Consider the following 72,089-nt stretch of genomic DNA (forward strand, 5'->3'; position numbering starts at 1 on the left):
TCGACAGAAAACACCTTTTTTTAAGCCCCATAACTTATAGTATCAGTACTAAGTTAAGATTAGTAAAAGGTTTTAACCGATTATAACAGGACAAAATAATTGTTATAAATTATATTATATATATATATATATATATATATATATATATATATATAATAATAATATTATTATTATCCTACAATGGTATCTTGGAAAAGTTATTTGATCGTTGTACTTGACAAAATTCGGCTAGAAGAAGAAGCCAAATATCATTGAGAACTTCACCACATGATTAAAGACAAACTCAGAGAGTACTCTTAACCTTTGAATATTAGTCAAATTCTATCAGTTTAGGCACCATGTACACACTTTCACGGAGGCGAAACTAGGATTTTTTTGACCGGGGACAAAAAAAAAATTTTTAAACCGTAGCAATTTTTTTGGATACAATTTGAAGATTTTTGGGCAAAAGTTGGAGATTTTGGGGCAAAATTTGAAGATTTTGGAGTAAAAGTTGGAGAATTTGGGGCAAAATTTAAAGGTTTTGGGGCAAAATATGTAGGTTTGGGGGCAAAAAAAAAAATCCACCGGGGGCAAAGTCGAAAAACCCAAAATTTTTACACTGAAAAAAAAAATCCACCGGGGGCGCCCGCCACCCCCCCCCCCCCCCCCCCCCCCTTGCCCCATACCATTTTCGCCTCTACACTTTCATCATTATGTACTAAAACCTATCTATGTAGTTTTCAATCGAATCCGTTGATGCCCAAACCAAAGAAACAAATGTATTCAAAGTCAACTCTATGTTGGGTGCAAACCCAACCCAAATTCGGGACAAAAAGTTAAGTAACGTGTGCTACATATAAGCTAATGGGCTATTCCGTCTATCACCAATTAACTTAGACTGAAACTTTAGAGGGCATACATGTCGGATATGTTGTTGGGCTAAATATGACTTACTAACCAAAATCTTGGCACCTTAAATGAAAATGCTTACTAAAAATGAAACTTTCGAATTAGACTTTTAGCCTTTCTTTCTAGGATAGTCTTGAATGTTTGACTTTGATTTAATGCTTTTGACACTTTGCACATTATTGAATTGAAATACTGATAATTGTTCATGGAACTTGTGATTTAGTTCCTTTAGAGACGAGATTTTCGCTTCTTTTTAGCTGGAAGAGCATGTAAGTTACTAAAACAAGCATGCAACATTCCAGGACCAGCCCCAAAATAACTTACGCCTCATACATTCGAGTTGGTTGATGACACAACGAGAAGCATGGAAGAGGGAGAAGAATTACAACGGTAGACTTGAGAGGACCAACTTGATAGGTGTTAATCGCTCACCTAAAAACATCATTCTCTCCTTTTAGCTGGAAGAGCATGCAAGTTACTATAGATATAGAAGCTGACTTGAAACACATTTCAATCCACCGCCTCCATTTAAGTCTAAAACCCATGAGTTCCATTACTCTTAACAGGTGGTTCCAATTTAGCCTACCGAAAGCCTTATTGAAATCAACATTAAGGATGACACTCTTTCGTTTTTGTCTCTTCAAATTTGCTACCGCTACATTTAGAATGAGAACACAAAAGCATAACAATGTTGCTCTTCTTACTTAAAAAGATTAGTTGTCAAAACTGAAAATTAAAGAAAAGTTTATTTTTACTTTATAAGATTTGTCTTAAGAGCAGTTGTCGTTAGTTGTTACTTAAAATTTTATACATGACGATCGTCTTAATGTTTCAATGCCCTAATATGATTATGTATTATATTGGGATTAGATGATGAGTTAATCCTTTGATTGTTAGATTATTTTATGTACGCTCGTTGTAGGTTTTCACTATTGTGTTGGACTTATGGTACTTTAGTTGTAAAATTTAGGGTTATGGTTTTTTTTTTTTTTTTTTCCTGATCGTGGATGATTTTACTGAAAAATTTTAAATCGTTGTAGTTTTCAAGGATGGTCGTGCTGGAGCTTTAGATGTGAACCGTGGTGGAGCTTTAGATATAGGTTGTGTTGGATTTTTTAGAGTCGTATTGATATTCTTATTGAAGTTTAAGGTTCGTGGTTGGTTTATCTTGGTTATTTTTGTTAGAACTATAAATTGGAGTCGTTATGCTTAATAGTTTGTTAGCTATTAATAATATAATTAATAATAAGTGATTCATTCGATACAGGGGTGCGCTTGAAGTGTGGGATGTGTTTACGCATATATTGTAGTAAATGTAGCCCTACCTGCAACTATTAAAATTAAAGCACAACATAACTATTTGATCAAATACAACAATTAATTTACGTTTTTTGCCCAAAAAAATAAAAATTAAAAAAAATAAAAATAAAAATTAAAACAAACTTAAAGCCTCTAAAGATATTAAGAAAATACCTCAAACAATAATTAGTGGAAGATGTAGAAATTAGAATCATAATTGTGAAAAGAAGCATCTAGTCGTTTGCCCTGTGCCCTCGTTTCAATCCGTAAGGGAAAATTTTAGTTGAAGTTTGGTAGTTAGATTCTTTTTAATGGGCTTGTTTTGATATGTGTAGTTAAAAGGTTTATGTTTAATTTTTGACAAAATTGGTCCACGAAATGTGTTTTTCACTTTTTGCTCGTTTCATCCCTGTATTTTATTTTCTACATTTTCTTTCTTAAAAGCATTTTAAAGTCTCAATTTCATGCCCCACTCTAACGAAGGTTAACTGAGTCCGTTAAAACTATTCACAGGAACTATCCACATAATCTTTACTAATTAAATTACAAAAATCAAATCTTTTTTACTCTCATTATGTCTGACAGTTCAAAACCTTCAAATAATTCACTTATATCATTAAAAAATATAAAAAAGGGTCGGCCAATGTGGAAGCCATGAAGTGAATTGTTGGAACTTGGATCCGGTTCGATCCGGTTCCAATCCGTCCACTAACTTCCTTAGTACTAAATATCATTATGTTGATAATTCGTAGGATTAAGTATCCATTTATATTATTAGTTAATTAGTATTAACTAATCATTAATATGGTGATTAATGGTGACCTATGGTATTCTTGAAGGTTTCTTTTGTGAGACTCTATAAATAGAGCCGTATCATTTTTTTTGAAAAATAAGATTGAGTAACACATACACAAATGTTAGTTGAGAGAAAAGAGTATTCGTGTTCGTTTAGTACGAAGCAAACTCGTTGAAGGAATCTTAGGTTGTGAACCTCGAAAGCTCTCCGTTTGTGATTGCTTTCGCCGACCGGTGATCTAAACATCGATCTTTCCGCTTCCGCTACTAGTATTCGGTATGTATCGAATCTAAATATTTACTTCATTGGTATCAGAGCTATTTGTTTAGAATCCCGGTTTAATTTTTATCAATTCTGTTTAATAACTATATATGATTTGAGAATCATTATATTTATATTTCGTCATGAAAATTGCCTGAATTGTACTACGACCATAATTTGATTTCATGTTAATCAATTCTCAACAATATTATTTGCATGTTATCCCCTTAACCCGTATGTTAATACAACGAGTATTCGATTAACTTTTTATTAATATATTTTCTATTTTACTTGAGTTGCAAATATTGTGTTATGTGCATAAGTGCAATTATGGCATTTTTAAATATCTCATATTTAAAGATTGAGATATATGTATGCATGGTTTTATAAATTTATTTCCATTAGGAAATGTTCTTCGTGAACAAATTTCATTGATAAATATTTTCGTTAAAACTAAAAGGTTTATTTTAGATCGATCTAATATTTAAATTGTTGAAATAAATTTGTGTCAATGTTCAGTACATGTGACTACATAACTAGTCGCATAATTGTCAAATTGTATTATGTACGTTTTTCATTCTATGAATCACAAAGTGGAATTAATTAGTGACTTTATGTTAGTCATATATAGTGACTTTATTGATACACATGTTTTTTGCAACAATATAGTGACTTTATGTTAAAATCATGAGTGTGGTGGTTGAATGGTTATAACCCTGGCTTTCCATAGTGGAGGTTATGGGTTCGATTCCAGGCACCCACAGTTATCCACTCATAGCCACGGAGGTTCGCCTGCAATGACTCTGGGCTGCTCGCGTAGTGAGTAGTCGCCCTGGGATTAGTTAAGTTGACCGCTTGGATACCCAGGTTAAAAAAAAAAATAGAAATTAATGTCGTTTGTCGAATTAATTTCATACATCTTGTCAGATTATAGTGTACCAAAATTATTAAGTTTTGTGTATTTGTTTTAACCAATAAATGGTGAAGATGATAAATGTTTTAGTGGTTTATCTAATTTTTTTCTATTGGGATAGAATATAAAAATTCTAATTGATCAACTTCTTACTATGATTTCAACATATTTGATTGCAATATAGCATATGAGCTATGCATTAGTAAGAAACAAGAATATTTTTTGGTTTAACATGAAATATGTTATTTGTGTTATGTATGACTTATAGTGAAATTATGTTTCAACTATGACTGTTGATTCAATGGTAAATGAGTTTTTGTAACTCTAGTAAGCAATATCTATCATTTTTATGAATTAAATGAGTTTTGTAACTCATAATAAGTACACCTTAATGAGTTTATATAACTCTTCTTTGGAATATCATATTAAAACGAAATGATTACACTATTAATGTATTAGTTACATTAAAATTAATTCATAATTTACTATAAAAGTCAATTAAATACACCATCAATGTAGTTGCGTGACTACTTACAAGTTATTTTGTAATAACTAATGTGTATTTGCAGTGAACGAACTTGTAATAGTTCACACAAATTAAAGAACTTGTAATGGTTCACACATATATTTTTTTTATCAATAAATTATCTTTGTGATAATTGTTATAAACTTTTATTTTCTTTAAAATACGTAATTAATATTTAAGAAAGCGTTGTATTGAGGACAAAACCTAGTTAATAGTTTTTGTAGTGGTTATATATTCAATTTAATGTTATTATTTTTATCTATCTTTGTAATAGAATTTATTGGAGAAAAAGAAAGAAAAGTTTATATGTGAATCGAATTTATATTTCTTTGTGAAATATTAAGCATATGAATTAATTTCAAGTGTAATAATTGAAATTTCAATTCCTTTGCATTAGAAACTAATTCCTTAGTGAAATTAGATTCTTTATGAAATTGATATATGTGCTATAATTAGATTACTTTGCATGATTGATTATGTTAATTGTAGATTCATGGTAGGCTTAGTGGACGATAATTGGGAAAATTCCTTATCACTGAAGTGAGGTAGAAAACTGACGAATGACTCTAAATCGAATTTGAAATCAATTTCTGCATCCCGATACTTGACAAAAATGTCGTGCCCACATTCTTTTAATAGTTTGTGAAGAGAACGAACTTGAGAACGCAACTCTTTTAATAGATTGATTTAAAATGTTGAGAACGGGAAGTCTGAGGAATAGAGGTGCCTAATGAATTCTCTATAGACGTCTAACCTTCTACTAGGATTTAACAGATTTCCAGTAAACGGAGCTTTTGTTTTATCCATGTGTCGTTTCTCTTTGGGATTAAATTCGAACAAGTCTGGATAATTGAAAATAGTTGGGTATTCTTCCCGTATTTCATCTTCCATAATCAGGAGTTCGTTAAGACTGAGTCTCCCTTTTGGATCGTGAAGAGGGTTGAATTCTGGTTCATTTGAGTAAAACTTATCCAAAAGCAATGAAATCTCTAAGTCAGATGAAATTATCCGGCTTCTTGGACTACAAGAATCAAGAACTAATTCTTGATGAGATTCATCAGATTTCAGATTTGTTTTGGTTTTATAAAGGAAAACTTCTCCGGTTTTCGAAGTCGTGGGAGAGCAACTGTCTTTCGCACTTTCTTCGTAGTCGGTTAAGTTTGAACTGAATCTACATAAATTAATACCACAATTAATATTTTTTTTATAGTTTTAAAAAGGTTTACTATAATAGCTGCTTTAAATCCTATACCGGCAAACTCCCTGTTTGTTGAGCATGTGTGTTTCTTATCAATTTATCTTTGAAACAAGTGGCCAGGCTGACAACGGAGAGGCAAGATCCTTTTGGTTCCAATATAATTGGAGACTGTTCGGAAAATCCAACAACCAAGTCCGTGTATAATTGTCTTTCTTAGACACCACTCAAGAATCTCAGATATTTTGACAGAATCAATGATTACCTTAACAGACAGAAAATAAGTCCCCGGCAGCGGCGTCAAAAACTTAATTCTACTTATGATATGGCCAAAATGGACGATTTTATTTGTGCGGTGTCGTTAGGTCGCAACACGTCAGAATTAGCTACCAAAAGAGAGTAATTGTTTTATCATTTATATTTAGCAGGGGTTTCCTAGCTATAACTCACCTACTTGTCTTCCTTTTAACGAGTAAGTGGTAAATATAACTCAGGTTTATATTTTTGTATGTTTACTCAGTAACGTGGGATAAAAAGTGCCTATATAGTTAACCCTAGTGACAAGAGGTGATAGATTAAGATTTATTAATAATATGCTAGTTTAACAGTAGAGATAAAGATAGATAGGTATGGAGAATAGAATTCTGATGGGGAACTATCACAAGAGTTTAACTTCCTAGAATAAACACCAAACCTCAATCAACTGGGCTATGAACCTAACTGATTTGTCATTAAGAGTTTAGGCTTTGAAGATTCTGGCTAAGACGGATATCCCTACTCTCAACGTTAACCTTAGAGGGTTTAAATGACCTTATGGATAGAATCCAAGGTACATGAACAAAGTGGTATATCCCTAAAGGAAAGTCTCAGCTTTTCTTAATCCTAGTTGGTCTAACTAAGTAATATCCCACCATTTAATACTATGTTATGCCTTAACATTAACAGATGTGCAATCTTAGATATTCTAAGGTACTGCTAATTGGATTATAAGCCTCTCCTTTGCGATCACTTACTCAACCCCGGATCATCTTACAACATCTCAAGAACATTGCTTCTGACGCGAATCATGCTTCTGAGCAAGCCAGTGTTCACTGAACTCTATAATGCCTACTCTAATCATAACCTAGATGAGGAGCTCTTCTTTGACGAATAAATGGTTATTCGTACGTAGGTACTATGTCCCTATTGTGACGTTAAGCACACATAACTACTTACCTTGTATCCTAGGGTTGATCAGGTCCTAATACTAGGTTATAGCCACGTGAATAAGCGGAAAGGGTGATCCGTAAATTAAACTTCTAAACTGTCAAGGTTTCAGCATAACAATAGGATAAGTTTCAGATAAAGTATTCAACATATAATAAACATTTGTAACAGATAGATAGGCATGCAAGATGAAATCAACTTAAGATAACAAGATAACTTTATTAAATTAAGGAAAGCGTTCACCGTTTACAGACGAGATCTGTATCATTACAAGTGCTGACATATTCTAGACCGCTCCTATTACAATCTTCGGCGTTCGCCTCCGGGTACTTAATTTCCTGCTCGGAGGTGAGAAGGCCTTGAAAGCTCTAGTGAGAGAAAGTGTATTGTAGTAAGAGAGATTGTGGAGAGGTGTGTTGAAATTGGATGACAAAAAGCCTTTAATAGACTTGGAATTTCCCTGCAAACGGCTGGCAGGCCGTTTGCCAGACCAGCCCGTTTGTAGGGGCCGTTTAACATGGCAGTGTGGCAGGCTGTTTGTGATCCAGGCAAGCTGTTTGGCAGGCCGTTTGGCTTGCCTGGTCAGCTGATTTTACTGGATCGTAACTTGATTTCTTGTCTTTCACCGTTTTCGCTCTAGAATCTTCGTTTTAGCTCCGTTTCTCTTGATTTTTTTGCATCGTCTTCGTAATTACTTTATCTACAAATTTAACCGAAAAGGCGATTATTTTTCCGACAAAGTTTCGAACTTTATGCTTTTGGGACTCAATATCGGGGGTAAAAACATGACTTTTTAGCCGATATCAGTGACCGACTTGCTGATAATTCCAACAAACAACGTTTCTTCCTTGAAATGGATCTCTCTTAAATCTTGCATGTTTCTACTTCTACCCCTAGATCTGCCATATGCATTCAAAAGAGAACCCGAATTTCCATAATCTTTTCTTCTAATTCCCTCATTGAGAATTAAATCACAGATCCCTTCAAACGTCAACTTAGTAGTTCCGGATGAACCACTAACGGTTGTAACCGTGCCAGACCAACTCTCAGGTAATGATGACAAAAGAAACAAGGCCTCTAGCTCATCTTCAAATTTAATATCAACTGATTTAAGACGAGTCAGAATCAGATTGAATTCATTAACATGATCTGCTGCAGAAGATCCTTCTTTCATCTTTGTATTAACAAGTTGCATGATCAAGAAGACTTTAGTTAAAGCCGAGGGTTTCTCGTACATATTTGACAAAGAAGTAAACACTCCTTTATGTAGTGACCCGAACTTTTCCATGTTTATATATATTAATTGAGATTGATATTTACATGATTAAATGTTTCCAACATGTTAAGCAATCAAACTTGTTAAGACTTGATTAATTGAAATATGTTTCATATAGACAATTGACCACCCAAGTTGACCGGTGATTCACGAACGTTAAAACTTGTAAAAACTATATGATGACATATATATGGATATATATATAGTTAACATGATACTATGATAAGTAAACATATCATTAAGTATATTAACAATGAACTACATATGTAAAAACAAGACTACTAACTTAATGATTTTTAAACGAGACATATATGTAACGATTATAGTTGTAAAGACATTTAATGTATATATATCATATTAAGAGATATTCATACATGATAATATCATGATAATATAATAATTTAAAATCTCATTTGATATTATAAACATTGGGTTAACAATATTTAACAAGATCGTTAACCTAAAGGTTTCAAAACAACACTTACATGTAACGACTAACGATGACTTAACGACTCAGTTAAAATGTATATACATGTAGTGTTTTAATATGTATTTATACACTTTTGAAAAACTTCAATACACTTATCAAAATACTTCTACTTAACAAAAATGCTTACAATTACATCCTCGTTCAGTTTCAACAACAATTCTACTCGTATGCACCCGTATTCGTACTCGTACAATACACAGCTTTTAGATGTATGTACTATTGGTATATACACTCCAATGATCAGCTATTAGCAGCCCATGTGAGTCACCTAACACATGTGGGAACCATCATTTGGCAACTAGCATGAAATATCTCATAAAATTACAAAAATATGAGTAATCATTCATGACTTATTTACATGAAAACAAAATTACATATCCTTTATATCTAATCCATACACCAACGACCAAAAACACCTAAAAACACTTTCATTCTTCAATTTTCTTCATCTAATTTATCTCTCTCAAGTTCTATCTTCAAGTTCTAAGTGTTCTTCATATATTCTACAAGTTCTAGTTACATAAAATCAAGAATACTTTCAAGTTTGCTAGCTCACTTCCAATCTTGTAAGGTGATCATCCAACCTCAAGAAATCTTTGTTTCTTACAGTAGGTTATCATTCTAATACAAGGTAATAATCATATTCAAACTTTGGTTCAATTTCTATAACTATAACAATCTTATTTCAAGTGGTGATCTTACTTGAACTTGTTTTCGTGTCATGATTCTGCTTCAAGAACTTCGAGCCATCCAAGGATCCGTTGAAGCTAGATCCATTTTTCTATTTTCCAGTAGGTTTATCCAAGGAACTTAAGGTAGTAATGATGTTCATAACATCATTTGATTCATACATATAAAGCTATCTTATTCGAAGGTTTAAACTTGTAATCACTAGAACATAGTTTAAGTTAATTCTAAACTTGTTCGCAAACAAAAGTTAATCCTTCTAACTTGACTTTTAAAATAAACTAAACACATGTTCTATATCTATATGATATGCTAACTTAATGATTTAAAACCTGGAAACACGAAAAACACCGTAAAACCGGATTTACGCCGTCGTAGTAACACCGCGGGCTGTTTTGGGTTAGTTAATTAAAAACTATGATAAACTTTGATTTAAAAGTTATTATTCTGAGAAAATGATTTTTATTATGAACATGAAACTATATCCAAAAATTATGGTTAAACTCAAAGTGGAAGTATGTTTTCTAAAATGGTCATCTAGACGTCGTTCTTTCAACTGAAATGACTACCTTTACAAAAACGACTTGTAACTTATTTTTCTGACTATAAACCTATACTTTTTCTGTTTAGATTCATAAAATAGAGTTCAATATGAAACCATAGCAATTTGATTCACTCAAAACGGATTTAAAATGAAGAAGTTATGGGTAAAACAAGATTGGATAATTTTTCTCATTTTAGCTACGTGAAAATTGGTAACAAATCTATTCCAACCATAACTTAATTAACTTGTATTGTATATTATGTAATCTTGAGATACCATAGACACGTATACAATGTTTCGACCTATCATGTCGACACATCTATATATATTTTGGAACAACCATAGACACTCTATATGTGAATGTCGGAGTTAGCTATACAGGGTTGAGGTTGATTCCAAAATATATATAGTTTGAGTTGTGATCAATACTGAGATACGTATACACTGGGTCGTGGATTGATTCAAGATAATATTTATCGATTTATTTCTGTACATCTAACTGTGGACAACTAGTTGTGGGTTACTAACGAGGACAGCTGACTTAATAAACTTAAAACATCAAAATATATTAAAAGTGTTGTAAATATATTTTGAACATACTTTGATATATATGTATATATTGTTATAGGTTCGTGAATCAACCAGTGGCCAAGTCTTACTTCCCGACGAAGTAAAAATCTGTGAAAGTGAGTTATAGTCCCACTTTTAAAATCTAATATTTTTGGGATGAGAATACATGCAGGTTTTATAAATGATTTACAAAATAGACACAAGTACGTGAAACTACATTCTATGGTTGAATTATCGAAATCGAATATGCCCCTTTTTATTAAGTCTGGTAATCTAAGAATTAGGGAACAGACACCCTAATTGACGCGAATCCTAAAGATAGATCTATTGGGCCTAACAAACCCCATCCAAAGTACCGGATGCTTTAGTACTTCGAAATTTATATCATATCTGAAGGGTGTCCCGGAATGATGGGGATATTCTTATATATGCATCTTGTTAATGTCGGTTACCAGGTATTCACCATATGAATGATTTTTATCTCTATGTATGGGATGTGTATTGAAATATGAAATCTTGTGGTCTATTATTATGATTTGATATATATAGGTTAAACCTATAACTCACCAACATTTTTGTTGACGTTTTAAGCATGTTTATTCTCAGGTGATTATTAAGAGCTTCCGCTGTCGCATACTTAAATAAGGACGAGATTTGGAGTCCATGCTTGTATGATATTGTGTAAAAACTGCATTCAAGAAACTTATTTTGTTGTAACATATTTGTATTGTAAACCATTATGTAATGGTCGTGTATAAACAGGATATTTTAGATTATCATTATTTGATAATCTACGTAAAGCTTTTTAAAATCTTTATCTATGAAATAAAGGTTATGGTTTGTTTTAAAAATGAATGCAGTCTTTGAAAAACGTCTCATATAGAGGTCAAAACCTCGCAACGAAATCAATTAATATGGAACGTTTTTAATCAATAAGAACGGGACATTTCAGTTGGTATCCGAGCGTTGGTCTTAGAGAACCAGAATTTTGCATTAGTGTGTCTTATCGAGTTTGTTAGGATGCATTAGTGAGTCTGGACTTCGACCGTGTTTACTTGAAAAATGATTGCTTAACAAATTTTGTTGGAAACTATATATTTTTAACATGTGAATATTATGTGATATATTAATCTCTTAACGCGTTTGATATTATGTGATAGATGTCTACCTCTAGAACAAGTCCCATTGACTCACCTAATAATAATGAAGAGTCAAATGTAAATTGAAATGATTCGTGGACTGATTCACAAGTTCCCGAAGAGGAACCGGAAGAAGAGTCGGAACCGGAAGAAGAATCGGAACCGGAAGAAGAATCGGAACCGGATGAAGAAATAGAATCGGTGGGGGAAATAATAAAACGGTTAAGTAAAAGAAAATCCTCAACCAACCGGCCAAGGTTAATTATGGCCAATGGTGTTTCCGCCAAGGAAACAAAATATTGGGAGGATTACCAATTCTCCGATGAATCGGATTCCGACGAGAATTCCGATGATGTTATAGAAATTACCCCAACTGAATTTAAAAAGGCAAAAGAAAATAATAAGGGAAAGGGCATAAAAATAGAGAAATATAATTCCAACCCCGATGAACTTTATATGTATCGTCAACCCCCGAAGTCCTTAAGTTGTAACAATGACCCGGGAACCTCTAAACCACCAGGTTTTTCTAAACCAATGTGGAAAATTACGGCTCGTATTAGGGGAACATCATATATCCCTAGAAACTTGGCAAAACAAACCAAAACCGAAGAAGAAGAAACAAGCGAGTCGGAATAAAATAGTTGTATTCGTATGGTGTAATATATGTAATATAGTGTACTTATGCTTTATGATATATGTAAAAATTGCTTGTAGTAATAAGTATTTTTTTTTTTTATGAATCTAACTCTTGTCTATTTTACAGTATAAAAACACAAAATGGATAGACAACCCAATATTTTAAGAGACCTACCCGGAGACATGATTGATGAAATCTTGTCTAGAGTCGGTCAGAATTCTTTGGCACAACTATTTAAGGCGAGATCAGTTTGTAAGACATTCGAAGAACGTTCCAAGAATGCCTTGGTTTATAAAAGGCTTTCGTTCGAAAGATGGGGGATATCACATTGGGAAATCCATAAGTTACGATGTGTTTACTTTGACGCATATATTGCGGGGAACCCAAATGCTATTTTATGCAATGGGTTAAGAAATTATTTTGACTCAATATATCCGAATATTGGACTTCGTGATTTAGAAAAAGCGGCTAACATGCAACATAAAGAAGCATGTTATGCTTACGGATTAGTAAAGTTCGCTTCTCACCAAAGTGAGAACAAGAACATCGGCCTACAACTATTAAACAAAACGTTCCCACAAGTGACGGAGTCGGTAATTGGGGTAAGAAATGAGGTTTTTAGATTGTTACGGGACTGTTGATGTAACGACCCGAAAATTTCCGACCAAATTTAAACCTTGAACTTTATATGATTCCGACACGATAAGCAAAAACCTGTAATGTTGAGTCTAGAAAGTTTGAAATCTATATTCGGATAATCAGTTACCCTTTGACCATGTCTGACGATTCACGAACAATTGGGTGTAAATAAATATATAAATATAATTATGTATAATGCATAATACAAATTATGAAATTTGATATAACTGATTTGTTATTATTATTGATATCATTAAAATCAGTAGTAAGGTCACAATTTTATTTATTCATAATGAAAATTTATTAGTATGATTATTTTATAGTAAGTATTATCACTATTAATGAAAATTGTTATTATTGTTATAGTTATTTTTTTTTTTTAAATAATAATAAAATAAATAATAATAATACATATCTTTATTTATTTATCAGTAATAACATTATTATTATCACTTTGATATTATTATTATTATTATTCTTAATATAATTATTATTAGTAATATATATATATATATATATATATATATATATATATATATATATATATATATATATATATTTAATATTAGTTTAAAAAAAAAAAGAGAACCAATAATTACGCCAAAACAGTAAACTACTTTTTCTGCTTTGTTTTCTTCCCCTGGCCGAATATAATGTCGATCCCATATTTTGATTATAAATAATTGGAGTAGTTCACGGATTAGGAAAAAAAAAATCAAACGAGATATTATCTATAAACAACAATTATCAATTACAGTTTATTTTTTTTAAAAAAAAAATTAATTAAATGGAGTACGTTCTATATCTGTTTCAGCGGATACCCTGTATCCTTTTCATGACAATCAAAACTCGAAACTTATGTAATTGTTAAAAAACTGTTAATGCAATTTTGATAGGAATGTTATAAATGATCTTTCTTCAAAATATCAAGTTTCAATTCGTTGTAACGAGTCCGAATTTTGTGAGTTAAGGTTTGTATATAAAAGGTCAACGAATTTGTTTATGGGAAAATTTGGGTTCGTCTTGATGTTTTAATCTAAGTTAAAGTTTCAGATACTTTCTAATGACGAATTGAAATCTTTTTCATGAAGTAATCATGGTTTATTACGGTCTCTATGTTCGAGATTGATGTCGAATTCAAAATGGGTTTAAACACGTTCTTCATCTTCTGCTAATATGATTTTAATTTTCTGTTTAGACAATTCAACCACGATTGATGCTCTGTTTTAATTTAAGATATAAGTCTAACTAGGGAAAACTACCTGGTATAAGTTAGTCTGGTTCCTGGGTCGATCGAATTGGGTGAGGGAGAAGAAGGAAACAGAAAAGAGTTCTAATTTAATTAAATCCTATATAAAAACATAAAAACGTAATCAGAAGGATGGTTAGGCGTTTGGAGTGGGAACGAGGGGACACGGGTTCGAGTCCCATCTGCATCAATTCTTTTTACTCATGAATTTAAGGGGTATATTTTATTACCTTATTTCTATTATTATTATTATTAGGATTACTATTATTAATAATTGCTAGTATTAAGTATCGTTATTATTACAAGTAACTTTTTAATTAAGATTGTCAAAATTTTCTTTTTATTTAAAGTTATTATATTTATTAAAATCTCATTTAGGTTATTATTATTATTATTATTATTATTATTATTATTATTATTATTATTATTATTATTATCATTAATATCATTTATATTATTACCAGTAGTACTAAAAGTATTAATACTTTTAAACTTATCATTTTTTTTATTAAAACTAGTATTATTTTTGAATTTAACATTTTTATAAAATTATCATTCTTATTATCAAATGATTATTATTAAAAATATCATGATTTTATCATAATCAGTATTATTTTATCATTATCATTATTGGTATTATTAATATACCAAATAAATATTTTCTAAACAAAAATGTATTTATAACGACTTAATTAAATTAATATCAATATTACAAATTAAATAATATTTTACATCATAAACTACTATATTCAAATTTGATATGATAAGTATTAGTTATATGAAATATATAGATTAAGTATAAGGTTATCTATACAACATATACTATAACAGGAGTATTATTAATGATAATATAAAATTGCTCGATCACTATTTTGTGTTAATATACATATAATTGATATAGGTTCGTGAATCCGAGGCCAACCTTATACTTGTTAAAAGATGTTATATGTATTTTTACTACAAAATACATTAGGTGAGTATATAGTCCCCTTTTAAACTTTAAATATTTTTGGGCTGAGAATACATGCGCTATTTTTATAAATGATTTACGTTATGTGTGACAACCCGGAAATTTCCAACCAAATTTAAACTTTAATCTTTATATGTTTCCGACACCATAAGCAATATTTGTTAAGTTAAATTTCAAGAATTTTAAACTATGTTCATACATTCATTCAACCTCGACCAAGTTCCAACGATTCACGAACCATTAAACGAATATGATTATATATGTATATGTGTATATATATTATAACTTGAAACGTAAACAAAATATTAGATTAAATACTTTATATGATTGTATCTATTTCAAAATGTTTATCAATGGAATTAGAAGATAAGATCAAATGATTAAATTATCAGATATATTGAATTATGATTACAAGTCTCTGTTGAAAGGCCCACGTTGATTTGAGAAATCTTTCCATTTTAACAATATTCAGAAAATGGTAAAGTGATTTATAAATAAGAATAAATTGTCGATCATTGAGAACTAGACAAAGGATAGTGGAAGATTGAATCTCATAAAGACTCGATTGATCTATTTAGTTTCAAACGTACAAAAACGTTTTCAGTTTAAAAAGAACTTTATTATTAAAACGTATATAACTTTTATAAATATCTAGAACCACTTTTGACAACTCATTACTTAACTAGTATGATAAAGATAATGATATTTATATTTTATTTTATTAAATATATATAACGATTTAAATTAATATTATATATTTATACGCGTATTATACGTACATAGTTTTATACTTTTACTATACTTAAACTTTACCTTTACTTTATTTTTACTTTACTTTAACTTTAATAATTCACTTTAATAATTCATACTTTAATAATTCACTTTAATAATTCATACTTTAATAATTCACTTTAATAATTCATACTTTAATAATTCATACTTTAATAATTCACTTTAATAATTCATACTTTAATAATTCACTTTAATAATTCAAAAATCTATTATAAATAGAATTCAATAGGTTTCATTATTTCATAGAAACTTGAAAATATTTTTCTCTAAACTCTCTCAATCGATTTACATATATATATTTACTCCGTATTATTTTAAGATATTATTAGTATACATAAAATATTACGACGGAGTGGTGTCCGAGTGATTTCGAAATTGTTTTTCGAGTGGGATAGGATTAAGGAAATTATGGGTTACAGCTATGGAGGTGATTGAGTATGGTTCATGGGTATGCTCGTGAGGTCAATATAGTGTTTATCATTTCCGTTGCGTCTACGTACCTTTCCTGCAATATTGAATCTCAATATTGATACGTGAGTACTCATAATTTAACTTTTACATACTAATAGTGTATCCCTGACTAGTGCTCGAGTATTTAGGATTATGCATGCTTGTACTTTTGATATTGCCATTAGACAGGTTAGGTTGAATGTTGAATTAGTTACACTTGCGGTTGAGATAAGGTATAAGATATGCATGTCCTTGGAAAGCTAGCGAAAAATTAAGAACTTTTCCTTTAGATATCGAATGGTTTCGATGAACGGATTAGAAGTTATAATCAATTGAATTTTCGATATTTTTATTAAAAATGATTATTATTATCGTCGTTTTTATCGTCGTTCTAGTTTTATCTTATTATTATCATTATTATTATCTTTATCAATAAAAGGGATTTATCATTAAAAATTGTTATTTTTTTTTATTATTACTATCGTTATTATCGTTAAAGTTATAATTAGTATTATTATTATTATTATCCAATTATTATTATTATTATTATTATTATTATTATTATTACTGGTATTATTATTATTATTATCATTATTAATATATATATCATTATTTAAAAATGGTTATTGTTATTGTTATTATTATTATTACTATATCATCATTAAGATAATTATTAGTATTATCGTTAATAATGTTATAGTAACTATCATCATTAATATTAGTGTAATTAAAACAAATATTTGTAACACCTAATTATTTTGATTACTATTATTATCATTACTATGAACACGATATAAAAGACGATTAAAAGCTATTAAACGAAACGATTAGGAAATAATGGGTAAGAGTATCATGATGAAATTAAAATATTATAAGATATTGATTTAGATAAAATTATCGTTCTTATTATTTTTATCATTACTATTATTATTAAAAGTATCGTTAGTATTAAAACTATCATTTTAACAAAAAATATCATTTTAATAGAAATGTCATTGTTACTATAAAATATCATTATTATTATTATTATTTTAAATAAAATTATTATTTTAAAGATAATATTAAAAATTATCGTAAATATTAAAGTTATCATAATTAGAATTATCGTTTTATCATAACGTCATCTTAGTAATTATAAATATTGATATTTTTATAATAATAATTATTATTACAAAATAATACAACTTTTACTTACTATCATTATAGATATTATTTTATAAAATAAATATGTGATACAAACATATTTTACTACGTGTAATAACTTACTTTAATAATACCTATCATATTATCTTTATGATATTAAATGAACCCTATAAATTTTATTACTTAATATGTATAAAAGTATATTTTATTATATAAATTTAATATAAAATTTTATTTATTAATAAATAAATTATATTATTTACTCTAATAAATCTTTTAAAAATATTTAAAAATATAAAACAACGATATTTAAACTATATATTAATCATGTACAGATTTTTGGAAATTATTTTGAGTCAAATTTACTTTGGTTGACTTTTGCATATTAGTCTCGAGCATTAGGATTGTGGTACACTATGACTTGACCTAATTTGTTAGACAAATATTGACCAACACATAAATATATATAATTAATTTAGGTTCGTGAATCCGAGGCCAACCTTGCACTTGTTCAATGACGTTATATGTATTTTTACTACGAAATACAGTATGGTGAGTTTCATTAATCCCTTTTTAAATGCTTTTGTAATATATATTTTTGGGACTGAGAATACATGCGCTGTTTTTATAACTGTTTTACGAAATAGACACAAGTAATTGAAACTACATTCTATGGTTGAATTATCAAAATCGAATATGCCCCTTTTTATTAAAGTCTGGTAATCTAAGAATTAGGGAACAGACACCCTAATTGACGCGAATCCTAAAGATAGATCTATTGGGCCTAACAAACCCCATCCAAAGTACCGGATGCTTTAGTACTTCGAAATTTATATCATGTCCGAAGGAGGATCCCGGAATGATAGGGGATATTCTTATATGTATCTAGTTAATGTCGGTTACCAGGTGTTCACCATATGAATGATTATTTTTGTCTCTATGCATGGGACGTATATTTATGAGAACTGGAAATGAAATTCTTGTGGTCTATTAAAATGATGGAAATAAATGATTATGATAAACTAATGAACTCACCAACCTTTTGGTTGACACTTTAAAGCATGTTTATTCTCAGGTGTTAAAGAAATCTTCCGCTGTGCATTTGCTCATTTTAAAGATATTACTTGGAGTCTTTCATAGCATATTTCGAAGAACGTTGCATTCGAGTCATTGAGTTCATCAAAGATTATTATTAAATCAATTTATAGTTGGATAGTGGATATTATGAAATGGTATGCATGCCTGTCAATTTTCGATGTAAAGAAAGATTGTCTTTTAAAAACGAATGCAATGTTTGTAAAATGTATCATATAGAGGTCAAATACCTCGCAATGTAATCAACTATTGTGAATCGTTTATAATGTATATGAACGGGTCCTTTCAGTTGGTATCAGAGCGGTGGTCTTAGCGAACCAGGTCTGCATTAGTGTGTCTAACTGATAAGTCGATAGGATGCATTAGTGAGTCTGGACTTCGACCGTATCTGCATGTCAAAAGTTTTGCTTATCATTTTGTGTCGAAAATTAACTACTTATCATCCTCAGAAAATTACCTGCTTATCATTTTTAGTCTAAGACACGTCTTGCTGTATTGATTGCATGAATAGTGTATAGACAAAAATTCATATCTTAGCATATCTGCTAAATCATATCTTATCGTATCTGTAACTTTAACCTTTGCCTGACATATCCCGCAAAGTCCTCCGTAATCTACGGAATCTTTTGATCTATATATATATATATATATATATATATATATATATATATATATATATATATATATATATTCTATGTAATTAGAATACCATCCGTTAGCCAAAATCATTTCATATCGGAAAAAAAAATCCTTTATCCAATCGTACGAAATGGAATTCGTCATCAGTTCAAGTCACTCAGATTCCGAAATGGAATCCCATTCAAGCTCCGAAAGCAGTGTGACCGGAATAGATCAACCAATCAGTCATCACCTATTCTGGATGAATTGGGGATGGGTTCGTAGCCTCCTCAATCATTGGAGACAAGAAGAAGGTGATCCCTTCCATCCACCACATTGCCCTCTTGATGAAGAACCTGAAGCACTTACCGGCGAACCTGTCCGAAACACCATTTTCTCGCTCATTTCCAGAGTATCTCGTCACGATTATATATTACATCAAATTTTAGATTTTATTTATCCGCTCGTCCAAACCGACAATCACCCTGGTGTAATAGAAGAAGTCAACGAGCTTCGCGCTCGGGTAGTGGCTTTGGAGAATATGGTGCAGAGATTACAAACACCAGCAGCAGCATCAGCAGCATAACCAGTACCACCATCATCAACACCAACAGTACCATTACCACCTCCAACTACAATCGCGTCGTAAACCTCAACTTCACAATCTGTCCCACGAGCATCAACGTCATACGCACCATAGATACCAAGGAGTACCAACAACAATAACTGACGAAGTATTAATTCATAACTTCGTTGGAGAAACATTCCGCGGCGATTATGTAATCTCTAAAGTCTTAGAGATTATCTAATCTAGCCCTAACCATAAATCAGTTAAGCGAACCAAAATGATGGAAGGAAGAGTAGAAACCCTGACAAAAATGGTGTGTGATTAACAAGCTAAACTTGCTTTACCAACAACATCAATAGTACCATCAGCGTTACCAGCATCGTCAGTACAGTCAACATCCGAATCAACAACACCGATAACATCACAAACTCCGTCAGTTCAAGAATCACTGTGGACATCATTACGAATCAATAACGTTTATATTGTATCAACGAGTTATGAAGAATTAACTCATTTCCTCTGAAGAAATTATATATTATATATATATATATATATATATATATATATATATATATATATATATATATATATATATATATATATATATATATATATATATATATATTGAAATAAATCTTTCAGTGCTAAGCTATTGTGTGTGAATCTTAACTACTCGGTTAATTCATATTACAAATATGCAATAATGTACGTCCTTCGGCCGCAACTTAACCAGCGTTAACTACAATCTCTGTCGCAATTCAACAAATTCCAATTCATAATAAATCAAGTATATATTTGATTTTACACTTTCATCATCAATGTACCCGAAACTTTTCAGATAACATCATTCGTACTTTTCGAAATTCACAAGAATTCCACGAACCGAACACCATACATCAACAAATAACGAAGTATTGATTCATAATTTTAATGTCATTAAAGAAATACTGCGTAAAAGTTATGTACTTTTTAAAGCCTTTAGGGATTATTCAATTCTAGTTTCAACCGTAAATTAAATGAGTTTAATTTAACAATAACTCATTAAATCTATGTTACATCTGAAGAAAATATACATATATATATTTTCATAAAGACTGTAATAAAATTCTTTTGTACAAAATATTAATTGTGAAATTTTTTTTTAACGGGTAGGTAATACCCGAGAGATATATAAATTCACAATTAATATGTTACATTCTTCGAATCTGATTCAGCAAATCATCCATTATACTCCCTACTTTCACAACAATATACATTCTTTTATAGAAATCAAAACAACCATACTCATTCAAAATTTAATTACATATTCTGATTTTGAAATCTCAAAATTTAACTTGAGATATGACCAAAATCATCACTCTTAGATCCTTACATCTTTCACAAGCTATATTTTGACTTCAAAACTGTGTTAGAACATCAAATGTATGTTAACGATTACAATCTGTGTTCAAACCCTTCGAAAATTTCTGAAGACACTTCGAATAATGAGCAATCGAGATGATGATCCAACCACATGTTACCCACAGTTATGTACCCGAAAAACTCTTGAAACCAAAGTAAAAGTTTAAAAAACGTATCCGCGTCAGATTCTTTGGCATTTATTAGCAAAAATAACTTTGCGACTCCTATTCAAAGTAGCCAGTTTTGTCACAGCTCCAGCAAGTCAACTTCGACTTTTCAGTCAGACTAACCTTATTATAACCTTGAGATATACACCATCGTTACCAGGGAACCTTTTACATTCTACCATATTATCAGTAGATGTACCAACAACTTCATTACCCTTTGACTTTAGCCTCTCCAAAAAGTCATTATAATTATTCATTGAAACCCCATCATTTACTCATTCGCATCTTGTAATGAGAATTGCCATACGAATCATTGGGAATTAGCAATCAGTATTTTGAAATCTTGCAGCATGTCTGCGCCAACAGTTATATGTGTATATATAACGTCTATCTTCTGGACTTAATTTGAATGTGAAGTTTCTGAAAAACACTCCGAACTACGAATTGGTTCTCCGAAAATGGAAAAAATGCTGATGAAGCAGCAAAAACTATAAACGACTTTAAATGGTAAAAGCTGGATGATAATGATGAAGTGTGCTGGCAAAGCGCAGAAAAAGAGAAGTTTTGGAACTGGAAAACGGATTGAGCAAAGTAGGAAGGAGGCTGTGGACAAATTACAAAGACTGAACCTGACTTTAAAGGATCCAAATGATTCAGTACCTGCTGAAGTCATTAACGAATACCTTGATCCTGACTCTAAACCCCCGCGGACAATATTCTTCATCATCCTCTGATATTAGAAATTCTAAAATATCATCATATCTTTCATTATAAATATCCTCCATATTTCTGAAGATATTTTCTTAATTTTTCTTATTTGAAATCATTTACCTCTTCGCACTATCTGTATTACATCATAAAAGAAACTATTTTAGTTTCTAAATTCTGAAACATTCAAGTTTAAAATAGGAATATTTTGAAGTAGTGTTGGGAACTGAAGCATGAATTAGTATAATATAATGACACTTGATCAACGTGATTATATTACAGTAAGTCATGCTGAGTTTCTAAATGGAACGTGATGATTCACAGATCATAATATCATCATGTGCCATGTTATACGACTCTTGTATTCTATTTAACCTCTAAAATATCAAGAAAATATTTCTTGATGATTCGGCCTTTTCCAAGGTATTCTAGTAATTTGACAAGTCCAAGATCTGTGAATTCTGGACCATTACAAGCGGTGCTTAATCGCAAAAATAAGAAACAAAAGGACAAAACTCCGAAATAGAAATTGGGGTATAAATTGCAGCAAATAAAAGAGAGCATTAACTGTGAATGATAATGATTATAGAAGACAGAAGCAGAGACTTTGAAATATAAGGGAACATATAAAGCCCAACGATAAACCAGAAATTATAAACAATATATATCGATGCATATAGCAATATAAAGACACGAGAGAACTAGAAACACTATAAACCCAAGAGTATAGTAGAAGTAAATAGATTCTTCCGGCGGTAGATGAAAAAGAAGAATGACCGATATAAAAGTTAGAAGTATATCGAGAATCAGAACTGGATGGAGCATATTGATGAATACTTTAAAATATGAGTTGAGGGGAAAAGAATAGAAGGTGATGAAACATGACTAGGAACTTAGAAATTAACAGATTTAACTCACACAATGGCGGAATAAGTGAATCAAACCCTCTACTGAATAGGTTAAGTTTTTTTTTGATTAATTTAGTCAAACCACAACTAAATCAAGTGTGATTAGATCAACACCTAGAGCTATTATTCACCACCTGGGTGATTTGGACTGAGAGAAAATCGGAGGAGCTCACTAGATCTGAGTGTGTGTAACAAATGAGAGGCTTAACCTAAAATGAAGAACATAAGACTTTATATACCCCTGATGTTGACTCACCCATACGATTCATTCATCACACGTACGAGTTGGCTTCATCAGCCGTACGGGTGATCACTCACTCGTGTCTTCTCATTTAGGTTGTAACTGTGACTTAGCTCAGCATCAACCGTGCGTATGAGCCTGTCAGCCATACTAGTGAGGCTTCACTCGTACGTCTGACTAAGTCTAACATAGTCAAACATCTAAATCTCGTTCCTGCAGTTCCTGTAACCACATAAAAACACGGAGAGGATAATAACGAGCAATCATGGTGGCCTATAAACTGTTGTACCTGCAATGGACGTGGGTAGATGTCTAGGGACTTGCATAAAATGCATCAACAGAAGGTGTGAGTTGTAAGGAAACGAAGGAGGTGAATTTATAAGAAAATCTCCGACAAAACAATTAAAATGGACGATCGCATTTAAAGCGGATCCTAATTCCCTTGATAACCGGAGAGTCAAATCTTATTAAGAAGATTTTCTTTAAATCCCTTGAAATCTGGGAATCAATCATATCTACGTCAAATGATAAGATGAATCTACACTTACTCATTTCACTCTTCTATGTTAGCTTCATTCGTACTCTTCATATAAATGGATTGTTTATCCAAATTATTCGCTGATGATAAAACTCTAATTTTCAGCCCGTATGCATCATGAAAACATACTTATTATCATTCACGACCTTTCCACTCAAATTTCGGGACGAAATTTCTTTAACAAGTAGGTACTGTGACAACCCGGAAATTTCCAACCAAATTTAAACTTTAATCTTTATATGTTTCCGACACCATAAGCAATATTTGTTAAGTTAAATTTCAAGAATTTTAAACTATGTTCATACATTCATTCAACCTCGACCAAGTTCCAACGATTCACGAACCATTAAACGAATATGATTATATATGTATATGTGTATATATATTATAACTTGAAACGTAAACAAAATATTAGATTAAATACTTTATATGATTGTATCTATTTCAAAATGTTTATCAATGGAATTAGAAGATAAGATCAAATGATTAAATTATCAGATATATTGAATTATGATTACAAGTCTCTGTTGAAAGGCCCACGTTGATTTGAGAAATCTTTCCATTTTAACAATATTCAGAAAATGGTAAAGTGATTTATAAATAAGAATAAATTGTCGATCATTGAGAACTAGACAAAGGATAGTGGAAGATTGAATCTCATAAAGACTCGATTGATCTATTTAGTTTCAAACGTACAAAAACGTTTTCAGTTTAAAAAGAACTTTATTATTAAAACGTATATAACTTTTATAAATATCTAGAACCACTTTTGACAACTCATTACTTAACTAGTATGATAAAGATAATGATATTTATATTTTATTTTATTAAATATATATAACGATTTAAATTAATATTATATATTTATACGCGTATTATACGTACATAGTTTTATACTTTTACTATACTTAAACTTTACCTTTACTTTATTTTTACTTTACTTTAACTTTAATAATTCACTTTAATAATTCATACTTTAATAATTCACTTTAATAATTCATACTTTAATAATTCACTTTAATAATTCATACTTTAATAATTCATACTTTAATAATTCACTTTAATAATTCATACTTTAATAATTCACTTTAATAATTCAAAAATCTATTATAAATAGAATTCAATAGGTTTCATTATTTCATAGAAACTTGAAAATATTTTTCTCTAAACTCTCTCAATCGATTTACATATATATATTTACTCCGTATTATTTCAAGATATTATTAGTATACATAAAATATTACGACGGAGTGGTGTCCGAGTGATTTCGAAATTGTTTTTCGAGTGGGATAGGATTAAGGAAATTATGGGTTATAGCTATGGAGGTGATTGAGTATGGTTCATGGGTATGCTCGTGAGGTCAATATAGTGTTTATCATTTCCGTTGCGTCTACGTACCTTTCCTGCAATATTGAATCTCAATATTGATACGTGAGTACTCATAATTTAACTTTTACATACTAATAGTGTATCCCTGACTAGTGCTCGAGTATTTAGGATTATGCATGCTTGTACTTTTGATATTGCCATTAGACAGGTTAGGTTGAATGTTGAATTAGTTACACTTGCGGTTGAGATAAGGTATAAGATATGCATGTCCTTGGAAAGCTAGCGAAAAATTAAGAACTTTTCCTTTAGATATCGAATGGTTTCGATGAACGGATTAGAAGTTATAATCAATTGAATTTTCGATATTTTTATTAAAAATGATTATTATTATCGTCGTTTTTATCGTCGTTCTAGTTTTATCTTATTATTATCATTATTATTATCTTTATCAATAAAAGGGATTTATCATTAAAAATTGTTATTTTTTTTATTATTACTATCGTTATTATCGTTAAAGTTATAATTAGTATTATTATTATTATTATCCAATTATTATTATTATTATTATTATTATTATTGGTATTATTATTATTATTATTATCATTATTAATATATATATCATTATTTAAAAATGGTTATTGTTATTGTTATTATTATTATTACTATATCATCATTAAGATAATTATTAGTATTATCGTTAATAATGTTATAGTAACTATCATCATTAATATTAGTGTAATTAAAACAAATATTTGTAACACCTAATTATTTTGATTACTATTATTATCATTACTATGAACACGATATAAAAGATGATTAAAAGCTATTAAACGAAACGATTAGGAAATAATGGGTAAGAGTATCATGATGAAATTAAAATATTATAAGATATTGATTTAGATAAAATTATCGTTCTTATTATTTTTATCATTACTATTATTATTAAAAGTATCGTTAGTATTAAAACTATCATTTTAACAAAAAATATCATTTTAATAGAAATGTCATTGTTACTATAAAATATCATTATTATTATTATTATTTTAAATAGAATTATTATTTTAAAGATAATATTAAAAATTATCGTAAATATTAAAGTTATCATAATTAGAATTATTGTTTTATCATAACGTCATCTTAGTAATTATAAATATTGATATTTTTATAATAATAATTATTATTACAAAATAATACAACTTTTACTTACTATCATTATAGATATTATTTTATAAAATAAATATGTGATACAAACATATTTTACTACGTGTAATAACTTACTTTAATAATACCTATCATATTATCTTTATGATATTAAATGAACCCTATAAATTTTATTACTTAATATGTATAAAAGTATATTTTATTATATAAATTTAATATAAAATTTTATTTATTAATAAATAAATTATATTATTTACTCTAATAAATCTTTTAAAAATATTTAAAAATATAAAACAACGATATTTAAACTATATATTAATCATGTACAGATTTTTGGAAATTATTTTGAGTCAAATTTACTTTGGTTGACTTTTGCATATTAGTCTCGAGCATTAGGATTGTGGTACACTATGACTTGACCTAATTTGTTAGACAAATATTGACCAACACATAAATATATATAATTAATTTAGGTTCGTGAATCCGAGGCCAACCTTGCACTTGTTCAATGACGTTATATGTATTTTTACTACGAAATACAGTATGGTGAGTTTCATTAATCCCTTTTTAAATGCTTTTGTAATATATATTTTTGGGACTGAGAATACATGCGCTGTTTTTATAACTGTTTTACGAAATAGACACAAGTAATTGAAACTACATTCTATGGTTGAATTATCAAAATCGAATATGCCCCTTTTTATTAAAGTCTGGTAATCTAAGAATTAGGGAACAGACACCCTAATTGACGCGAATCCTAAAGATAGATCTATTGGGCCTAACAAACCCCATCCAAAGTACCGGATGCTTTAGTACTTCGAAATTTATATCATGTCCGAAGGAGGATCCCGGAATGATAGGGGATATTCTTATATGTATCTAGTTAATGTCGGTTACCAGGTGTTCACCATATGAATGATTATTTTTGTCTCTATGCATGGGACGTATATTTATGAGAACTGGAAATGAAATTCTTGTGGTCTATTAAAATGATGGAAATAAATGATTATGATAAACTAATGAACTCACCAACCTTTTGGTTGACACTTTAAAGCATGTTTATTCTCAGGTGTTAAAGAAATCTTCCGCTGTGCATTTGCTCATTTTAAAGATATTACTTGGAGTCTTTCATAGCATATTTCGAAGAACGTTGCATTCGAGTCATTGAGTTCATCAAAGATTATTATTAAATCAATTTATAGTTGGATAGTGGATATTATGAAATGGTATGCATGCCTGTCAATTTTCGATGTAAAGAAAGATTGTCTTTTAAAAACGAATGCAATGTTTGTAAAATGTATCATATAGAGGTCAAATACCTCGCAATGTAATCAACTATTGTGAATCGTTTATAATGTATATGAACGGGTCCTTTCATTATGGACACAAGTGACTAAAATTACATTCTACATGGGTTTGAATCAAAAATCCCCTAGCTTGGTAACTTTAACTATTGGTTTATGAACTGGTAGGCGCGAATCCTAAAGATAGATCTATCGGGTTTTACACCCCCACCCAGATGTTGTTCTAGTCACTACTAAACTAGAAGAACGGGTGTTTAGTACTTCGAGGTTAACGGAACGCACTTGATTCGGTGCACATATTATTATAACTCAGGGGTACACACTCTTGTTAAGGCTAGTTACCGGGTGCCCACTACTTAGAATGCTTTTCATACACTTGCGAGTGTATTATATTTTTTATATATGAAATCTTGTGGTCCATAGTTATAACGCTGCTAGCATCAAACCTATATATCTCACCAACTTTATGTTGACATTTTAAAGCATGTTATTCTCAGGTACGAATTAAGTCTTCCGCTGTGCATTTGCTCATGTTAAGGACATTATTTGGAGTCGATCATCGCAATGGGATCAAATGTCGAAGATTTCGTCCTGACGGATAAGGACGGGTTTTTACATTTGGTATCAGAGCGTTGGTCTTAGAGAACCAGGTCTTGCATTAGTGTGTCTAACTGTTAGTTGTTTAGATGCATTAGTGAGTCCGGACTTTGACCGTGTTGCATGTCAAAAGTTTTGCTTATCATTTCTAGTCGGAAATCATCTGCTTATCATCCTTAGGGAAATGTATGCTTATCATTCACAGGTCTAGACACGTCTTACTGCATTTAGTGCATCGATAGTGTATAGACAAAATTCATATCTCAGCGTATCTGATAATTCATATTTTAGCGCATCTGTAGACTTGCCTGATATATGCCGTAGGTTCCTTTGTAGTCTACGAAATTTTTGGTGTTATGGATATTTTATATAGCTAGAATATCATCTGATATCCGAAAATCATTTCACATCAACGATCCCTTCCATCCACCAAACTGCTCGTTTGGCGATGAACCTGAAAGCACTTACCGGTGAACTTGTTCGAGAAACCATTTACCCTCTTATTTCTAGAATATCCCGTCACGATTACATACTATCCCATATTTCGAATCTTATTCATCCGTTCGCCCCAACCGTCAATCATCCTGTAGTACTAGAAGGAGTTAACAAACTACGCGCTCGTGTGACGACTTTGGAAAACCTGGAGCGAAGGATACGACCACCAGCAGCAGCACCAGTAGCATAATCAGTACCACCATCATCGACGTCGACAGTACCCTTATCATCCCTAAACCATAACCGCGCCGTAACTCTCAACATCACAATCTGTACCACGAATATCAACATCACACGCCTCAAAATTACCATCTGTATTTAGAGTATGATATTCGTTCTGCATATCGTTCTACATCGATTAATTTCGTTCTACGTATTGCTCTACCTCATTTACTTTCGTTCGACATGGCAATTATGTAATCTCTAATGTTTTAGAGATCACGTAATCAAATGCCAACAATAAATCAAATGAGTATAATATTCTATTGACTCATTAAATTCATAATTACATCCGAAGAAAATATATATGCAAATATATTTTCATAAAGATTGTAATTAAAACTTCTATCGTACAAACTGTTAATGATGAGAATATTTTAACGGGTGGGTAGTACCCGAGGAATATTTAGAATTCACATTAATAAGTTACACTATACATTCTTCGAATCTGATTCAACGATCATATACTATCCTACTTACAACTATCGATATACGTATCCGTTCATCACAGAATAACCATTTTCATTCAAATTTCATATTCGGATTTTGACCTATCAGAATCCAACAAATGGCATAAAGAAGAAAACAATGGATAAAATAAAATTTGTTAGAAACAGACGAATTAACTAAATTGAAATATTGTTAGGAATCCACGCTAACTGTTCCGGCTAACTGTTCCCAGCTAACTGATTAACATTTAATTTATCGCAATTTTACATTCTCGCAATTTTATTCATCGTCATTTAATTTCTGTTATTTACTTTTACGCACTATAAATAACGGGACACGTATGCAAGGTTTCGACTTATCATATCGACCCATCTATATATATATTTTGGAACAACCGTAGACACTCTATATGTGAAGGTGGGAGTTGGCTATACAGGGTTGGAGTTGATTCCAAAATATATATATACTTTGAGTTGTGATCGACACCGAGACCGGTACACGGGTCACGATACGTATTATTTAATTCAAATATTATATATTAAATTATATATGAATCATTGAACCATCGGGTTATTAGACTGCTAACTTTGGACAATTAAAATGAATTAAAATATTGATTATAACATATGAAACTAAATAATTCTTCAAGCTTGCCACTTGATTTCATCTTAAACCTCATTTGTACCTCGACAGTTACAATTCGCGATTCTTGAAAACACCTCGATCGAGAAATTGAACCAGTCGCACCTCGTCTATGGAAGAAAGATTTATGCATACAGATATGCATCTGAAAAATTTTCGAAACTGAAGTTATGGTTAAAACGTATCCGCATTAAATTCCTTATCATTTGTTAGCAAAAACAACCATACAAATCCTTTTCAAAGTAACCAATTTCGTTATAGCTCCACTTCGACTTCTCAGAAAGACTAGCCTTATTATAATTCGATCTATATACAACATCCTTTCCCCGTCATTACCAGGGAACCTTTCATACTCCGCCATTTTATCATCAGCATTTAATCATCTAAAAACACAATTCGCCCAAAAACATCTCGGATTGATAATCGACGATTCAGATATGACTGCATTAAATGCAGAGGAAACAGTAAAATTTTAGATGGCCTAAATGGCCACAAGTTTGAGGATAAAGAAGGGAATGTTAGGAACGCTTGATAGAAAATTTGGTACTGAAAAATGGATTGAGTTAACCGTGAAGGAAACAAAGAACAAATACAAGGACTGAACCTGCCTTCAAAGAATCCAAATGATTCAGTGCCTGCTGAAACCGTTAGTAAGAACCCTACTCCTTATTCTAAACATTTCCAGCTGATATTCTTCATCATCATCTTATCTTAGATAATATAAGATATCTTCAAATCTTCTATTATACAAATTCTCCATATTTCTGGAGATATTTTCACAACTATCCTTATCTGAAATCATCTATCATTCCGTAATAGCTGCGTTACAACATAAAAGAAACTTTGTTAGTTTCTTTTATGTTGTAACCATCGAGTTTAAAATAGGAATGTTTTAAAGTAGTGTTAGGAACTGATGCTTGAATTAGTATAATATAATGAAACTTGATCAACTTCATTATATTACAGTAGTTCATGTTAAGTTTCTAATGGAATGTGATGATTCACAGTACCATCATCATGTGCCATGTTACACGGCTCTAACATTTTATCTAATCTCTAAACATATCAAGAAAATATTTTTCTTGATGATTCGGTCTTTTCCAGGATATTCTGGTAATTTAACAAATCAAAATCATGCCATTACCATCTCTTTCAAAAAAAAAAAAAAAAAAAAAACATTAGCTATGTTCATTCCAAATTTCATACCTACGAATTGCTCGTTTGACTCGAGGACGGGAAGAAGAAACGAAGGAATAAAGCCCCGCAATAGAAATTGGGGTAAAAATCACAGCAAATAGGAGGTGGATTTATAGTGAAATATTCGACAAGAGAAATCGAAACAGATTGCCGCATTAAATCAAAGAAGATCCTGATCGCCGAAGAATCAAATCCTATTACGAAGATTTTCTTTCCGTAAATTTCAAAAATCAATTCCAAACACGTCATTGGTTAAAACAAGTATATTTTTACTCATCTCACTCTTTTGTGATAGCTTCACTCGTACGCTTCACATGATCGAATCGTTTTATCTATATCTCTCAATAACGATAAAACTCCATTATTACCTCATATTCGTCATGAAAACATTCTTGTTGTTATCCATAACAACCTCTACCAAATTTCGAGGACAAAATTTCTTTAACGGGTGGGTACTGTAACGACCCAGAAATTTTCGACCAAATTTAAACCTTGAACTTTATATGTTTCCGACACGATAAGCAAAAACCTGTAATGTTGAGTCTAGAAAGTTTGAAATCTATATTCGGATAATCAGTTACCCTTTGACCATGTCTGACGATTCACGAACAATTGGGTGTAAATAAATATATAAATATATGTATAGATAAAGGTATATATAATAATTTGAAATGATGAAATTGTATATAAGATAATAATGTTATTATCCATATATATATATACATATGATTTCTATACAAAATTATTATTATAGGTATATTGTAATAAATATTAAATATTTGATATATAATATTAAATAATACATAATTGTTAATGTGTGATATTATATTATATTAAATTTGATTACATGTTACAATATAGTTGTTATGTCATTATTACATTTATACTACTTTCATTACTATTATTAGAATAAGTATTTAATATTAATGATAGTGTTATTATAATTATGTATAATGCATAATACAAATTATGAAATTTGATATAACTGATTTGTTATTATTATTGATATCATTAAAATCAGTAGTAAGGTCACAATTTTATTTATTCATAATGAAAATTTATTAGTATGATTATTTTATAGTAAGTATTATCACTATTAATGAAAATTGTTATTATTGTTATAGTTATTTTTTTTTTTTTTAAAAATAATAATAAAATAAATAATAATAATACAGATCTTTATTTTTTTATCAGTAATAACATTATTATTATCACTTTGATATTATTATTATTATTCTTAATATAATTATTATTAGTAATATATATATATATATATATATATATATATATATATATATTTAATATTAGTTTAAAAAAAAAGAGAACCAATAATTACGCCAAAACAGTAAACTACTTTTTCTGCTTTGTTTTCTTCCCCTGGCCGAATATAATGTCGATCCCATATTTTGATTATAAATAATTGGAGTAGTTCACGGATTAGGAAAAAAAAAATCAAACGAGATATTATCTATAAACAACAATTATCAATTACAGTTTATTTTTTTTAAAAAAAAAATTAATTAAATGGAGTACGTTCTATATCTGTTTCAGCGGATACCCTGTATCCTTTTCATGACAATCAAAACTCGAAACTTATGTAATTGTTAAAAAACTGTTAATGCAATTTTGATAGGAATGTTATAAATGATCTTTCTTCAAAATATCAAGTTTCAATTCGTTGTAACGAGTCCGAATTTTGTGAGTTAAGGTTTGTATATAAAAGGTCAACGAATTTGTTTATGGGAAAATTTGGGTTCGTCTTGATGTTTTAATCTAAGTTAAAGTTTCAGATACTTTCTAATGACGAATTGAAATCTTTTTCATGAAGTAATCATGGTTTATTACGGTCTCTATGTTCGAGATTGATGTCGAGTTCAAAATGGGTTTAAACACGTTCTTCATCTTCTACTAATATGATTTTAATTTTCTGTTTAGACAATTCAACCACGATTGATGCTCTGTTTTAATTTAAGATATAAGTCTAACTAGGGAAAACTACCTGGTATAAGTTAGTCTGGTTCCTGGGTCGATCGAATTGGGTGAGGGAGAAGAAGGAAACAGAAACGAGTTCTAATTTAATTAAATCCTATATAAAAACATAAAAACGTAATCAGAAGGATGGTTAGGCGTTTGGAGTGGGAACGAGGGGACACGGGTTCGAGTCCCATCTGCATCAATTCTTTTTACTCATGAATTTAAGGGGTATATTTTATTACCTTATTTCTATTATTATTATTATTAGGATTACTATTATTAATAATTGCTAGTATTAAGTATCGTTATTATTACAAGTAACTTTTTAATTAAGATTGTCAAAATTTTCTTTTTATTTAAAGTTATTATATTTATTAAAATCTCATTTAGGTTATTATTATTATTATTATTATTATTATTATTATTATTATTATTATTATTATTATTATTATTATTATTATTATTATTATCATTAATATCATTTATATTATTACCAGTAGTACTAAAAGTATTAATACTTTTAAACTTATCATTTTTTTTTATTAAAACTAGTATTATTTTTGAATTTAACATTTTTATAAAATTATCATTCTTATTATCAAATGATTATTATTAAAAATATCATGATTTTATCATAATCAGTATTATTTTATCATTATCATTATTGGTATTATTAATATACCAAATAAATATTTTCTAAACAAAAATGTATTTATAACATAAGACTTAATTAAATTAATATCAATATTACAAATTAAATAATATTTTACATCATAAACTACTATATTCAAATTTGATATGATAAGTATTAGTTATATGAAATATATAGATTAAGTATAAGGTTATCTATACAACATATACTATAACAGGAGTATTATTAATGATAATATAAAATTGCTCGATCACTATTTTGTGTTAATATACATATAATTGATATAGGTTCGTGAATCCGAGGCCAACCTTATACTTGTTAAAAGATGTTATATGTATTTTTACTACAAAATACATTAGGTGAGTATATAGTCCCCTTTTAAACTTTAAATATTTTTGGGCTGAGAATACATGCGCTATTTTTATAAATGATTTACGTTATGGACACAAGTGACTAAAATTACGTTCTACATGGGTTTGAATCAAAAATCCCCTAGCTTGGTAACTTTAACTATTGGTTTATGAACTGGTAGGCGCGAATCCTAAAGATAGATCTATCGGGTTTTACACCCCCACCCAGATGTTGTTCTAGTCACTACTAAACTAGAAGAACGGGTGTTTAGTACTTCGAGGTTAACGGAACGCACTTGATTCGGTGCACATATTATTATAACTCAGGGGTACACACTCTTGTTAAGGCTAGTTACCGGGTGCCCACTACTTAGAATGCTTTTCATACACTTGCGAGTGTATTATATTTTTTATATATGAAATCTTGTGGTCCATAGTTATAACGCTGCTAGCATCAAACCTATATATCTCACCAACTTTATGTTGACATTTTAAAGCATGTTATTCTCAGGTACGAATTAAGTCTTCCGCGGTGCATTTGCTCATGTTAAGGACATTATTTGGAGTCGATCATCGCAATGGGATCAAATGTCGAAGATTTCGTCCTGACGGATAAGGACGGGTTTTTACAGTTGGTCATTACGTAACCCTCGTCCCTTTGACGACGTTACAACACGCTGTCTTATCAACGGCCATAACGGTTATGTTCCACAAGACCAAGGATGGGAAGTAGTCCTAGTAAAACCAGAATGCATGACTTGTTTTTGGACGTATGAATTACGTGTCTTTATTGCCTTTGCTGAACGACTTGTGTACTAGCTAGAATTATCTTCACAACTATCTTGTATCAAAGTTATTGTGTGCTATATTTCATGCTTTATGTAAAATAAGCGGTATTGTAAGTTTGTAAAATATTGTATAAAAGTTTGAACGCGAAATATTATTACAATCAGTTTTTCATATAGAATTGTAGTAGTTGAATTGTATATTAGCTACTAAGTATGAACTTAACGGGTAGGTACTACCCGAATTTAAACTTATAAAATGCTAATATGAAGAAAAAGCTTTTATAAATGAGTTCATATTATGCTACGAAATACTATTAACTACTCTTAATATTCTGTATGATTAACTTGTTCCATTTGACTATTTTGAAGGAAATGGCACCGACTACTCGACACACCGTGAATATGAATGAAGAGGAATTCCGTACTTTTCTAGCTTCAAACATAGCCGCAGTACAGGCTGCGCTACATACCAACATTAACATTGGATCAGGCAGTACAGGAAATCGTGTAGGATGCACCTACAAAGAATTCACTGCCTGCAAACCTTTGGAATTTGATGGAACCGAAGGACCGATCGGATTGAAACGGTGGACCGAGAAGGTCGAATCGGTGTTTGCCATAAGTAAGTGTACTGAAGAGGACAAAGTGAAGTACGCTATGCATACCTTCACAGGTTCTGCGTTAACATGGTGGAATACCTATCTAGAGCAAGTGGGACAAGATGATGCGTACGCACTACCGTGGTCAGCATTCAAGCACTTGATGAACGAGAAGTACCGTCCCAGAACCGAGGTCAATAAGCTCAAGATAGAACTTAGAGGGTTACGAACCCAAGGATTTGATATTACCACGTACGAAAGACGATTCACAGAATTGTGCCTATTGTGTCCGGGAGCATTCGAAGATGAGGAAGAGAAGATCGACGCGTTTGTGAAAGGATTACCGGAAAGAATCCAAGAAGATATAAGTTCACACGAGCCCGCCTCCATACAACAGGCATGTAGAATGGCTCACAAACTAGTGAACCAGATTGAAGAAAGAATTAAAGAACATACTGCTGAAGAGGCCAATGTGAAGCAAGTCAAAAGAAAGTGGGAGGAAAACGGTGATAAGAATCACCAATACAACAATAACAGCAATTACAACAATAATCGCAACAATTATCCCAACAATCGCAACATCAATCGCAACTAAAACAAACGGCCCAACAACAACAACAACAACAACAACAACAACAACAACAACAACAACAACAACAATAGCAACTACAACAATCATCCCAACAACAATAATAATCGCAACAACAACAACAATCAGAAGCAGCTATGCCAAAGGTGTGAAAAGTATCACTCGGGGTTCTGCACCAAATTTTGCAACAAGTGTAAAAGAAATGGTCATAGCGCGGCGAAGTGTGAGGTCTACGGACCAGGGGTTAATAGAACGAAAGGAACAAATGGTGTCGGAACGAGTAATGGAGGAGCAAGTAGTGTCGGAGCAAGTTATGCCAATGTAGTTTGTTATAAATGTGGAAAACCGGGCCACATTATTAGAAATTGCCCGAACCAGGAGAACACGAATGGACAAGGCCGCGGAAGAGTTTTCAATATTAATGCGGCAGAGGCACAGGAAGACCCGGAGCTTGTTACGGGTACGTTTCTTATTTACAATAAAACTGCTTACGTTTTATTTGATTCGGGTGCGGATAGAAGCTATATGAGTAGAGATTTTTGTGCTAAATTAAGTTGTCCATTGACGCCTTTGGATAGTAAATTTTTACTCGAATTAGCAAATGGTAAATTAATTTCAGCAGATAATATATGTCGGAATCGAGAAATTAAACTGGTTAGCGAAACATTTAAGATTGATTTGATACCAGTAGAGTTAGGGAGTTTTGATGTGATAATCGGTATGGATTGGTTGAAAGGAGTGAAAGCAGAGATCGTTTGTTACAAAAATGCAATTCGCATTATACGAGAAAAAGGAAAACCCTTAATGGTGTACGGAGAAAAGGGCAACACGAAGCTACATATTATTAGTAATTTGAAGGCACAAAAACTAATAAGAAAAGGTTGCTATGCTGTTCTAGTACACGTCGAGAAAGTACAAACTGAAGAAAAGAGCATCAATGATGTTCCCATTGTAAAATAATTTCCCGATGTATTTCCGAAAGAATTACCGGGATTACCCCCACAGCGATCCATTGAATTTCAAATAGATCTTGTACCAGGAGCTGCACCAATAGCTCGTGCTCCTTACAGACTCGCACCCAACGAGATGAAAGAACTGCAAAGCCAATTACAAGAACTTTTAGAGCGTGGTTTCATTCGACCAAGCACATCACCGTGGGGAGCTCCTGTTTTGTTTGTCAAGAAGAAAGATGGTACATTCAGGTTGTGTATCGACTACCGAGAGTTGAACAAACTTACCATCAAGAACCGCTACCCACTACCGAGAATCGACGACTTATTTGATCAACTACAAGGCTCGTCTGTTTATTCAAAGATTGACTTACGTTTCGGGTATCATCAAATGCGGGTGAAAGAAGATGATATTCCAAAGACTGCTTTCAGAACACGTTACGGTCATTACGAGTTTATGGTCATGCCGTTTGGTTTAACTAATGCACCAGCTGTGTTCATTGACCTTATGAACCGAGTGTGTGGACCATACCTTGACAAGTTTGTCATTGTTTTCATTGATGACATACTTATTTACTCAAAGAATGACCAAGAACACGGTGAACATTTGAGAAAGGTGTTAGAAGTATTGAGGAAGGAAGAATTGTACGCTAAGTTTTCAAAGTGTGCATTTTGGTTGGAAGAAGTTCAATTCCTCGGTCACATAGTGAACAAAGAAGGTATTAAGGTGGATCCGGCAAAGATAGAAACTGTTGAAAAGTGGGAAACCCCGAAAACTCCGAAACACATACGCCAGTTTTTAGGACTAGCTGGTTACTACAGAAGGTTCATCCAAGACTTTTCCAGAATAGCAAAACCCTTGACTGCATTAACGCATAAAGGGAAGAAATTTGAATGGAATGATGAACAAGAGAAAGCGTTTCAGTTATTGAAGAAAAAGCTAACTACGGCACCTATATTGTCATTGCCTGAAGGGAATGATGATTTTGTGATTTATTGTGACGCATCAAAGCAAAGTCTCGGTTGTGTATTAATGCAACGAACGAAGGTGATTGCTTATGCGTCTAGACAATTGAAGATTCACGAATAAAATTATACGACGTATGATTTGGAATTAGGCGCGGTTGTTTTTGCATTAAAGACTTGGAGGCACTACTTATATGGGGTCAAAAGTATTATATATACCGACCACAAAAGTCTTCAACACATATTTAATCAGAAACAACTGAATATGAGGCAGCGTAGGTGGATTGAATTATTGAATGATTACGACTTTGAGATTCGTTACCACCCGGGGAAGGCAAATGTGGTAGCCGATTGTGACACCGCTGATTTTTTTTTTTTTAAATACATGGCGGAAGCATAATATTAATTAATTACGATATCAACATTTGTACAAACCGATGTCACGTGTCATTAAAACAATTTACATATTAATAGGAAGAGACGTAAATACATTCTGTTTTCAAAGGTACACGGTTCATATTCTAAAAGACCACATCAGAGTTAACCCTGTCAAACATAACATCATCATGCCCGTCTTCTCCCAAAAGCACTATCTACAAAAGCTAACAACCTGCAGGGAGGAGATGGAGGGGAATTAGCACGAAGCTAAGTGAGTACGACTAACTACAGGCCATAGCATACATAAGTGTTATACTAATCATGTCACATAGTCTAACACACAAACATCACCCAGTAGTGCAGTCTACAGAGACTCCGGCGGTTCGGCCAAACCATTAACCTCCAGTTGATCGGGCTGGGGTTTACCGGAAGTTCCTCCTACATACCGTGCTGCATAAATCATCCACACGCGACGTACGCGTCATTCAAACATATACTACTACACTGACAGTCGGTCGACTGTCTACACAATCGGTCGACTGACCTTCTCAGTCGGTCGACTCACTTGGTATTACATCAATCGGCCGAATGTAAATCTCAGTCGGTCGGTTGTCTTCGTTAATCGGTCGGTTCAACCCTCAGTCGGTCGACTGTCGACCGACAGTCGGCCGACTGTGTTCATCTTCATCAGAAACTGAACAAAGGCTACGGACTTCAAGCTAAATTCACCAAAACTCGATCTAGAGCTCGTTTTCGACATCAAAACTTACCACAACTCAATTACTACATGTTATAGACTATAAACCCACAACAATTTGACCATAACAACACTTAAATCACTTGTTTTGACCCAAATTCAAGCTTTTGAACAAATACACTTAAAACACCATTTTCTTGAAGATTAAAGCATGAAAAGCTATGAATCTTACCTTGTTAGAATCAGTAAACCACAAGGAACACGAAAATGTAAACGATTCGAGCTCTAGATCAAAGATTAGAATTAGGGTTTGATTGTAGGTGAAAGGGAGGGTACGGGAGTGTTTGGGATTTTTCTAGAAATGGGAAGAAGAACACAGCCCACTAGTCACTTAATTGGGTTTAATTCCCACACTGTGTGACACACGGGTATTTATCAGTTATCTGATATCTTTCGTACATCATTTGGCAACCCAACCGAAGTCCAAATTAAATAAACAAACCTGTTCTGTGACCCTTGTCACAAACTGGTCCTAACCTCATCATTAAATAATACCAAACATTAAATAAAAATAAAAGCATATAATAACACTACACTAACTTAAGGGCATTCTAGTAATCTTACATCTAGGCCCACTTGAGGATGTTACACCGATGCCTTGAGCAGGAAGGACAGAGAACCCATTCGAGTAAAATCTATGAATATAATGATTCATAATAACCTTACTACTCAAATAAAGGAGGCGCAACAAGGAGTTTTAAAAAAGGGAAATTTAAAGGATGAAATACCCAAAGGATCGGAGAAACATCTTAATATTCGGGAAGACGAAACCCGGTATAGGGCTTAAAGGATTTGGGTACCAAAATTTGGAGATATGAGAGAAATGGTACTTAGAGAAGCTCATAAAACCAGATACTCAATACATCCTGGAACGGGGAAGATGTACAAGGATCTCAAGAAACATTTTTGGTGGCCGGGTATGAAAGCTGATATTGCTAAATATGTAGGAGAATGTTTGACGTGTTCTAAGGTCAAAGCTGAGCATCAGAAACCATCAGGTCTACTTCAACAATCCGAAATCCCGGAATGGAAATGGGAAAACATTACCATGGATTTCATCACTAAATTGCCAAGGACGGCAAGTGGTTTTGATACTATTTGGGTAATAGTTGATCGTCTCACCAAATCAGCACACTTCCTGCTAATAAGAGAAGATGACAAGATGGAGAAGTTAGCACGACTGTTGATAAGGCTAAAAATGAACACATATTTTACAGCATTATTCCCCAAGAAAGACAAAATTTTAGTTGATATTGTTCGATTTACAAGCACTATTCGTTTAAATATTAAAAAGTGAAGATAAAAGGCAGATTCGACAAATTGAAGACGGAAAGGTCCAAAAAGCTAAAAAGTATAAGATTCAATCAAAAAGGTTCAAATTATTGATGAGGAACGTCTCAAAATAACAAGAGTACAAGTTACAAGACGCAAAGTACACGATATAAAATAGTACGCGAGGACGTCCGAAAATCCGGAACCGGGACCTGAGCCAAGAAGAAACGCCCGACGCAACGGACCAAAAATATCTAGTCTACTATGCACAAGAATATAATATAATATATATATAATTATATATAATTATATATTATATATTATTATTATATTACGTCGGCAAGAAGAAAACAAAGCAATTTGGCTGGATCCAGGGTGGCCATGCGACTCGCATGGCCAGAGGCACAAAATCCATGCGAGTCGCATGGAGTGAAAATGCTGGTCAGGTCCTATATAAAGCCAGTTTTCTGCCGAGTTTTATACACAGAAAATATATCTCTCTCTCTCATATATACGATATATATATATATATAATTTATATTTTAATTTTAATTTTAATTTTAATTCTAATAATAAGGGTATGTTAGCGAATGTTGTAAGGGTATAAGTCGAAATTCTGTCCGTGTAACGCTACGCTATTTTTAATCATTGTAAGTTATGTTCAACCTTTTTATATTAATGTCTCGTAGCTAAGTTATTATTATGCTTATTTAAAACGAAGTAATCATGATGTTGGGCTAATTACTAAAATTGGGTAATTGGGTTTTGTACCATAATTGGGGTTTGGACAAAAGAACGACACTTGTGGAAATTAGACTATGGGCTATTAATGGGCTTTATATTTGTTTAACTAAATGAAAGTTTGTTAATGTTAATATAAAGATTTACAATTGGGCGTCCCTATAAATTACCATATACACTCAATCGGACACGATGGGCGGGGTATTTATATGTACGAATAATCGTTCATTTAACCGGACACGGGAATGGATTAATAGCCACTAGAATAATTAAAACAGGGGTGAAATTACATTCAAGGGTAATTGGTGTAATTGTTAACAAAGTAGTAAAACCTTGGTTTACACGCAGTCGATAACCTGGTGTATTCATTAAACAAAGTATTAAAACCTTGTTACAATTCGAATCCCCAATTAGTTGGAATATTTAACTTCGGGTATAATAATAATTTGACGAGGACACTCGCACTTTATATTTATGACTGATGGACTGTTATGGACAAAAACCAGACGGACATATTAAATAATCCAGGATAAAGGACAATTAACCCATGGGCATAAAACTAAAATCAACACGTCAAACATCATGATTACGGAAGTTTAAATAAGCATAATTCTTTTATTTCATATTTAATTTCCTTTATTTTATATTTAATTGCACTTCTAATTATCGCACTTTTATTTATTGTTATTTAATCGCACTTTTAATTATCGTACTTTTTAATTATCGCAATTTTATTTTATCGCATTTTTATTATTCGCAATTTCATTATCGTTATTTACTTTACGCTTTAATTTAAGTCTTGTATTTATTTTATATTTTACATTAGGTTTTAACTGCGACTAAAGTCTTAAAATCGACAAACCGGTCATTAAACGGTAAAAACCCCCCTTTATAATAATAATATTACATATATATATATTTGTATTTTTATAAAAGTAAACTAATATAGCGTTGAGCTTTGTTTAAAGATTTCCCTGTGGAACGAACCGGACTTACTAAAAACTACACTACTGTACGATTAGGTACACTGCCTATAAGTGTTGTAGCAAGGTTTAAGTATATCCATTCTATAAATAAATAAATATCTTGTGTAAAATTGTATCGTATTTAATAGTATTTCCTGCTAAAATTAATAACTATTTTATATACACCTCGCATAACATCAAGTATTTTTGGCGCCGCTGCCGGGGATCGCCGAAGCAAAACGCCATATTTTTAAATTTTAAGTTATAATTTGTTTTTGTAAAATTTATATTTTTGTTTAAAAAATTAAAAAAGTAAAAAAAAAAATTTAAAAACTATAAAAAATCGAAAAAAAAAATATAATATTTTAAAATCTATTTTTAAGTTTATTTATAAAATTATAAAGTATTTTCTTTTTAGTTTTAAAATTTTAAAAGTTTTTATTATTTATATATTTTATTTAATTATAAAACAGAAAAAGAAAATAAATATTAAATAAAAATTACGATTGAACCTGTCATTGACCCCCCTGATTTGAACCTGCAAGGAAGGTCATGCGACTCGCATGACCCCCTCCCTAAAATCATGCGACTCGCATGAGGGGTCTGACAAGACCACAAACGAACCCTAATTCCGTATTAATTACGGATATTATTTAATTATTATTATTCTAAACCCTAAAACTATTATTATTATTATAATTAAGTTTTTAATTTATTTAGTTATTTTTACTTTTGTTTAGTTTTATTATTTATTTACTTAATACTATAATATAAAAAAATATAAAAATAATATTTTTATAAAATCTAATATTTTTATAACTTTTTATAACTTTTATATTTTGTTCCTTTTTAATCGTTTTAGCGTAACTTTTGTATTTTTAGCTCATATTTAATTTTAAAGTTAGTTTTTGTTATAGTTATTTTTACTCCTAGATTTTTAGGCTTTGCCGTAAACTCTCTTAAGTGCTTATTCCTTAGATTAAGTATTAGGTGCTTTAGAATTTTGCGACGCCTTTTTAAGTTTTAGTTTCTTTTTAAGTTATTTCCATTTGGGATTTAGTTTTTCCTGTAAGCTTTAATATTTTTAGACACCTTTTACTATGTATCAATTATCATTCCAATTAGTAATTTCAATTTGCGATTATAATTTTAAGTTAGTTGTAGTAATAAGGTTAGGTTAGTCAAGTATTTTTAAGTTTTTATAAGTTTCTTTTATTTTTCCGTCACCTTTTATTTTTCAACCATTTTTTCTTTTTCGACCTTTTGCGACGAACTCTTTTTCTCTCTTATTTCTCGCTATTCTAGTTTTTAGGACTTAGAATTTTTTCTACTTCTTATCTAAATTTCTTAAAATTACGAAAATTTATTTTAAGTGGTTAAATTAATAGACATCAAAATTTTCTGGTTCGTAGTAATAGTTGGATTTGTACGTGGACCGGGTTATTGGAGCCAAACAGTCCTCAATTATATTGAGACCAAACGAATCCTGCCCCTCTGCTGCATCTTTTGGCTATTCGAAACGTGGGCAAAATCAGAAAAGTCTATTGATTGGATAACTTATTATAATTTTTCTTTCCTTTTTAAAACTAATAGGATATTCAGTGAATGCACCGAGCAAGACGTTCATCACCTTTTGTACGTTCACCACCTGTAACTCGATCAAGACATCGTTTAACAAATATAACCGCCGTTGATTTTTCTTTAGAATCATCATCCAGTCGACCAAGTACTTCAGTTCAAATTTCCGATAATCCATTTTTTGAACCCGACCTCACAATTGAGAATCCGGAAAATATTCAGGAACGGTTCATAGATCCTGAACCATTAAACTTTCCTCCGGAACCACCAATCATTCAAACAGAGATTGTTGAGGAACGAACCATTAAATCAGAATCATCTAGTGATACCGATTCAACAAATTCAATTATGGAGAATCTGGAACCTTTAAGTATGGAAGACCGAATGAGAGCTAAACGCACTGGCCAAGGTCACGCAATTACTCATCCAGACATTAATGCGCCAGATTATGAAATCAAAGGACAAATTCTACACATGGTGACTAATCAATGCCAATTTAGTGGTGCGCCGAAGGAAGATCCAAATGAACATCTACGTACCTTTAATAGGATCTGCACACTATTTAAAATCCGAGAAGTGGAGGATGAACAGATATATCTCATGTTATTTCCCTGGACTTTAAAGGGAGAAGCCAAAGATTGGTTGGAATTGTTACCTGAAGGGGCGATCGATACATGGGATGTTTTAGTTGACAAATTTCTTAAACAATTCTTTCCTGCATCTAAAGCCGTAAGACTTCAAGCAGAAATTGTTACGTTTACACAGAAACCAAATGAAACTCTATATGAGGCGTGGACAAGATATGGAAAGTTATTAAGAGGATGTCCGCAACATGGTTTAGACACCTGTCAAATAGTACAAATATTCTACCAAGGATGCGACATCACTACAAGAAAAGACATAGATATAGCAGCTGGTGGTTCTATTATGAAGAAAACCGAAACTGATGCTTACAAAATTATTGATAATACTGCTTCCCACTCACATGAATGGCACCAAGAAAAAGATATCATTAGATCATCTAAAGCAGCTAGAGCCGATTCTAGCCATGACTTAGATTCCATTTCTGCAAAGATAGATGCTGTGGAGAGACGAATGGAAAAGATGACTAAGGATATTCACTCAATACGAATTAGTTGTGAGCAGTGTGGAGGACCACATTTGACAAAAGATTGTCTCAGTATTGAATTAACAATGGAACAAAGAGAGAATATTTCATACATAAACCAAAGGCCTGGAAATAATTATCAGAATAATTATCAACCGCCAAGACCGATTTACAATCAAAACCAGAATTATAACCGAAATATTCCATACAATAACCAACAAGGTCCTAGCAATCAACAAGTATCCAATAATACTTATAATCAGCAAAGACCAAATTTTCAAAACAAACCACCACAACAAACCGATGATAAAAAGCCGAATTTAGAAGATATGATGACGAAGCTAGTTGAAACTCAAACGCAGTTTTTCACATCTCAGAAACAAACCAATGAACAAAATGCTCAAGCATTTAGAAATCAACAAGCTTCTATTCAAAATCTGGAACAAGAAGTAAGTAACCTAGCAAGGTTAATAGGTGAAAGAAAACCGGGAAGTCTACCTAGTGATACAAATGCTAACCCACGAAATGAAACAGCTAAAGCTATTACCACAAGAAGTGGTACAACACTTAAACCACCTGAAATACCTGTAACTTCTGATGAAACTATTCCTACTCCACAAGAACCACAACCTGATCAAGATAAGGAAAAAGAACCGGTAGTTGAAAAGATTAATGAAAATAACACAGTTAAGGATAAACCTTATGTTAAACCATACCAACCACCACTTCCTTATCCGAGTAAAATGAAGAAAGAGAAACTTGAAGCCGAGCAATCCAAATTTTTGGATATGTTTAAACAGATAAATGTAAATCTTCCTTTCATTGATGTGATTTCAGGAATGCCTAGATATGCTAAATTCTTGAAAGATCTAATCTCAAATAGAAAGAAAATGGAAGAACTCTCGGCTGTTACTATGAATGCTAATTGTTCAGCAGTGCTGTTGAATAAGATACCAGAAAAATTATCTGATCCAGGAAGTTTCACAATTCCATGTTTTCTGGGTAGTCTTAGTTCAATAGAAGCATTGGCAGACTTAGGTGCTAGTATAAATTTAATGCCGTATTCACTATACACTAAACTAGACCTTGGAGAATTGAAACCAACCAGAATAAGCATACAACTAGCCGATAGATCAATAAAATATCCTAGAGGAATAATGGAGAACATGCTAGTTAAAGTTGGTACTTTAGTATTCCCAGTAGATTTTGTTGTTCTGGACATGGAAGAAGATTCTCAAGTTCCTCTCATATTAGGAAGACCATTCTTAAACACGGCTAAAGCAATGATAGACGTGTTCGGTAAGAAACTGACCCTAAGTATAGAGGATGAGAGTGTTACCTTTTCAGTTGATAGAGCAATGCAACAACCACAATCTGCAGATGATACATGTTATTATATTCAAACTATAGATGCACATGCAGAATTATTAGAAGAATTTCCAGAATTACAAGGGACAGGAGAATGTTCTTTAGGAGAAGGTAATGAACCAATTGATGAAGCTGAAATGTTAGCTACACTTATAGCTAATGGATATGAACCAACAACAGAAGAAATTCAAATGCTAAAAGAAGAAGACAGATATCGATATAAATCATCGATAGAAGAACCTCCGAAATTAGAGTTAAAGCCACTTCCAAACCATTTGGAATACGCTTATTTACATGGTGAATCTGAATTACCTGTAATAATATCGTCTTCTCTTACTGAAAATGAGAAATCACAACTCATTTCTGTGTTGAAAGCTCATAAACCAGCCATTGCATGGAAGATTCATGATATTAAAGGAATAAGTCCTTCGTATTGCACACATAAAATCCTTATGGAAGAAGGTCATAAAACGTATGTGCAACGCCAACGAAGACTAAATCCTAATATGCAAGATGTAGTTAAGAAAGAGATTATTAAACTGCTAGATGCAGGTTTAATTTATCCAATCTCTGATAGTCCATGGGTAAGCCCAGTTCAATGCGTACCTAAGAAGGGTGGCATGACTGTCATTACAAATGAGAAAAATGAGCTTATTCCTACTAGGACTGTAACAGGATGGCGTGTATGTATTGATTATAGAAAATTAAATGACGCCACCAGAAAAGATCACTTTCCCTTACCTTTCATAGATCAAATGTTGGAAAGATTAGCCGGAAATAGTTACTATTGTTTTCTAGATGGATTTTCCGGATATTTTCAAATTCCAATAGCACCCGAGGACCAAGAGAAAATCACATTCACGTGCCCTTATGGTACTTTTGCTTACAAAAGAATGCCATTTGGACTTTGTAACGCCCCTGCAACCTTTCAAAGGTGTATGATGGCGATTTTTCATGACATGATAGAAGAATGCATGGAAGTATTCATGGATGACTTTTCAGTCTTCGGTGATACATTTAAATCATGTCTAGTTAATCTGGAACGAATGCTAATTAGATGCGAAAAATCAAATCTAGTACTTAATTGGGAGAAATGCCATTTCATGGTTAAAGAAGGCATCGTTCTTGGACATAAAATTTCAAAAGAAGGAATTGAAGTGGATAGAGCTAAAGTAGATGTAATTGCTAAACTTCCACATCCCACCAATGTTAGAGGAGTTAGGAGTTTTCTAGGGCATGCCGGTTTTTACCGACGTTTCATAAAAGATTTTTCTAAAATTGCCACTCCTATGAATAAACTCCTAGAAAAGGATGCGCCATTCATCTTTTCAGATGAATGTATCAAATCTTTTAATATTCTTAAAGAAAAACTCACTAATGCGCCGATCATGATAACACCAAATTGGAATCTATCATTTGAACTAATGTGCGATGCAAGTGATTTTGCAATGGGAGCCGTTTTAGGACAAAGGATTGAAAAACGATTTCAACCTATATATTATGCTAGTAAGACATTACAAGGAGCACAAACGAACTATACAACTACTGAAAAAGAACTCCTTGCTATTGTCTTTGCTTTTGACAAATTTCGATCATATCTCGTTCTAGCAAAAACGGTGGTCTATACCGACCATTCTGCTCTTAGATACCTATTTTCAAAACAAGATGCTAAACCAAGATTAATCCGTTGGATCTTACTCTTACAAGAGTTTGATATTGAAATCCGAGATAAAAGAGGAGCAGAAAATCTCGCCGCTGATCATCTTGAAAATCCCGAATTAGAAGTTCTAAATGAATCGGCCATACAAGACAACTTTCCTGATGAATATCTATTGAAGATAGATTATAAAGAAATCCCATGGTTTGCAGACTATGCAAACTACTTAGTTTGTGGATTCCTTGAAAAAGGATTATCGTACCAAAGACGAAAGAAATTCTTCAGTGATATAAAATACTATTTCTGGGAAGATCCACATCTGTTTAAAAGTTGTCCCGATGGAATAATACGCCGATGTGTATTTGGAGATGAAGCTAGTAATGTAACATCCCGCGTTTTTCCGTTAAATTTAATTTTAACACCGTCTTTTTTTTTTAAACATAATCTTTCGTATTTAAATTAATAGTTTCCGTGAGTAACGTTCATTATATTTCCGCTATTTAATTTTGACATCACCCGTTTACTCGAGCGTTTTAAAAATATTCGATCGGTTAAATCCCGCACCCGCTTTGAAACTCGAGGGACCGGAGTTGCCAAATGGGCAAACTAGTTGACTAGGTCAACTAGTCAACCCATTTTCTCCACCATTCAATCCCTCCATCTCTCTCTCTTTCTTTCTTTTTTTTCTCTCAAGAACACAAACATAATTCATCATCTAAATTCGGATCGGGAAGCAAACTTCAAAACAAATTACATATTCGTGATCCTCTCATCATCCTCTTCGATTTGGTACCAATTTCATCCATTTTGGGTAACATTTCTAAAACACTAAATTTCTCTAAATTCGTTTTATATACTTGAAATTGTGTTAGTTAGTGTCTATGGCTCGTGTGTAACATGAATATATGTTTTGTTTGCTCGATTTGTGGTTTGGAGTAACTAGTTTGAGTTTTTGAAATGGGTTTGCTTAATCCTTGATTTTGGATGAGTTAATGTTGTTAGATTGTTAAAGTGCATGTTATAATTGTGTTACTAGTATCATTAGCCACATTTGGATGTGTAGGTTGATTAAGAAAACTTCAAAAACCCGATTAATGATTTTGTGATGTTTGACTAGGGTTTGATAGTTCTTGACATGAACTTTTGGATGCTTAAATGCCATGGAATGTTAATTGTTAGTGTTTAGTTGTAATGTATGCCTCATTACCTTCAAAACGGCATATCATATGTGAGAATTGGATTCCCGAAACTCAAAATGCATTGATGAACTTGAAACTTTGAAAATGGACTTTTAAACGATCACTTGACGAGAAATCGGTTATGGAAAATGTTGTTTTTGTTTGATGAAACATGTTTAGTTGTGTTCCTTGTCAAAAGAGCTTTCCAACGGTATAAGATACGCTTCCTAATTGTTTACGGTTTGAGTTTTGCGTTTGTTTGAAATTTTACCAAGCCTTGAACAAGTGAAACAGGCCAGGGACCAGGCCACGGCCATTGTCGCGCCGCGGAGCAATTTGTCGCGCCGTGGCCCAAAGGGTGATTTTAGAACATGTTTTTCAGGCTTTCTGACCTTCAACATAGGCATTTGTCGCGCCGCGGAGCAATTTGTCGCGCCGTGACAATTGCCTGTTTCATCCGAACTTCAGCAAACTTGTTTTGGCCATAACTTTTTGACCGTAACTCCGTTTTCGATGAATCAAATATCGTTGGAAACGTAATGAGATTTCCTTTCTAATGGTAAGGTTTTGAAATGTCAACTCAAACTTTATTACAATCATTCTAACATGCTTTTATACTTGATTCTTGCATGAAACTTGACAACGTGATTCACATGCTATACTATTCGAGTCGTAACGAGCCATAGGACTAATTGAACACATTTCACCCGACCTTGTGTCGTAACCGGTTAATTGATATAACTTATTTGTTTAGGTCAAGGCTAAGCAACTTTCATGCACACGTTTACTTTGTGAAGTACATTTATACTCGTGCACTCGAGGTGAGATCATAGTCCCACTTTTTACTCTTTTGAACTTACTTTTGGGATGAGAAAACATAAACGATTCTTTTGAACTAAGTGAACACAAGAACGGGAAAACAAACATTCTACATACGAGTTTAGAACGAAAATCCTCAATCCGATTATCATTAGTTACATCAGATGGTGTAAGCGAGAACTTATGTTATATGGCCATATGGGTTTGACAAACCCTCATTCAAACGGTTCGCTACCGTTTACGAATGAAATATATTTTCGGGAACAGTGTTGTTCTAGCACTAATTGATGGGGTATTCAACGGACGGAACGTTAAGCTTTGATAATTGGGTGCTCGTGAATATTAACTTTTAGAATGTACTACTATTATTTCAACTTTGCAAATCTTGTGGTTCGACTTACTTTACTTTTACTCACTTACTCAAACCTATGATTTCACCAACGTTTTTGCGTTGACAGATTCTTCTATGTTTTCTCAGGTTTTCACATGGCTATTTGATACATGCTTCCGCACTCTTTGATTACTTGATTGGAGTCTACCATGCATGCATACGCTAGGGATAGCATTTTTGGATTCAAACTTTTGTTTACATACTTACGCTATTTATAGCAACTGTGTTTTTAAACTAATTATGTCGCAAGTTATTTCATTTATACTTTATGACTTTTGTAAACTTAGACTTGTTGTCGAACGGTTTTGTAAACTAAACTTGCAAGTCTTGTACCTTTCAAATGAATGCGACATAATTTTGGTCAACCGAGTCTCATATAGGGACTACGACCACGCAACGGGACCTAAGTTAACGACGCCGTCAATAACGGTTTTGGTCGGGTCACTACAGATGGTATCAGAGCGTTAGTTGTACGGAACTAGGATGTGCATTAGTGTGTCTAACAGAGTCGTTAGGACGCATTAGTGAGTCTAGACTACAACCGGATAGTTAACATTTGCATTCTGACATACATTTGCTATAGATAGCACTTACTTGACTACTTGTGCATTATACTTGAATCATTCTTAGGCAAACTTTTTAATGGTACCCAACCTTCGTCATACGAACTCGTATTCCGCCACTTTTTGGTAACACACGTAAATTCAAGATTCATGCGCGTAAGGATGACAACGACTTCATTAGTCACACTTGTTCGGGAACTCTGTCTCTCGGATTGTTATTTGCCACCGTTTCAACTTACTATCGGTTTTCCACTGGTGTTTCTTACTATCTACTTTTTGGTGTTACTACCATCACTACTCTAGGTGAGTATCGTCATCGCTAAATATCACTACGGTTGCGTACTTTTTGTTATCATGATTCGTTACTCTTTTCGTGCCTAAGGGCATTATAGCTTGACTTGAACCGCATTGACGTGAACAATCATTTATACACTTCCCTCGGGGAACGCTTCCTTAGAGTTGCAGAAATTCTTTCGATTTAATACGAGTCACGTTTGAGACGTCGTTACATTTTGTTCATTTTAGATTTTCGCGATGACACGAACTTGAATCTATGGAGTGATGTGGGAATGGAGGTATGAGTTAGCATAATATAACTACACTCGATCAACGTAGTTATATTACGGTAAGACATACCAAAGTTCTAGTGACGCGTGATGGTGGTTAGACTCGATCAACCTAAACACCACCATGTGCCATGTACATGACTTCATCTTTTCAGGTTTGGACATCCGAAAACTCCGAGAATATTGATAACAGCCATACCGGGGACACCCCTTCGACTTTTGTCGAACTATACTTATGCTTCCAAATGAATTACCGATTCCTCTCGACTTCAACCGTATGTTACACGTGTATACTATCTCGTCCTCGCACAGTCTTATTGACTAATTACGATTTACTCGTTATGCTCGCACCGAGGCGGAAACTTCCCTCTCATCACACTCGTACTTCCGGTTCAGGAAATCTTTACTCTAAACTCTCAATGGGGGGAGAGACTCTCCACGTTATACTAGTATTCGCCTCGAGGGTGAATAGTCTCGACGAACGTATTTGAAAACCGATAAATCTTCCGCGACGCGAATTTTCTTGAGAAACTTGTCCTAGCTAACGTTTTCAATTCCTAGCAAACTTGTTCAATATGCCTTAGGGAAATGTACCCCGTTTCGGATCGAGATCCTCGTTTCACTTCTAGATTTTGGAGTACCTTACAAAAAGTCTCGAGACCGCGTTTAGACATGAGTACCGCGTACCATCCACAACCCGACGGACCGAACAAACATGCGATTTAAACCTTGGAAACCATAATACAAGTTTGTATTACCAACTTTAAATTTACTTGAGAAAAGTATTTTCCTTTAACCGAATCCTCGTACTACAATGATTTTCATTCGAGTTTTAACGTCACTCCTTTTGAAACCACATGTGACCGGAAACGTCATTCTCCTTTGTCGAACCAAGTAAACGATGATCAATTCACCGGGGCCGAGGTTATTCATGAGCAACCGAGAAAATTTATTCATATTCAGGCAAAACCCTACGCGACTCGTAATCACCAAGAGCTACGCCGATGTTAGACGTAAACATTTCAAATTCCACGTGGGAAACCGCGTCACGTTAAGAGTCGCACCTTGGAAAGGTGCAATCCGTTTCGGGAAAACGTAGGAAGCTAAATCCGCGATATTTTGATCCTTTAAATCCTTGGGGTGTTTTGGAACCGTCGCTAGCCGTTTAGACTTTTCCGACTCATTTTGAGTCTCCGTTTATCCTACATTCGATGTATCAACTCAAAGACGTGTTCTGCGAAACGAGAACTTGTTATCTCCTTTGATGAACTCACTATCGACGATAAACCTCACTTCCTAGGAGGACCGATTGAAACCATGAATCATGGAAGCCAAACCTTAAAACAACATATGATCCCGACCGTCAAAATTCGTGGAAATACTCAAGGACGTACCTTCACTTATTCGTAGAATTTACAACGCAAGATCTCGAGTAAGATTCAACAACTACTACTTCCAACTAAATTTCGGGACGAAATTTCTTTTGAGGTGTGGATAATGTAACATCCCGCGTTTTTCCGTTAAATTTAATTTTAACACCGTCTTTTTTTTTTAAACATAATCTTTCGTATTTAAATTAATAGTTTCCGTGAGTAACGTTCATTATATTTCCGCTATTTAATTTTGACATCACCCGTTTACTCGAGCGTTTTAAAAATATTCGATCGGTTAAATCCCGCACCCGCTTTGAAACTCGAGGGACCGGAGTTGCCAAATGGGCAAACTAGTTGACTAGGTCAACTAGTCAACCCATTTTCTCCACCATTCAATCCCTCCATCTCTCTCTCTTTCTTTCTTTTTTTTCTCTCAAGAACACAAACATAATTCATCATCTAAATTCGGATCGGGAAGCAAACTTCAAAACAAATTACATATTCGTGATCCTCTCATCATCCTCTTCGATTTGGTACCAATTTCATCCATTTTGGGTAACATTTCTAAAACACTAAATTTCTCTAAATTCGTTTTATATACTTGAAATTGTGTTAGTTAGTGTCTATGGCTCGTGTGTAACATGAATATATGTTTTGTTTGCTCGATTTGTGGTTTGGAGTAACTAGTTTGAGTTTTTGAAATGGGTTTGCTTAATCCTTGATTTTGGATGAGTTAATGTTGTTAGATTGTTAAAGTGCATGTTATAATTGTGTTACTAGTATCATTAGCCACATTTGGATGTGTAGGTTGATTAAGAAAACTTCAAAAACCCGATTAATGATTTTGTGATGTTTGACTAGGGTTTGATAGTTCTTGACATGAACTTTTGGATGCTTAAATGCCATGGAATGTTAATTGTTAGTGTTTAGTTGTAATGTATGCCTCATTACCTTCAAAACGGCATATCATATGTGAGAATTGGATTCCCGAAACTCAAAATGCATTGATGAACTTGAAACTTTGAAAATGGACTTTTAAACGATCACTTGACGAGAAATCGGTTATGGAAAATGTTGTTTTTGTTTGATGAAACATGTTTAGTTGTGTTCCTTGTCAAAAGAGCTTTCCAACTGTATAAGATACGCTTCCTAATTGTTTACGGTTTGAGTTTTGCGTTTGTTTGAAATTTTACCAAGCCTTGAACAAGTGAAACAGGCCAGGGACCAGGCCACGGCCATTGTCGCGCCGCGGAGCAATTTGTCGCGCCGTGGCCCAAAGGGTGATTTTAGAACATGTTTTTCAGGCTTTCTGACCTTCAACATAGGCATTTGTCGCGCCGCGGAGCAATTTGTCGCGCCGTGACAATTGCCTGTTTCATCCGAACTTCAGCAAACTTGTTTTGGCCATAACTTTTTGACCGTAACTCCGTTTTCGATGAATCAAATATCGTTGGAAACGTAATGAGATTTCCTTTCTAATGGTAAGGTTTTGAAATGTCAACTCAAACTTTATTACAATCGTTCTAACATGCTTTTATACTTGATTCTTGCATGAAACTTGACAACGTGATTCACATGCTATACTATTCGAGTCGTAACGAGCCATAGGACTAATTGAACACATTTCACCCGACCTTGTGTCGTAACCGGTTAATTGATATAACTTATTTGTTTAGGTCAAGGCTAAGCAACTTTCATGCACACGTTTACTTTGTGAAGTACATTTATACTCGTGCACTCGAGGTGAGATCATAGTCCCACTTTTTACTCTTTTGAACTTACTTTTGGGATGAGAAAACATAAACGATTCTTTTGAACTAAGTGAACACAAGAACGGGAAAACAAACATTCTACATACGAGTTTAGAACGAAAATCCTCAATCCGATTATCATTAGTTACATCAGATGGTGTAAGCGAGAACTTATGTTATATGGCCATATGGGTTTGACAAACCCTCATTCAAACGGTTCGCTACCGTTTACGAATGAAATATATTTTCGGGAACAGTGTTGTTCTAGCACTAATTGATGGGGTATTCAACGGACGGAACGTTAAGCTTTGATAATTGGGTGCTCGTGAATATTAACTTTTAGAATGTACTACTATTATTTCAACTTTGCAAATCTTGTGGTTCGACTTACTTTACTTTTACTCACTTACTCAAACCTATGATTTCACCAACGTTTTTGCGTTGACAGATTCTTCTATGTTTTCTCAGGTTTTCACATGGCTATTTGATACATGCTTCCGCACTCTTTGATTACTTGATTGGAGTCTACCATGCATGCATACGCTAGGGATAGCATTTTTGGATTCAAACTTTTGTTTACATACTTACGCTATTTATAGCAACTGTGTTTTTAAACTAATTATGTCGCAAGTTATTTCATTTATACTTTATGACTTTTGTAAACTTAGACTTGTTGTCGAACGGTTTTGTAAACTAAACTTGCAAGTCTTGTACCTTTCAAATGAATGCGACATAATTTTGGTCAACCGAGTCTCATATAGGGACTACGACCACGCAACGGGACCTAAGTTAACGACGCCGTCAATAACGGTTTTGGTCGGGTCACTACAAGTAAAATTTTAAACCATTGTCACACAGGACCAACAGGAGGGCATTATGGGCCTCAACTAACAGCAAGAAAAGTTTATGAAGCTGGATTCTATTGGCCTACAATTTACAAAGACGCACACCTTCTTTGCAAATCCTGTGATGCATGTCAAAGGGCCGGAAAAATAAGTCAACGTGATGAAATGCCACAAAATGTCATCCAAGTATGTGAAGTATTTGACATTTGGGGTATTGACTTTATGGGTCCATTTCCAAAATCTCATAATAATCTATATATACTCGTAGCCATTGATTATGTATCTAAATGGGCGGAAGCACAAGCTCTCCCAACTAACGATGCACGAGTTGTAGTCAACTTTTTAAAACGTCTTTTTGCAAGGTTTGGAACACCGAAAGCTTTAATAAGTGATCGGGGTACTCATTTCTGTAATAATAAACTTGAGAAAGTTCTTAAAAGATATGGAGTAACTCATAAAATCTCCACCGCATATCATCCACAAACAAGTGGACAAGTTGAAAATACCAACCGAGCTTTAAAACGTATTCTAGAGAAAACCGTAGGATCAAATCCGAAGGAATGGTCCATTAAATTGGAGGATGCACTCTGGGCTTTTAGAACAGCCTACAAAACTCCAATTGGAACCACACCTTTTAGACTTGTTTATGGAAAAGCATGTCATCTTCCAGTAGAAATTGAACACAAAGCATTTTGGGCTTTGAAGACATGTAATCTTGATTTACATGAAGCCGGACGTCTACGATTAAGTCAACTAAACAAATTAGAAGAATTAAGACATGAAGCATACGAAAATTCGTTAATCTATAAAGAAAGAATGAAGAAATGGCATGATAAAAGAATCAGAAGTTCAAAAGAATTTAAAGAAGGAGACAGAGTTCTTCTTTTCAATTCACGATTCAAGCTATTTCCTGGAAAATTGAAATCAAGATGGTCTGGACCATTCATAGTCAAAAGAGTTTTCCCATACGGAACGATAGAATTGATAAATTCAAATGGGATTGAATTTAAAGTTAATGGTCACAGAGTTAAACATTACATACATGGTCCGATGGAAGTCGACAACGAAGTTAATCACAATTTCGACACCACAGCTAACTAAGTGTGGGGAGAATCAAGTCTTTAAAGGATAATATGTATTTCTGTTAGAGTTAGATTGTCTGTTTTCGTGTAGTTCTCGAAAATGGAACCCGAATGGTCTTTCCCTAGCAGACCCTAAAGAACTAGTCTTCTCCCCCCATTCTGAATTTTTATTTTTTTTAAGTTTTTACGAAATGAAGACTGCCTGTGAACTAAACCATGGTCTAATGCTACACGCTTTGATCACTAAACGTAATAATGACATACTACCAAGTGAATTAGTATCAGTAATCAGAGAAAGAATGGACGGAGTTAGAAAAGAATCCAGATGCGAAGATAATAAGTTACAATTTGGTAAAGGAAAATCAAAATCCGCAGCAAAAAGAAGAGCACGACACTTAGAACGATGTCACAAATGCGGAAAATGGTCACATGGAGGTAAATGTTCCAATAATCAAACCTATTCAAATACCGAATTTGTTACTTTATGCAGAGACGGACCATTCATATGTTTAGAAGAAAAGACACTGAATGCTCGAGGTTACGCCTATGTAGCCATGGAAAACCAATTAAACCGACTATCTTATGAATGGAATAGATCATATAACTAAGAAATCTATTTCACAGGTATGTCTGTACAGTTTTTATTTTTATTTTTATTTTTTAACCTTTTGATAATAAACGCTAATTTGTTCGCTAAAAAGTATTAAATTGGTATTAAATAAAATTAGGTTTGGCGACCGAAATTATTGATATCATTCAAAAATTTATTACATCACTGCGAAATTTAACGTTTATTCTTAAGGTATAAATATCTTTAAACAATCAACCCAAAATATTTCAAAAATTCGTCATGAGTTAAATTAGGTCTTGGAACCGAAATTACTTTACCGAAAAGAGGGGCGCATATTTTTGATAATATTTGATTGATTAAAGTGGGATAAAAAGACAAAAAAAAAAATTTTTTTTTTACCATATTTTTAAAATTAATATTTAAATCTTAAATTAATATTGTAAACTTTGTAAAAATAATATATTTAAAATTGTAAATATTTGAAAAATTAATATAAGTTTAGTGTGAATTTATAATATGAATTTTTAAATTAAGTCTGGTGTGAATTTTTAAAATATGAATTTTTAATTTTATGCATTTCAAATTTTAAGTTTGGTGTGAATTTTTAATATAAATTTTGAATTTTATATTTAAGTTGTGTGAATTTAAAAACAAAAATTTACTTTATCTCATTAAGTTAAAAATATGATTTTTAAAATTCGTCGTAAGTTGAAGACTAGGTCTTTGAACCGAAATTGCTTTACCCGAGGGAGGGACGAGAACTTTTATTATCATTATTTTTAATCTTATTGATTTAAAGTATGCCAAAAAAATTAAAAAATTCAAAAATCTAAGCTTTTAAAACAATTGCTTGAAATTGACAAATTTTAAAATTTTGTCGAGGGACGGACTAGGGCATCGTCCCGAAACGACCTCGTCTTAAAAAGAAACAAAATTTTTAAAATTTTATTTAATTTATGTTTTAAAAGTTTAAGGTTTTATATTTAAAAAAAAAAAAAAAAAAAAAAAATAATCCAGAAAATACACCCCATGCGAGTCGCATGGGGATAGGCACAAAGCCATGCGACTCGCATGGCTAATAAAAACTGGCCAGGATCAAAATTCCAGTCGATCTGTTTCTTTCTCACAATACACACACATATACACGAACTTACACCCATTCTCTCTCAAATTTTCATCATTTTTCACCAAATTTCTTGCAAAACTTCACAACAATCATGCCTAGATTCAGTAGTCTCAACCCTTTCAGGAGAAAGGTAAAGATTTCACCCCTAATCTCTTTAAATTAGAATTATTGTGTTCTTGAGCTATAAATTTTATATTTTGATTTTGTTAAATTCTAGTGTAATTAGAGCTAAATTGTTGTTATATTATGCATGTATATCCTAGATAGAAGCTATTTAACATGAATTGAAGCTAAAAACTTCAAATTTTTTAGAATCTAGGGTTTGTGTTCTTGAGCAATTTGGGGCTTTTTGATATAAACAGGTTATGGCCGATTTTTGTCATGAATTGTTGCTAAATTAAGTAGTGTAACATGTTTAGGTAGTTAACTGATCTAAACTTTGAGCCTAAACATGTTTTTGAGAATTAAAGTGGACTTTTTAAGTCTAAAAATTCATGAACTTGGATAATTTGATATAAAGGCTATTCGAAACTTGTTTCATTGCTAGTAGTGATTATTTTGGCATATTATTTGAGATAAATGCTTATGAACTTAATGTACATTTTTCGTATATGCTTATTTGACAAAGTGTAGACTTGACAAAAATATGAAAATGAGCACTAGTTTGATTTGAATGCCATGTAACAAGTGTTTAATTGCTATAATGATTATTGTTGACATGTTTAAGAGTTTAAATGTGATAAAACATTGTACACATTTTCGTATGTAAAAGTGTAGAATTGTTATTGTTAAGAAAATGTGTATAAAATGTGTTATGATTTAAACATGTCATCATAATTGTTTCAAGTTATTATTTTGCTAACACTAATGCATATTTGGATGCACAAATTTTGTGTTTAATGTGTTTTGCAGAGAAATACAGATACGGACGGTGCATCATCGTCCAGACAACCAGAGCCCGAACCGGAAATGTTTTATGAACAAGAACAACATATGCAACAAGAAGAAGAACAACATGAGGATCAACATATTCCATATCACGATCAAGATCAATTATTCATGAATCAGTTTCGTCAATTCGCTCCACATCAAATGATTCTGAGCTTAGACATTAATGAAGATCAGTTACACCCAAATCTGAGATTTGATCGATGTTGGATAGAGTATCCAGATTATTAAAAGAACATGCACATTCTCTACTTTAAGGTTGTTGAAATGCCAAGGGCAATTGACTGGGTACCTTTGGAAACAGTTGACCTTGCCGAACCGATTCGGGAATTATTGGTGCAAAGGTATGGTAATTCTCAGTTTAACGATTGGATGCGCCTATTTTCCATTCGTAGAACCATATATAGGGAATGGTGTATAGAATTACTTAGTACTATTAAGTTAAACAGTGATGTTAGGAGGATAGATGATAGAAGCTTTATTAGATTTCTGTTAGGTGGACGCATGTACAGAATGTCCATGATAGATTTAGCCAGGGCCTTACAGATTTACACCCCTGCTGAACTTTTGAGCCCCGACTGTAATAGCCTGATTGCCCAAGGAGAAAGGATAGATAGGGAATTTGATATTAACGCCGTCTGGAGGCGTATGTCCCACTTTAATGAATTTCACGCCAGTGGAAATCATACATACTTAGATATAGATAGAGCTGAACTCCGGGTGATTCATAGATTCTTAGCAAACACAATTACACAAAGGGGTAAGAATAAGGAGAAATTGACCGTAAACGATTTGTTCTACCTCAAGTGTATTAGAGACCCGAGGAGTTTCGTTAACATTCCCTATTGTGTTGGTTATTATCTCGCTAATGTAGTTTCGGGGATGAAATCGGGGAGTATTATAGGTGGTGGTATTTTCATTACTCTCATTGGAGAGTATTTAGGTGTGGATAAGCACCAAGGGGGTCCAATGAACGAAATAGAGGACGAAGGTGAAACTATAAGTTCAAACCTTTATCACGGTGCAAGGGTATTATTGATGAGACGTGGTCGGGTATATCGATATGAGGGACCTCAGCGACAGGTAGAAAGAGGTTCGGATGACGAAATGGAAGAGGCGAACAACATTATAGGAGTTGTTCGGGAGACTGCTCTTGATTTAGGCGTTCGTATGGAGGATGAATACATGACGAACTATGATAGGCATATGCAGTACGAGGCATGGCAACGTCGGAATGACTACGAGCATTCCCGGCAACGAGAGCATGGCCGATGGGATTATCATCAGCGCCAAATTATAAGCCAGTTGCAGCCTGGCGAGATGTATTATCCAACCCGATCCGCATACTATCCCGCACATCAGCCAGAAATGAGACCGCCCTATGACATATATGATTATGACGCAGCATACCAGTTCACCTATCAACAGCCATGGAACCCTGATCCGAACATGAATTGGGATCCCTATCCTAATTATCCTCCTAACCCGCCTCCTGATGAGTAGAGATAAGTTGGTAATTTTTATTTTTATTTTAAACACTTAACATTTTATTACGTTTATGTAATGTTTGATATTCTTATTATTATTGTGTACTAATATTTTTCTTATAGTTTGAAAGTGGGATGCCAAAGTTCCATTTCAAATTACATGTATGATTATATTTGTATTGTATGTATTCTATTTTATGCACAAAACAGGGTAAAACAACGCGTTTTCAAAGACTGGCATTAAGTTCAGCAAAAGCAAGTAATTTTTGACGACAATGATGCAAAATATATGTGAAATAACAACAAGACGGAATGAACAAATGACGTGCACCATTTATCATTCAACAATCAAACGACAATATGTTTGAAACTTTGGTAAAATTTAATCATTTTTCTACGCTAATAACCCTCAATAATTTAAATTGTTTCTGATTTCTTGCAAATGAGGGCATTGCAAATGTGGGAAGAGGTTAAATTCTTTCGGATTTTAAATTTTTTTACTTTATACACTTGGTTACCATTAAAAATACTAGTAAAGCAGTAGTTGTATTAGAATCTAGTGCTCTCTGATAAAAAAGAACAGCCCTAGTCTTATATACTGACTACCCAATTCTAGTAAAATTTTTCAATTAAATGAATTCAAATCATGTTTATACATATTTATGAACGATAAAACTAGGTTTTAACACCGAAATTATTGTTATCTCAGAAAGAACATAAATTAAGAAACAAACTAAAATGTCAAAATTCATTTAAAATGGAATAGAGGACGATAAAAAGAAAAATAAAAAGCCAAGTGTGGGAAAATTTACCAAGTTATCTTAAACATATGTCACATATATCTGTAACAAATAACTGAAAATACTTTTGCTTTGGACTAAACTAAACTGTTTTACCCGATGAAAGAAAAGAAGAGTTGGATCTACACGATGAATCAATTCCATCATTAAAAGGAAGTAAAGTCTTCCGAAAAAGAAACGCGCTTCTTGATTTAGGTCATGAAGTTGTCGTCCAGACCAGCTGTAGGTTGACGAATAATCTAGAAAAGTCATCACTAAAATCAGCAGGAAATCCACGGACCTCAGCATTAAACAGGGTCGCCAAGTGGTCAGATTTATCCTAACCATGAGAAGGATTTATCTCGTACAATGGGGGGGCACCATGCAAATTAGCTGGATAAGACTAATGAATCAGATCCCCAGAAAGGATAATCTCCTTAAAGATTAAAAATCAGCTTTTAAGACTGATATTACTCAATCCTTGAGATTGACCTTAAAGATTGAGAATTCAAACTCATGGAATTCAATGATATCTAAACTCGAGCTTGAACGAGAAAATATTTTGATCAAAATTACAAACCAATTTGTTTTCTGAAAATCCATTTTCAATACGTTCATTACCATTGAACGTAAAATCCTAGGAATTCACCTGGAATTCATTAGGTCACCTGAACCAAATCGGGTGTCAACCGTAAGAACGGTGGTTGCATAGCATGGTCGAAGACAGGACCTTGTGCCAGACCGAAAAATTATAGGATGATCTTTACTATTGCTCCTACCAAGGATAGTTCTAGCATCCGACACGTTAAAAAAGACCATAATCATCTGCATGTCACTGGACATTGCCTTAACAGTTTCTTGTTCATCGCTTTCCTTTACAACCGAACGGTAGTTTACCGAAAGGTAATATACGGAACAAGTAAACTGGATGTGTGCTTTCCGATACAGGGATAGCAGTGGATTACACGAGCCTAAAAGTTTTAGCCAAAATATTGATCCACAGATATATTTTGCAACACCGATGATGGATCAAATCAGAAAACTTATCTAGGTAAAAAAAACTAGATTTAATTTTCAAAAGATCAAATGTTTTCATAAAGATCCAATTTCCTTAAGGATCTAAATTTTTATAGTCATGTGGGACTGTAAACCTCCTTTCAAATGTGCACTTTGCTTTGGAAACCGAAAGTAAATCGGCTATTTGATTGCCAGTGTCGTTGACCTAAACCCGAGGCAACCATAAAAAGACACACCCACCTTTAACCACATCGTTACTATCATTGTTTATACCGCCGTATTGAAGTCACTAATGTACAAAGTGTGAAGAATAAAGAAGTGACTCAAGTGTTTCAAGACTATATTGCTTGAGGACAAGCAACGCTTAAGTGTGGGAATATTGATAAGGCTAAAAATGAACACATATTTTACAGCATTATTCCCCAAGAAAGACAAAATTTTAGTTGATATTGTTCGATTTACAAGCACTATTCGTTTAAATATTAAAAAGTGAAGATAAAAGGCAGATTCGACAAATTGAAGACGGAAAGGTCCAAAAAGCTAAAAAGTATAAGATTCAATCAAAAAGGTTCAAATTATTGATGAGGAACGTCTCAAAATAACAAGAGTACAAGTTACAAGACGCAAAGTACACGATATAAAATAGTACGCGAGGACGTCCGAAAATCCGGAACCGGGACCTGAGCCAAGAAGAAACGCCCGACGCAACGGACCAAAAATATCTAGTCTACTATGCACAAGAATATAATATAATATATATATAATTATATATAATTATATATTATATATTATTATTATTATATTACGTCGGCAAGAAGAAAACAAAGCAATTTGGCTGGATCCAGGGTGGCCATGCGACTCGCATGGCCAGAGGCACAAAATCCATGCGAGTCGCATGGAGTGAAAATGCTGGTCAGGTCCTATATAAAGCCAGTTTTCTGCCGAGTTTTATACACAGAAAATATATCTCTCTCTCTCATATATACGATATATATATATATATATAATTTATATTTTAATTTTAATTTTAATTCTAATAATAAGGGTATGTTAGCGAATGTTGTAAGGGTATAAGTCGAAATTCTGTCCGTGTAACGCTACGCTATTTTTAATCATTGTAAGTTATGTTCAACCTTTTTATATTAATGTCTCGTAGCTAAGTTATTATTATGCTTATTTAAAATGAAGTAATCATGATGTTGGGCTAATTACTAAAATTGGGTAATTGGGTTTTGTACCATAATTGGGGTTTGGACAAAAGAATGACACTTGTGGAAATTAGACTATGGGCTATTAATGGGCTTTATATTTGTTTAACTAAATGAAAGTTTGTTAATGTTAATATAAAGATTTACAATTGGGCGTCCCTATAAATTACCATATACACTCAATCGGACACGATGGGCGGGGTATTTATATGTACGAATAATCGTTCATTTAACCGGACACGGGAATGGATTAATAGCCACTAGAATAATTAAAACAGGGGTGAAATTACATTCAAGGGTAATTGGTGTAATTGTTAACAAAGTAGTAAAACCTTGGTTTACACGCAGTCGATAACCTGGTGTATTCATTAAACAAAGTATTAAAACCTTGTTACAATTCGAATCCCCAATTAGTTGGAATATTTAACTTCGGGTATAATAATAATTTGACGAGGACACTCGCACTTTATATTTATGACTGATGGACTGTTATGGACAAAAACCAGACGGACATATTAAATAATCCAGGACAAAGGACAATTAACCCATGGGCATAAAACTAAAATCAACATGTCAAACATCATGATTACGGAAGTTTAAATAAGCATAATTCTTTTATTTCATATTTAATTTCCTTTATTTTATATTTAATTGCACTTCTAATTATCGTACTTTTATTTATTGTTATTTAATCGCACTTTTAATTATCGTACTTTTTAATTATCGCAATTTTATTTTATCGCAATTTTATTATTCGCAATTTCATTATCGTTATTTACTTTACGCTTTAATTTAAGTCTTGTATTTATTTTATATTTTACATTAGGTTTTAACTGCGACTAAAGTCTTAAAATCGACAAACCGGTCATTAAACGGTAAAAACCCCCTTTATAATAATAATATTACATATATATATATTTGTATTTTTATAAAAGTAAACTAATATAGCGTTGAGCTTTGTTTAAAGATTTCCCTGTGGAACGAACCGGACTTACTAAAAACTACACTACTGTACGATTAGGTACACTGCCTATAAGTGTTGTAGCAAGGTTTAAGTATATCCATTCTATAAATAAATAAATATCTTGTGTAAAATTGTATCGTATTTAATAGTATTTCCTGCTAAAATTAATAACTATTTTATATACACCTCGCATAACATCAACTGTATTTGAAGGAAGTCATCTCCAGACATGGAATACCAATCTCTATTATCTCTGATAGGGATGGCATATTTATTTCAAGATTCTGGCAGACATTACAGCAAGCATTGGGAACTCGTCTAGACATGAGTACTGCCTATCATCCACAAACTAATGGGCAGAGCGAAAGGACGATACAAACGCTTGAAGACATGCTACGAGCATGTGTTATTGATTTCGGAAACAGTTGGGATCGACATCTACCGTTAGCAGAGTTTTCCTACAACAACAGCTACCATTCAAGCATTGAGATGGCACCGTTTGAAGCACTTTATGGTAGAAAGTGCAGGTCTCCGATTTGTTGGAGTGAAGTGGGAGATAGACAGATTACGGGTCCGGAGATTATACAAGAAACTACCGAGAAGATCATCCAAATTCAACAACGGTTGAAAACCGCCCAAAGTCGACAAAAGAGCTACGCTGACATTAAAAGAAAAGATATAGAATTTGAAATTGGAGAGATGGTCATGTTTAAAGTTGCACCTTGGAAAGGCGTTGTTCGATTTGGTAAACGAGGGAAATTAAATCCAAGGTATATTGGACCATTCAAGATTATTGATCGTGTCGGACCAGTAGCTTACCGACTTGAGTTACCTCAACAACTCACGGCTGTACATAACACTTTCCACGTCTCGAATTTGAAGAAATGTTTTACTAAAGAAGATCTCACTATTCCGTTAGATGAAATCCAAATCAACGAAAAACTTCAATTCATCGAAGAACCCGTCGAAATAATGGATCGTGAGGTTAAAAGACTTAAGCAAAACAAGATACCAATTGTTAAGGTTCGATGGAATGCTCGTAGAGGACCCGAGTTCACCTGGGAGCGTGAAGATTAGATGAAGAAGAAATACCCGCATCTATTTCGAAAAGATTCATCAACACCTTCAACAGCTTAAAATTTCGGGACGAAATTTATTTAACGGGTAGGTACTGTAGTGACCCGAACTTTTCCATGTTTATATATATTAATTGAGATTGATATTTACATGATTAAATGTTTCCAACATGTTAAGCAATCAAACTTGTTAAGACTTGATTAATTGAAATATGTTTCATATACACAATTGACCACCCAAGTTGACCGGTGATTCACGAACGTTAAAACTTGTAAAAACTATATGATGACATATATATGGATATATATATAGTTAACATGATACTATGATAAGTAAACATATCATTAAGTATATTAACAATGAACTACATATGTAAAAATAAGACTACTAACTTAATGATTTTTAAACGAGACATATATGTAACGATTATAGTTGTAAAGACATTTAATGTATATATATCATATTAAGAGATATTAATACATGATAATATCATGATAATATAATAATTTAAAATCTCATTTGATATTATAAACATTGGGTTAATAATATTTAACAAGATCGTTAACCTAAAGGTTTCAAAACAACACTTACATGTAATGACTAACGATGACTTAACGACTCAGTTAAAATGTATATACATGTAGTGTTTTAATATGTATTTATACAGTTTTTAAAGACTTCAATACACTTATCAAAATACTTCTACTTAATAAAAATGCTTACAATTACATCCTCGTTCAGTTTCATCAACAATTCTACTCGTATGCACCCGTATTCGTACTCGTACAATACACAGCTTTTAGATGTATGTACTATTGGTATATACACTCCAATGATTAGCTCTTAGCAGCCCATGTGAGTCACCTAACACATGTGGGAACCATCATTTGGCAACTAGCATGAAATATCTCATAAAATTACAAAAATATGAGTAATCATTCATGACTTATTTACATGAAAACAAAATTACATATCCTTTATATCTAATCCATACACCAACGACCAAAAACACCTACAAACACTTTCATTCTTCAATTTTCTTCATCTAATTGATCTCTCTCAAGTTCTATCTTCAAGTTCTAAGTGTTCTTCATATATTCTACAAGTTCTAGTTACATAAAATCAAGAATACTTTCAAGTTTGCTAGCTCACTTCCAATCTTGTAAGGTGATCATCCAACCTCAAGAAATCTTTGTTTCTTACAGTAGGTTATCATTCTAATACAAGGTAATAATCATATTCAAACTTTGGTTCAATTTCTATAACTATAACAATCTTATTTCAAGTGATGATCTTACTTGAACTTGTTTTCGTGTCATGATTCTGCTTCAAGAACTTCGAGCCATCCAAGGATCCGTTGAAGCTAGATCCATTTTTCTCTTTTCTAGTAGGTTTATCCAAGGAACTTAAGGTAGTAGTGATGTTCATAACATCATTTGATTCATACATATAAAGCTATCTTATTCGAAGGTTTAAACTTGTAATCACTAGAACATAGTTTAAGTTAATTCTAAACTTGTTCGCAAACAAAAGTTAATCCTTCTAACTTGACTTTTAAAATAAACTAAACACATGTTCTATATCTATATGATATGCTAACTTAATGATTTAAAACCTGGAAACACGAAAAACACCGTAAAACCGGATTTACGCCGTCGTAGTAACACCGCGGGCTGTTTTGGGTTAGTTAATTAAAAACTATGATAAACTTTGATTTAAAAGTTATTATTATGAGAAAATGATTTTTATTATGAACATGAAACTATATCCAAAAATTATGGTTAAACTCAAAGTGGAAGTATGTTTTCTAAAATGGTCATCTAGACGTCGTTCTTTCGACTGAAATGACTACCTTTACAAAAACGACTTGTAACTTATTTTTCCGACTATAAACCTATACTTTTTCTGTTTAGATTCATAAAATAGAGTTCAATATGAAACCATAGCAATTTGATTCACTCAAAACGGATTTAAAATGAAGAAGTTATGGGTAAAACAAGATTGGATAATTTTTCTCATTTTAGCTACGTGAAAATTGGTAACAAATCTATTCCAACCATAACTTAATTAACTTGTATTGTATATTATGTAATCTTGAGATACCATAGACACGTATACAATGTTTTGACCTATCATGTCGACACATCTATATATATTTTGGAACAACCATAGACACTCTATATGTGAATGTCGGAGTTAGCTATACAGGGTTGAGGTTGATTCCAAAATATATATAGTTTGAGTTGTGATCAATACTGAGATACGTATACACTGGGTCGTGGATTGATTCAAGATAATATTTATCGATTTATTTCTGTACATCTAACTGTGGACAACTAGTTGTAGGTTACTAACGAGGACAGCTGACTTAATAAACTTAAAACATCAAAATATATTAAAAGTGTTGTAAATATATTTTGAACATACTTTGATATATATGTATATATTGTTATAGGTTCGTGAATCAACCAGTGGCCAAGTCTTACTTCCCGACGAAGTAAAAATCTGTGAAAGTGAGTTATAGTCCCACTTTTAAAATCTAATATTTTTGGGATGAGAATACATGCAGGTTTTATAAATGATTTACAAAATAGACACAAGTACGTGAAACTACATTCTATGGTTGAATTATCGAAATCGAATATGCCCCTTTTTATTAAGTCTGGTAATCTAAGAATTAGGGAACAGACACCCTAATTGACGCGAATCCTAAAGATAGATCTATTGGGCCTAACAAACCCCATCCAAAGTACCGGATGCTTTAGTACTTCGAAATTTATATCATATCCGAAGGGTGTCCCGGAATGATGGGGATATTCTTATATATGCATCTTGTTAATGTCGGCTACCAGGTATTCACCATATGAATGATTTTTATCTCTATGTATGGGATGTGTATTGAAATATGAAATCTTGTGGTCTATTATTATGATTTGATATATATAGATTAAACCTATAACTCACCAACATTTTTGTTGACGTTTTAAGCATGTTTATTCTCAGGTGATTATTAAGAGCTTCCGCTGTCGCATACTTAAATAAGGACGAGATTTGGAGTCCATGCTTGTATGATATTGTGTAAAAACTGCATTCAAGAAACTTATTTTGTTGTAACATATTTGTATTGTAAACCATTATGTAATGGTCGTGTATAAACAGGATATTTTAGATTATCATTATTTGATAATCTACGTAAAGCTTTTTAAAATCTTTATCTATGAAATAAAGGTTATGGTTTGTTTTAAAAATGAATGCAGTCTTTGAAAAACGTCTCATATAGAGGTCAAAACCTCGCAACGAAATCAATTAATATGGAACGTTTTTAATCAATAAGAACGGGACATTTCACTTTAGTCGTGGTTTCAGCCACGATGTTGTAGGCGACAATTTTGGCTAGAGAAAGCCGAACTACCTTGAGTGCTTTTCTATCCAGGAGATCCCACTCCTCTTGCTTCATCTCTTCAGGTTTATCAACGGTGATTGGCTAATATAAACCCTTCTGATATAACACATCTTCGATCTGCATCTTCCAAAAGCTAAAATCTGACCCATCAAACTTATCTATCTTTATTGTGTCTTTATCTGCCATTGCTCCAGGTAATACTCGTGAACCTTGAGCTCTAGATACCACTTGTTAGGAAATCTAGGTGAGCCCTAACAAGAACTTGATAACCCTAGTTATCAACCCACCGTGCAACAAACAAATAATCACCAACACAAATAAAGATAAGAACAAGAAACGTAAAGAACAAGGAATTAAGGTGATTATGTCCAATCGTTTAATTCAAACGAATTGGTTTAATCCACGGCCAAACATAGAGAATTTTATCAGTAATTTCGTAGGTTGGGTTTAGGGTTACAATGAGATGTATTTATAGGCATACAACAACTTAAGGAGTAAGAAAAAATGAATCTAGAAGTTTCCTTCCCGCCAGACCAAGCCGTGGCAAGCCCAGGAGGGGCTGCGTCGCGCCTCCAAGTGTAAATGCGAGACAGAAGAAACTTCAAACTAGAACACCTGACTGCACGTAAGCCGCGTCGCGCCAAGAAGAGCCGCGACACGCCTCTATATGTATCCGAACTTCTCCTTTTTGTTTTGATATTCTTTACACATCCAACACTTTCTTCCTTGCCCAGCCTGAAATATTTTTAGTGATGGTAATGGTAAATGTGTATACATACACATATGTTTGTGTATCCGTATTAGATACAAGGTCCGGCCAATTTATACATCGGATAGTTAGTAAAGCCCTGCCTCTTTTTGGGTTTAGGGTTTCATATGTAATCTATAATAGTGACTTAATAATACAATAATCCTCACGGGGTTTTCATTCTCTTACAAACATTGCCCATACTTTCATCTTCATTCGTCTCAACAAAAAACGTAATCACTAAAGACTCCTCCAAAGAAGATATAGCGTCATTGATGTCATGACTAAGAAGTTGCAAACGGGAGTAAAGACACTCTCATTTGTCTAAGAGTTTTTCCAACCATGACACTATTTTTCAAATTAACAGATTGTCACATTTGCGTCACATCGCTATTTCTTTCTCATTTCATTTCTATCACTAATCCATCACATTTCACTTCCAACCATCACACACTTCTTCAAATTAACATGGACCCAATATATTAATTAATAAATACAAAGTGCAAGTTTAAACACAAACAAAGTACAACAAAAAATAGCTTGTGACATTCGTGATCTAATATGCTGAATATGAACGAAACCATTCATGAAAAAGATTGACTAAGGATTGACAAAGGATTGACAAGTTGCTGCAAATAGTGCCAATTAATTGGTACATGATTGACACTCTTAATGGTTCCATTAAGAAGGAACCCGATCCTTAAAACTGTGCGAGGGGCAGGAGGACCGGGTTTGAATCCTGAACGGATCCGAGAGAAAAAATCCCCTGTGGTTAATCTGGAGCTTCATATTTCAGGTAGATTGATTAATAGGATGAGCCGAACGAGGCTCGAATCCATTACCTTACCCTCGTCTCAACACACAAGGTGTTGGGGATACTGTTGAAGCGAAGCTTAATTGGCAAACGTAGTAAATTTTAAACATTTAATGAGTATTTATGATGATATTCTTATTATTAATATGAAATTGAATTTGAATAATTATTTATGATGATATTTAATGGTGCTCTCTATGGTTTGCATGCATGTCGATAGAAAATTAATCCCATCACGGTGAGAAAATATCTTGGGAAAGTAGATTTTCAGTTTATCCGTTCAATGGTCTCCGTTGAAGAGATAGTTAAATTAATATGTAACCGTTTAGTGTGCAGCGTTAAACTCTGCATATAGCTTTTAATGCATAAGTCCTATTACATCTGAAGAACAAAAGCGTGTGAGCAACACGCATGCCACATCAGCATAGCTGAATTAAGTCGGTTAACTTTATTTACTAATAACAATATGACACGTGTCTCTGCCTTTTACAGAGACATGGTGTAGCGACCCGACAAAATCATCATTGACGGCGCCGTATACTTAGGTCCTGTTACGTGGTCATAAGTCTTTAAAACAACGTTTGACCAAAAGTATGTCGCATTCATTTCAAAAGTAAGGATGTTTCAAGGTTTACAAAGTAGTTCGACAACTAACTACATTACAATGTTTAAAGTACAATTGAAACATATGCGACACAATTTAAGAATAAGTCAAAAGACGCTCCACGTATGCATGTATACTCGACATCCAAGCAAGTATCAAAAATTATAGTGCGGAAGCATGTATCACCTAGTATTCAAGGACCTGAGAAAAACATAGAAAATCTGTCAACGAAAACGTTGGTGAAATCATAGGTGTATGTATAATGTATGTTTTGAACCACAAGATTTAGTATAAACCGATTATCAAGCGTATACATCTCAAAAGATGTGTTTGTATCATGAGCATCCAATTATCAAAGCTTAACTGAATCTTACCCCTGCATATAGTGTTAGAACCTACACTATTCCGATAAAATTATATTTCATTCGCTAACGGTAGGAACCGTCCGAATGAGGGTTCGTTAAACCCGTATGGTCACACAACATAAGTTCACGCTTACACCCTGCAAGTGTAACTGATGATAATTGGACTTGAGGATTTTTGTTCTAACTCGTATGTATCTTTGCTTTCGCATTTGTGTTCAAAGTATAAAAGTATAAATCATTTATGTTTTCTCATCCCACGTATAAGTATAAAAGAGTAAAAGTGGGACTATGATATCACCTTGAGTGCAAGCGTATAAAAGTACTTCACAAGTAAACGTGTGCAAGAACGAATGCTAGTCTTGACCTAAACAAGTAGGTCGTATCAATAACTGTAAACATGATTGGTC

This window comes from Rutidosis leptorrhynchoides, chromosome 10 (assembly GCF_046630445.1).
Source record: "Rutidosis leptorrhynchoides isolate AG116_Rl617_1_P2 chromosome 10, CSIRO_AGI_Rlap_v1, whole genome shotgun sequence".
Classification (NCBI taxonomy): domain Eukaryota; kingdom Viridiplantae; phylum Streptophyta; class Magnoliopsida; order Asterales; family Asteraceae; genus Rutidosis; species Rutidosis leptorrhynchoides.